A 72089-nucleotide genomic window follows, 5' to 3' on the forward strand; every position below is an offset into this window, starting at 1 on the left:
ATTGAAAAATTTTCAATGTATAGCAGAATGAATAAAAGAATCTATTAGGCAGAAAGATAAAAATTTATCCAATTTGAAAGGAAAGAAGAGTACTTTAGTATCATGTTTTATGATCTTCCTAATGATTTAGGAACCATGTCACAATTGATCCTCTAAGGACACCTTAGTGCATTTATATTACTAAGAAGAGGAATCAGGAATTGTTGAAATGGTTAAATTAGAAGGATGAGTCATACTTCGTTCCAAAATCAAGTTTTAGAGTCATACTCTAGTTACTCCAAGTTGTACCTTGAGTAACATGTTCTAAGTAGGTTTATAACGCCTCATGAAATGTGGAGTAGAAATGTTTTCTTGCTCTAGCACATTTGAAATTGGTAGTTGTGATGTTTTGGTTAAAACAAAGACCAACTAAGACCAATTATATGAAGTGTTTTCTTGATAAGAATCCACACTAACTCTTGAATATTTGTTTGTCAAGGAATGATCCTTGACAGAGAATCTTACATGTCAAGAAGTCAGTGGGAGTCTTGTTGATCTTGAGAGGTTTCAGGAGACAATCAAGAATAAACCTTTAGTAATAACTAGCACACGACCTAAGGTTGATAACCTATCGTGTTGACATATTCTTGTTTATATGCCCATTCCAGTTAAGTTGACTATGCATGTGAGTTCTATGAGTTGACATTTGACTGCATAAGACAAAGCACCTTGATCAGTGAAAGTTCATTGATCGGTATGGGTGAGCTGCACAATAACTTGGAAGCACTGGCAGGCCCTTGTGTTACCGGATGGCAAGAAATTAAGATTAATCAAGCTCAGTCCATATGAGGTTGAATTTGTCATAAACCTTGTCTTATGATAGTGGTTGGAAATGACAAATTCGCATGGATGGGAACGCGTACACCATAAAATCTAAGTGGCAAGAGGTTTCTCTCCACATCACGGAAATGATTGCGATGAAACGCTTTCACTTGTACATTTTAAAGGATTGATTAACATCATTAGGGTTAGCAATTGTGATAATTGTGTTCTCAAATTCGAGTATGATTACGGCATCCCTTTTCATAGCTCGAATTGTGAGAAATGGCAAATAGTTTGAACATTCGAGACTTATTGCTATAAGTTCTGAAAGGGTTTAAACACACACATAGGCTATCTAATGAAATGTGTATGAGCTTGAGAAGTCTAGATGAAGACTAATCGAAGAACCATGTATCAGAAATCTGAACTTTGGTAAGAAACTCAATAGGTATTGATTTCTAGAAGTCCAGTTGATTTCTGAGTACATGTCAAAGCTAGTGGGAGCATAATTGTTATGTTGGTATTAACATAATTTTTATGCTAGTGGGAGCATCATTATTATGTAAGGTGTTGCAACTTAGCAATGCTATTTATAGGAAACAAAGTTCTAAATTTGCAAAGTTGCAGAATTTGGAAATTGTTTTGCTATGGTAAGGATTAAAGGAGAGGGCATTTATACTTCATTTCATATCTGAAAGTTTAGATTGAAGTTTTTGATGGAACTTAGTCATGAATATATACGAATATCGTGTTGAAATGTTTCAACATAGGAAATTAAATATATGAAAATATTATAGCAAGAGACTATTCAAGTATCATGCCTCTATGTAAGAAATTATGTATCGGATCCCATATGCTTCCAGTATAGGAGCGATTACATATGCTATAATATTCACTCGTTTGGATTTTCCATATGCTAGGGCATTAAAGGGGGAAAGGACTAGAACCAGATATGACTAAAATTGTTAAATGACTGTCAAGGACAATCTGAGGTTTACCAAAGATTGATTGCTTATGGACAGTTGGAAGTATGGTATTAATTTGAATGGACCATATTGATATGTTTTGAATAGAGTTAACTCTTATTCAGAATTGATAGTCATATGGAATATGGAAATGTTTCCATAGTGGGAGTTCGATATTAAGATCTGTGTGTGAGTTAGTAACTTTAATGCAAGAAGTATGTTCAAGGAATGCTCTTTAAATGAGAGACTTTGGAGCCTTGGCATTACAAAAGGGTCTTTGCATGAAAGGTTAGACTCTAACACGTTCTAGTAATGGCAAGAATGTGGTATTCTTACGCTTGTGATAAGGATTTGGAATTGTGAAATGAGCATTATTGGAAATGTGTTCAATTGATCTATTTCACAAAGGAATGACCATAGATAAAACAGTGTGCGTGCTTGGAGCATGGCATGACTGTTGTTTTAATTCAAGTATTGGATTGATTACATGAAACATTATACAATGAATAACGTCTTATTGATATGGTGACTAAATAATACGTGTTTTATTTATATTCAAAAGTTTTGGGACCATATTGGATTAGGTTATTCTTGTGTTTCACTTTGCATGTTTTACTTCCCGGATAACTAGGTTATTCAAACATCCAGATTCGATCATACTTTTGGAAGTAAGTAGTGAATTAAGACTGTCATGAATCATACTGTAGATTGTCTCAGTGCGTAGACATAGCAAATGTTTGCTGCAGTGTTCATGAGTACTCCTGAATTAAGAATTTCAGTATTGGATAAACCCACGCTCAAGAATTACTTCATGGATTAAATCACGAGTAATTTTGAGACGATAATATCTTATATTCTTGAAACGGAAACATATGAGTTGTTGTTTACAATTCAGTTGTGCATTGATAATACGTAAACGCATCAATAACTTGATGTTATAAAATGTATTGTTGTGTGTGATTTGATGAGTAAATAGTACAAGCATATGAGTCGAAGTTTATCCGTTCCTTTTACCCTAAATAGGATAAAAGCGATATTTGTGGGCCCCTCAATGATTTAGTGATGACACCCTAAGCGCTTGGCCAAGCCTGGACTGATTTGATTTGTTCAATTAGTCAGCCGTCATGAATCGAAAATCGGGAAACAAACTTTGGACAGAGAGAATGAATATAGTCCATGTCTCATGTCCATACGGTATCTTGTAGAATGGTGGGATATTTGATCACTTATCTAATGGACGCGTCATTGATTGGATCAGATTTCGACAGTGGCTTTTGAAAGTTACGATTGCTGGTCAAATTTTTAAGTCATACTTGAAATCATAGTTATTAGACTTATCCAAGTGGGAGATTGTTGGATTAGGTGTCTGAGCTCATAACTATAATTGGTATGTACTTGATTTGATAGTAGTATGGTCCTTTTCGGTTGCCATCACTCATGCAACTTGACAGGATGACTGGTGGAGAAAGAGTAGGATTTATTATTTGAAATAGTAAATTGGTACTCAAAATGATTTTATTAATATATTATTTGGAAATCATATTATTTGTAACATCCTGAGATTTTGCAGGTATTTCCGAATTCTCTCTTTTATTATTATTTTGTCATTTGTTGTCCCTGGGGTTGGAAGAGTGAAGCCATTAGAAGAGTGAGGGCTAAAGTTGCAACTTTGGGATCAAGAGAGTACGCTAAGCGTACATAAGGTACGTTGAGCGTACTAAGCGTGCCCTACTACGCTGGGCGTAAACTTGTGTACGCTAAGCGTACTCACATCAGGTGGAAACTCTAATATTTAGGGTTTGAGTGCTATATAAACGTCCTTATGAGCTCAAAACCCTCCATCACCTCAGCCTCCATAGATTTGATCCGTTTTCCCCAAACCCTAACCTCTTTCTTGAGTGTGTGAGCTAAAATAGTGTGATTTGAGTAGTTGGAGAAGAAGGTGTTGCATCAAGAAGTTGGAGAAGGAGAACAAGTTTGTAGATCTGAAGTTTCTTTGTGCTCTAGAAGCTCCAGAAGGTAAAAAGCTCCAACCTTTATGTGTGTATGATGTAGATCTAGCTTTAGTAGCTTTATGAAACCATTTCTTGTCCCAAAAGTCCCAAGTTAGTGCATGTTATGGTATGAACGTAATAAGCTGTCCTTTCAGGCCCTAGAAAGGGTCCTAAGTGATAAAAATGATGTCCCGATGGCTTAAAATGTCCCATGCATATAGTAGGAAGGTCTTAATGGGTTAAGACCATATATTAAGAAATTTTTGGACGTCCAAAGTCTTAGAGTTCGAGACTTGATGGTTCAAAGATACATTTGGTCGATGGATCTGGAATTTGGGCTTAAGTGCTTAAGTCATTAAGCACTTATTAGAGTTTTGGTAAAACTCGCATACGCCCCGCGTAATTTCTATTCGCCCAGCATACTGAGTCAGCCACCCCAATGGTGGTCAACGCAAAACGGAAGTACGCCCAGCGTCCCAGAGGAGTACGCCCCGCGTACGCCCTCTGTTGGGCTTTTGATGAATTGGGCTTCGGGATTGGGCCGCCTTTGGACTAGATGGACTTAGGCCTTGCTGGACGTTCTGAATAATTGGGTTTTGGGCTAGTTTTGATAATGGATCCTAGAATACGGCCCAATTAGGGAGTTGGGCCCAATTGGGAAAATTGGGCCATTAATGGGCTTCATATTTATGGACTTTTGAGATCATGGATTTGGTATTGGGCCTTGGCCCAAATTAGAGAAGAGGCAATAGTGGACAATTACTCTATGCGGGACCCTTGGGCAATATTGAGATCCCAATTATTGACTTAGTATTCATTATTTTGGATAGTTCGAGATTTTCGGTGAGACAGCGATCATTCCAGTTCTACACTACTTGTGAGGTGAGTTCTCCTCACTACATCAACAGTGTCTAAGGCACCAATGTCGGCCCTTTTTGGATTTGTATCCGGGTTATTGCATGATATGCTTATTGATTTACATCCTGGTAGTTAGGATGATGATATGCTTAGTGACCTGGTTAGGTCGGTATCCTGGTATATAGGATGATGCTATGTTAGTGACCGGTTAGGTCGGTATCCTGGTTATAGGATGTTGTTATGATTAGTGAACTATTAGATCGGTTTAACTGTTATATATGCTAGCGTATGATATTTATGTGCACATGATTGTTTGATTGGGGTTTGGGTTGAGGCAGTCCTGCTTTGTGCTGAAGGCCAACATACCCAGGGCGGTCCAGATAGACTGACGGCCCTGCGAGGCAGTCCATTCAGGCCGAAGGCCCGACGAGCGGTCCGGATAGGCTGTAGGCCCTGCGAGGCGGTCCAAACGTACCGAAGGCTCGGAGAGCGGTCCAGATAGGCTGCAGGCCTGCAAGGCAATCCATTCAGGATGAAGGCTCATTACGCATGTTGTTTGCTTATATGTTATTGATATGTTTTATGGCGTTGGTATTTTGGGGGTAACTCATTAAGCCTTCGAGTTTACATTTATTGATTATTGTTTCAGGTACTTATGATGATCGCGGGAAGGCGAAGGCGTGATCGTACACCTCCTTATGTTTTATGTTTTGATTCTGGGATACTCTGACACTATACCATTTTGAAAACAAGTTCTGTAATAATCATTGGTTTGAAATGTTTTAAAAAGTTTAAATTTGGCATGATTTTTATGGATGTTACATTATTAATTAGTATTTAATCAGAAATTAATTTGATATTAATTTTGGGATTAAAGGAACTGATTAATAATAGAGGGGTTGTTTTGCAAGTCATTAGATGTTGTGAAAATGGGCCTAGGGACTCCTTGATGGAGTGGACGAAATTTATAGCTTGGGCTTATAAGATTTCGTCCAAGGCATCTTATGGAGGTCCATGGGTTGCTTTGGGCTTAAGGTAAGAATTAGGGTTTCCTTATTCAAGTCCAACTTCAAGACTAAGCAACATGGCCATATATAAACCCTCTAAACCCTAGGAATTTTGGATATATGCATATGATCTTAACCCTGGCCAAAATTTCCTTGTCTCTCCTTCATCCTTTGCATTGAGTGTTTGTGACTCCACTAGAGGTGCAACACTTGGGGCACTAAGCTTTCAAGAGTCAAGATGTTCTTGTTATTACTACATAACAAGTGAGGTAATCTTCTAACCCTATTTTCTTTGTAAATTTCGATCTTGTATGCTAGATCTAGGGTTATTGCTTTGGTGTTCAATTTGCATGTTCAATTAGTGAAAAACGTAGATACATTATATACATGTTTTGACATAATCTGCAGAAAAGTCCCATTATTTTAGAAAAATTAACGATTTTTTCCTCCTGGACATTTGCTCATCAATGTCGTCATGTATTGAACTCCCCCTTGGACATTTGTGTTCGGATTTGAACTCTCCTCCTGGACATGATCATGATTATTTAAACTCTCCCCCTGCATAAGATCATCATTATGTAAATCAGAAATTGGAGTTAGAAATTGAAGTGGCATTTCTTCATTGGAAAGTAGAACAAAACTTTCTAAATCCTCCCCCCTCAAAAATATGATTATGTCTATTTGTCACGAATTTTAATATTTTTAATTGCTTCATCAACTAGTTTCAACAATTCATCCTCTTTGTTGTCTTTAGCTTTCTCTTCTGAAGAATTTGCCATTTCTGGCTCATCAAAAAGATTTATAAAAGTCTTTATAAAGAGTCATAAGAGGACATGTTTAAGGATTGGAAGATGGAGAAATCTCATTAGATTGAACATTTGGATTTTTTTGAGAATTTTTGTCAAATTAATCATCAAAAGTAACATAGTAGCTTTCTTCAATTTTCTTAGATTTCTTGTTGAGAAGTAGGACGTCAAGGAATATCCCATAAAAATCCTTCATCAACTTTAACATCGAACATGTTGCAATGTTCCTTTGCGTTGTAGATAAAGCACCTAGACCCAAAAACATGAATGAATTTAACGTTAGGTTTTCATTTATTCAAAATTTCATATGGAAAGATAAAAAAATCTTTTATTGATAAATGAATGATTTTGAGTAAAACATGCAGCTCCAATTGCTTCAGCCCATAAATATAAAGGAAGATTGGCAAAGGTTAACATTTCCCTCGCAGCTTCACATAAGGAACAATTTCTCCTTTCAACAACACCATTCTGCTGTGAAGTATACGTAGATGAAAATTTATGACCAATTCCTTTGTTTACCAAGAATTCTTCAAATACTTAATTTTTTAATTTCGATCCTTTATCACTTTTGATCTTCCGAACTGGTTTTCGCAACTACAACTCTATCCGCTTCACAAAATCAATCATCCTTTTTGTAGTTTCAGATTTCTGCTGAAGAAAGAATACCAATGTAAAACATGAAAAGTCATCAACAATAACCAACATATATTCGTTACCCCAATACTTTCAATTGAGGAAGGACCGCATAAATCAATATGAATTCATTCAAGCGACTCAACAATTTTAGTATTAACGATTGAAGAATGACTTTTTCTGCTTTGTTTTCCCATTTCTCAAGCAGCACACAAATGTTCTTTTTCAAATTTGAGAAGTGGAAGACCTTGCATATGATCACCAATTACAATTTTATTAATATCTTTGAAGTTGAGATGCGGAAAGTCTTATGTGCCATAACCAACTATCTTCTGAACACGCTTTAGCAAGCAAGCAAATTGAAGGTTTTCCTTCGGTTTCAAATTTAAGGAATAACTTTCTCCTTTCCTTTTTGATTTTATAATCACCTTTCTGAATATTTGCTAATAATTTTCGATCCATCTTCATCAAATGATACTTTAAGACCAGAACCTACAACAAGTTGAGAAATAATTATTAGATTATGTTGCAATCCTTCAACATAAGCTACCTTTCTAATTGTAAAGTCTTCATTCGTAATTATCTCATATTCTTTGATTTCACCAGTTACATTGTTTCTAAATTTCACTTTTCCACCATCTTTCAAACTTCGATACTCTCTTTACTCTGATTTCCTTCTGATCATATGACGAGAACAACCACTATCAATGTACCATTCCGAATCGAACTGCTCATCATGAATTACCTACAAAATTAAAACAATTTAGGAACCCAAACCATCTTCGGTCCTTGTGAGATTTTTGATTTTGAATTCAAGACAAGAAAAATCTTAGTTTTGTCGATCCAAAATGATTTCTTAATCACAACATTATTCACTTCTTTTCCATTTTGAAAACTTAAGATTTATTATTAGAAAGATTAATTTCAACAAATGAAGTTTTTCGTTTGGAATGTGATTTTCTTTGTCGAACCATTTTTTCAAAAAAAAAACATCTTCTTATTGTTTTAATTTGGTTTCATATGCTTTTAGAATAGCATCTTGATTCAAATCCTTTTTCTTAGAAACCTCAACATATCGTTATTTTTCAACATTGTTTTTTCCTCTTTTTGAGTAATACAAACTTGGTGAAAATTTTGATTTTGTTTTTGGATAAGGAGACGAATGAACATTTTGATTAAAAGATCTTGATGAATTACCAACCTTTTGATTTGAATTTTCAGAAACTTGATTAACTTTTTACCATTAACCCCATTTTCCTTTTTCTTCCAAAACTTTTTGCTTTCAATCAAAATTTTCTTATATCTAGCATTCATTGCTCTATTCTTTGATTTGATCACTTCAATTTTTTTTTTATTATTTGCCTTTCCTTTTGAATCATTTTTCACAGCCTCATTCTTTGTAACACAAATTGGAACATCTTTTGTGCCACTTGTTTCACCAACATCATGTGAAAAATTCACTTTGTTTAAGGGTTTCGAAACATATTTTCCTTTTACTTTCCATGAAATCTTTTCAAAAAGACCTTTTGTCTCGTCATCATTGTCAATTGGTGCAGACCAAAAATGATCTTTGCGACCTTTTGCATTATCATCCTTGTCAATTGATGTCAATTCCGATGTATCATTCTTGTCAAGACCCTTTTTTACAAAAAAAAAAAAAAAAAACTTGATTAGGAGTCTTCTGAACTTTTAGAAAAACAATTGCTTCCTCTTTCAAATTTTCAACTCCTTTATTCACAACATGATTTTCAAATTAAATGGATTCTTCAAAAATCGAATTTCTTTTTGGTTCATCAATATTTTTCACAAAAGAAAAACAATCAACTTCGTCTTCAACAGAAATCTCAATCGTTTCGCTTTCATGAAAATCAAAAGTATTTTCATTAGATTGATTTTCTTCCGATTTCAATTTTCGGCATAACAAGTTATATTTCTCTATTGAATTTTGTTTGGCTTGTTTCCTCTTTAGTTAGAATATTTTTCAACATCAATTTATTTTCTTTGGATTTAAGGAATTCATCAATCTTTTCAAGTCCAATCCTATATGAATCATGCAAATATACATCTGAAGATATCTGTAACGCCCCGTTCCTGGTACGTATTTAATTTAGTAAAATTCTTTTATAAAGAGCTACTCGACGAGTAGTAGTCCTAACTCGTCGAGTAGATGCCAGGTTGGACGCGAGTTTTAAGTGATCTACTCGGCGAGTCCGCGCCTGGACTCGACGAGTAGGCCAGTCTGGATGAAACCCTAATCCTTAGGGTTTGTACCCTATTTAAACGTCCTTATAGCCCTCATCCCAGCCTCCAGCACCCTTAAAGCGTTCCCCCTCAAAACCCTAGCCTCCATTGGTGAGCTTGAGTGATTCCTTCTTGATTTTGAGTGTTTTGGTGTATTCTTGGAAGGGTAGAAGTGAAGGAAAGAGAGAAGGTGCAAAAGAGAAGAAGGAGATCCAGAAGCTAGCTTCCATTTGCTACTTCATCTGGTAATAAAGCCTCTACCTTGTTTATTTTCCTAGTAGATCTTCATATATGCTTGTTTTGCCACTTTTGGGACATTTCAAGGTCCAAACTCGAGATTGGAGCTCCCTTAGGGTAGTGAGTTATAGATCTGGACATCATTGAGCCCTAGGAGCTCAAAGTAGCTACCTTTATGCAAAGCAAGGCCTTGTTCCAAACCCTAGGTTCCCATTTCTAGCTTATTTTGGTGTTTTAGCTTCATACCTCTATGCATGCACGTAAAGTTGGCAACTTTACGTGTTATATCGGCCCTAGAAGCTCATATCTATGAATTGGATGCACTGAAATCGATTAGAATCAACTGTTTAGTGAGGACATGCATAGGACTCGACGAGTTGTTCTTGGACTCGACGAGTCGGAGCGCAAATCCTCCCGATTTCTCCGATTTTGGAATTGTGAGTTGAATCAGCGAGTGGAAGAGGACTCAGTGAGTTAGAACAAGGATCTGGAAGTAGAGGGACTCGGCGAGTCCACGTCCCGACTCGGCGAGTCGAGTCGCGAGTTAGAGAAGTGTGAGTCCGGGAACTCGGCGAGTTCATAGTAGGACTCGGCGAGTAGAGTCGACCAGGAAGTTGACTTTGACCAGGAAGTTGACTTTAACCGGGGGTAAAATAGTCATTTACCTTGAGATTAGTTATCAGTATTTGATTTAGTGTTTATGGGATTTGTAGTCGGGGAGTTCCGGAGCAGCAGTCAGACAGTCTCAGATTTAGCACCTCAGCAGTCAGCGTTACGAGGTGAGTTTCCTTCCAGTAGGAACGGGTCTACGGCCACAATGCCGACCCGTGTAGTTAGCAATAGTTCCGGACTTCGGTCTGATGCAGTAGTTCAGTGTGCTTGATGTCTTTGTGATTCAAGCATGTCTTTGTGTTATGTGTTCTGGACTTCGGTCTGATGCAGTATGCAATATATGTGTTTATGCTAGTAGTTATGATTATGATATGCTATGTTCAGTCAGTTCCGGACTTCGGTTCGATGCAGAGGGCAAGGCCCTAGTTAGTTCCCGACTTCGATCCGATGCAGTTTCCGGACTTCGGTCTGATGCAGAGGGCAAGGCCCTGGTTAGTTCCGGACTTCAGTCCGATGCAGTTTCCGGACTTCGGTCCGATGCAGAGGGCAAGGCCCTGGTTAGTTCCGGACTTCGGTCCGATGCAGTTTCCGGACTTCGGTCTGATGCAGTGGGCAAGGCCTAGTAGTTGCTTTATATGTTATTGTATGATATGTGGTAGTTTGGGGTAGCTCACTAAGCTTTGTGCTTATAGTTTCAGTTTTTGGTTTCAGGTACTTCCGCTAGTAAGGGGAAGAGCTCGGGATGATGGCATGGCACACACCACAGCTTCAGTTAATCCTGGGAGTTTTATTCGGATATTTTGATATGTTTTGACATCAGTTGATTTGATAAATTTATTATGACATTTTGAGACGCATGATCCATAGATTTATCTTTTAATATTTGATATTATGGTTTAGTAGAGTTTTCAAACGAAAATTTTTGGGTTGTATTTTTGGGATGTTACAAGTTGGTATCAGAGCCTTGGTTTGAGGGATTCAGGCACACTTTCGGGTATGACTGGACTCAAACTAAGGAAATGGTAAAAGATTTTCAAAAGAAAAATATTTTCGAAAGAATTTTTGAAAAAGAAACTTAAAAAGAAAAGAGTTTTGAGAAAAGGAAAAGGGTGTGGTGCATGCGATCAGCCGAGCTCAAGTAAGTACTCCCAAATTACACATACAAGTTTATGTTATAATTATCAGTTCCAGTTTCAGTAGAACAGCATGCTAGAATAGGACTAAGGATCTAGGAGGATGCCTTATGTGCCTGTTATATATGTTTCAGCTTATTGAGAATTGCATGCTAGTATTGAGTAAAAAGCAGTAGGATAGCCTGTTTAGGTTATGTCTGATAGTATGAGCTTAGCATTGTATGCTAGTACAGTTTCTCGTTATGAGGATAGATTTGCTTGAGTAGTTTCCTGTGTCCGAATATTGCTTGCTTCGTTCTTTGTAGGACTCGAAGTGATGGGAGTTAGCCATTAGGTGAATACATCACGTCACATGTGATCAGGGTTGAATAATCTCAGAGTGCTGGATTTGGCCCTATTGCGCAGCTCTTGTTTGAGTCTAACCGTTGTAGGGACGAGTCTTTTACTCGAAGGATTATCTGAGCCTCGTCACATGTGATGGTATTCAGGTGATGGCTAATTGGCATTACAAGGAGGCCTTCCGCAGGTGAGGACTGGATTGGGTGGAGTCGAGATTTCCCTAGGGCAAGCCTAGGATGAGAGTAGCAGAGATCAGTAGTAGTAGAAGTGACTTGGTGGAGTCGAGGCAGTACTTGAGGAAAGTACGGATAGATGTGGAAGGTAGTATGGGCCCGTACTACTGAAAGCAGAGGATTCGTACTTGAATCGAGGAAGGTTGAGATGAGACCAGGAAACTTGTAGTAGTAGCGATCCCTCGAGATATATCAGTGTTTCTGACGTTTGTCATGATGTGTTTTCAGAATGGTGGTTTTACGCCCTAAGCCAGCAGTCGGCAGTTCAGGAGCCGGCGAGGGATCAGGATCAGGCTCGGGGTCCGAGCAACTAGATGAGCAGACCAGGGAGTTCCTCTCTTCAGAGGTTACTCGCACCATACTTGAGCAGACTCCTGTGATTTTCGGTTCGATCAAGGAGGGTATTTTAGAGCTGATAGAAGAGAGGTTGAGCACCTTCCGTGCTGAGGTGGCGGCCATGATGGGGTCACGCACACTCACCTTCAGGGAGTTCCAGGCTTGTGGAGCTCCAGACTAACATGGGGCGCGGAATCCCATTATGAGTACCAGGTGGTTGGCAGATGTCACCAATGCGTTCCACACCAACAGATGTCCCGAGGGGGACAAGGTCAGACTAGCATCCTGTCTTCTGAAGGACAGGGCACGAGATTGGTGGGAGGAGATCGGGCATGTCATCGGGGATGACACAGCGCTTGATGCGATGACTTGGGCTGATTTTACTACTAGGTTCAGAGCCGAGTTTGCACCGGTTATTGAGGTGCAGCAATTAGCGAGGGAGTTTCAGGATCTCACCCAGACTATAGAGACAGTTGTGGAGATTACCGCCAAGTTCAGGGAGAGGGCTCTTCTCGTTCCTCAGTACGCAGCTGATGAGGAAATGAAGAAGGCCCGTTATCATGAGATGTTGCGGAGTGATATCCGCCAGTTTGTGAGCCGGTCCAGCAGTAAAACGCTGGATGATATGATTGCGAGGGCTCGTGATAGAGATATAGATTTGGAGATGGAGAAGAAGAGGAAGCCAGGGGCGGCATCTGGCATAGGAAGTTCGGGCAAAAAGCCCAAGGTATCAGATCACAGATCTAGAGGACAGCAGAGCCACAGTCGGTGTGGAAAGTGTGGGAGATTGCACGATGGGGCGTACAAGGCAGGTAGTGCCGGTTGCTATAAGTGCGGCCGGACCGAGCATATGAGTAGAGATTGTACAGCTACCACCACCACCACAGCAGCTGATCTGATTTGCTTCCATTGCAATCAGAGGGGACATAAAAAGTCCCAGTGCCCGAGTTTAGCAGCAGCAGGGAAAGTGGCAGCACCTGCCCCTGCTACTTTGAGGATTACAGACGGCCGTCAGGGCCGGGGTGAGGCGCCAGTGGCGAAGAGTAGAGCTTTTCAGATGACAGCAGAGGAGGCGCGAGTGACTCCTGATGTGGTGATGGGTATGTATTTTCCTCTTATCTCTTTATTGATATTGATTGTTTCTCATGGTTATATGTTTTCGTATAGGGTCGTTCTTAGTGAACGACATTTCAGCTACAGTATTCTTTGACTCGGGGGCTACCCGATCATTTGTTTCACTTGCGCTTAGCAAGAGGTTTAGCAGAGCTCCGGGGGAGCTGGATTGCCCACTTGAGGTTGAGATAGCTGATGACAGGACCGTCAGGGTCGCGAGAGTACATAGAGTGTGTTCGCTGCAGTTATTTGATGAGCAGTTTTCAATGGACTTGGTTCCCATTCCCCTACGAGGGAATAAGGTTATAGTGGGTATGGATTGGCTGAGCCCCAATGGGGCAGTGATTGATTGTGAACTGCAGTTAGTGAGGTTTCGTACTCCTAGTGGGGGAGAGTTAGTGATTCAGGGCGATAGGCCACAGCGCGGACCGATTCTGTGTTCAGCAGCGAGAGCGAGGCGCTACGTTCAGCAGGGTTGCGTAGGGTACGTCGCCTATGTCATAGATGCCCGGGAGAAGGGTAAGGCGACAGTTGACTATGTGACAGTAGTACGAGAGTACACGGACGTATTCCCAGAGGATTTTCCTGGAATACCTCCGGAGAGACAGGTTGAGTTTCGGATTGACCTGGTCCCGGGTGCGGCTCCGATAGCCAAAGCACCGTATCGGTTGGCTCCTCCAGAGATGCAGGAGTTGTCTACGCAGCTGTAGGAGCTGCTAGACAAGGGTTTCATCAGGCCGAGTAGTTCACCATGGGGAGCCCTGATCCTGTTCGTGAGGAAGAAGGATGGGTCGCACCGTATGTGCATAGATTACCGGGAGCTAAACAAGGTGACGGTGAAGAACCGTTACCCACTCCCGAGGATAGACGATTTGTTTGACCAGCTTCAGGGAGCATCTTGGTTCTCCAAGATTGATCTACGTTCAGGATATCACCAGATGCGGGTCACGGATGAGGATGTGCAGAAGACCGCTTTTAGGACCCGCTATGGTCATTATGAGTTTGTGGTGATGTCGTTCGGACTCACCAACGCTCCAGCCGCGTTCATGGATCTCATGAACCGCGTATGCAGACCGATGCTGGATCGGTCTGTGATAGTGTTCATTGATGACATCTTGGTTTATTCCAAGACTCAGGAGCAGCATGAGGAGCATCTGAGAGAGGTGCTAGAGACGCTGAGGAGGGAGAGACTGTTCGCGAAGTTCTCCAAGTGCGAGGTGCAGTTCCTTTGACACCTCATCAACCAGAAGGGTATACTAGTAGATCCGGCCAAGATAGAGGCCGTGATGCAGTGGGAGGTCCCGAGGTCTCCAACTGAGATTCGGAGTTTCCTAGGACTGGCAGGGTACTACAGGAGATTCATCCAGGATTTCTCCAAGATAGCAGTTCCGCTCACCCGACTGACCAAGAAGTCGATGGTGTTTCGCTAGGGGCCTGAGCAGCAGGCAGCATTTGAGACCCTCAGACAGAGATTGTGCGAGGCGCCAATTCTCACCCTGCCAGAGGGAGTAGAGGATTTTGTAGTTTACTGTGATGCTTCGATCACAGGTATGGGAGCAGTGTTAATGCAGCGAGGGCATGTGATAGCTTATGCCTCTAGACAGTTGAAGCCTCACGAGGCTAACTATCCGACGCACGATTTAGAGCTGGGGGCAGTGGTGTTCGCCCTCAAGATTTGGAGACATTACCTCTATGGGGTCCGCTGTATCATTTACACGGATCACAAGAGTTTGAGGTACCTCATGGATCAGCCGAATCTGAACATGAGGCAGCGCCGATGGTTAGACGTGTTAAAGGATTATGACTGTGAGATCCTTTATCATCCGGGCAAGGCCAACATAGTGGCCGATGCCCTGAGCCGCAAGGCGGTAGCAGCCCCGATCAGGGATGTATGTCTGAGGATGACAGTGACTACTCCATTGTTGGAGCAGATCAGAGAGGCACAGGTTGAGGGCCTGAAGGAGGAGAGGCAGAAGTGTGAGAGGATTGTGGGCCGAGTAGCTTCCTTTGACCATGACAGTCGAGGATTGTTGACCCTTCATGGGAGAGTATGGGTACCGTACTGGGGCGGAGTACGACAGGTTTTGATGGACGAGGCTCACAAGTCTCGGTTCTCCATCCACCCAGGGGCGACGAAGATGTACAGAGATCTTCGACCCGACTATTGGTGGCCCTACATGAAGCGGGACGTAGCTTGGTACATGGAGAGATGCCTGACCTACATTTTGGTCAAGGCGGAGCATCAGAGACCCCACGGCAAGATGCAGCCGTTAGACATTCCTGTGTGGAAATGGGAGGATATCACTATGGATTTCATCACTAAGCTTCCCAGGACCGCACGTGGAGTTGATTCGATTTGGGTCATAGTGGATCGGCTGACCAAGAGCGCGCATTTCGTACCGATACAGGAGAGCATATCGGCCGAGAAGCTAGCCGATATTTATGTCCACGAGGTAGTGGCACGGCATGGAGTGCCTGTATCAGTAGTATCAGATCGAGATGTCCGGTTCACTTCCAGGTTTTGGAAGCGGTTTCATGACGAGATGGGGACTCGTCTTCACTTCAGCACCGCTTTCCACCCTCAGACGGACGGGAAGAGCGAGAGGACGATTCAGAATCTCGAGAACATGCTGCGGGCATGTGTTCTAGATTTTGGTGGCAGTTGGGATACGTATCTTCCATTAGCGGAATTTTCGTATAACAACAGTTACCACGCCAGTATTGACCGCCCTCCTTTCGAGATGCTTTACGGGAGGAAGTGTAGGACCCCGATTTGTTGGGGCGAGGTCGGTCAGAGGGTCATCGGGAGCACTGAGGTGGTGCTCAAAACCACAGAGTTGATCCAGCAGGTCCGTAGTAGACTGCAGACTGCGCAGAGTCGGCAGAAGAGTTACGCCGACAGGATGCGTTCGGACTTGGAGTTTCTGGTGGGCGATATGGTCCTCTTGAAAGTGTCACCCTGGAAGGGTGTTATCAGATTTCGGAAGAGGGGCAAGCTGGGCCCCAGATTCATTGGTTCGTTTAGGGTTTTGGCCCGGGTGGGTCGGGTTGCTTATCGGTTTGATCTTCCAGCAGAGCTCAGCCAGATCCACAGCACGTTCCATGTTTCTCTGTTGCGAAAGTGCTTAATGGATGATTCAGCAGTAGTACCCCTGGAGGACATTCACGTGGACGATAGCCTGAACTATATCGACAGACCAGTGGCGATTCTAGATCGCAAGGTGAAAAAGCTAAGGAACAAGTCAGTAGAGTTAGTTAAGGTGCAGTGGCAGCACCGCAAGGGTTCGGAGTGGACGTGGGAGCCCGAGGAAGAGATGAGGGAGCACTACCCAGAGTTGTTTCTAGAGACAACAGACTTCAAGGATGAAGTCTAAGATAAGTGGGGGAGAATTGTAACGCCCCGTTCCTGGTACGTATTTAATTTAGTAAAAGTCTTTTATAAAGAGCTACTCGACGAGTAGTAGTCCTAACTCGTCGAGTAGATGCCAGGTTGGACGCGGGTTTTAAGTGATCTACTAGGCGAGTCTGCGCCTGGACTCGACGAGTAGGCCACTTTGGATGAAACCCTAATCCTTAGGGTTTGTACCCTATTTAAATGTCCTTATAGCCCCCATCCCAGCCTCCAGCATCCTTAAAGCGTTCCCCCTCAAAACCCTAGCCTCCATTGGTGAGCTTGAGTGATTCCTTCTTGATTTTGAGTGTTTTGGTGTATTCTTGGAAGGGTAGAAGTGAAGGAAAGAGAGAAGGTGCAAAGGAGAAGAAGGAGATCCAGAAGCTAGCTTCCATTTGCTACTTCATCTGGTAATAAAGCCTCTACCTTGTTCATTTTCCCAGTAGATCTTCATATATGCTTGTTTTGCCACTTTTGGGACATTTCAAGGTCCAAACTCGAGATTGGAGCTCCCTTAGGGTAGTGAGTTATAGATCTGGACATCATTGAGCCCTAGGAGCTCAAAGTAGCTACCTTTATGCAAAGCAAGGCCTTGTTCCAAACCCTAGGTTCCCATTTCTAGCTTATTTTGGTGTTTTAGCTTCATACCTCTATGCATGCACGTAAAGTTGGCAACTTTACGTGTTATATCGGCCCTAGAAGCTCAGATCTATGAATTGGATGCACTGAAATCGATTAGAATCAACTGTTTAGTGAGGACATGCATAGGACTCGACGAGTTGTTCTTGGACTCGACGAGTCGGAGCGCAAATCCTCCCGATTTCTCCGATTTTGGAATTGTGAGTTGAATCAGCGAGTGGAAGAGGACTCAGTGAGTTAGAACAAGGATCTGGAAGTAGAGGGACTCGGCGAGTCCACGTCCCGACTCGGCGAGTCGAGTCGCGAGTTAGAGAAGTGTGAGTCCGGGAACTCGGCGAGTTCATAGTAGGACTCGGCGAGTAGAGTCGACCAGGAAGTTGACTTTGACCAGGAAGTTGACTTTAACCAGGGGTAAAATAGTCATTTTACCTTGAGATTAGTTATCAGTATTTGATTTAGTGTTTATGGGATTTGTAGTCGGGGAGTTCCGGAGCAGCAGTCAGACAGTCTCAGATTTAGCACCTCAGCAGTCAGCGTTACGAGGTGAGTTTCCTTCCAGTAGGAACGGGTCTACGGCCACAATGCCGACCCGTGTAGTTAGCAATAGTTCCGGACTTCGGTCTGATGCAGTAGTTCAGTGTGCTTGATGTCTTTGTGATTCAAGCATGTCTTTGTGTTATGTGTTCTGGACTTCGGTCTGATGCAGTATGCAATATATGTGTTTATGCTAGTAGTTATGATTATGCTATGCTATGTTCAGTCAGTTCCGGACTTCGGTTCGATGCAGAGGGCAAGGCCCTGGTTAGTTCCGGACTTCGATCCGATGCAGTTTCCGGACTTCGGTCCGATGCAGAGGGCAAGGCCCTGGTTAGTTCCAGACTTCAGTCCGATGCAGTTTCCAGACTTCGGTCCGATGCAGAGGGCAAGGCCCTGGTTAGTTCCGGACTTCGGTCCGATGCAGTTTCCGGACTTTGGTCTGATGCAGTGGGCAAGGCCCAGTAGTTGCTTTATATGTTATTGTATGGTATGTGGTAGTTTGGGGGAGCTCACTAAGCTTTGTGCTTACAGTTTCAGTTTTTGGTTTCAGGTACTTCCGCTAGTAAGGGGAAGAGCTCGGGATGATGGCATGACACACACCACAGCTTCAATTAATCCTGGGAGTTTTATTCGGATATTTTGATATGTTTTGACATCAGTTGATTTGATAAATTTATTATGACATTTTGAGACGCATGATCCATGGATTTATCTTTTAATATTTGATATTATGGTTTAGTAGAGTTTTCAAACGAAAATTTTTGGGTTGTATTTTTGGGATGTTACAATATCACATATTCACATTTTTAACAATCATCATCAATCTCATCTTCTTTGGATTCAAGAAATGGAAGAATCATTTTATGCAGTTTTTCACCAATTTCCCATTTAAGATAAAGCTGAATAATATTATTGTACAAACGTTTTGCAATTAAACAGAAAATATTTGGTTGCTTGGTCATTAACCTATTATCCCTCTTCAAAATAATAACACATCTTGAAGTTTAGTTATTTCCTTTTTTAAGGGCTTCTATTTTCATCCTTCTTTCCTCTCTTTTGAAAGTCTCCCTGCTAAAACTATCACTGAGATCAAAATTCTTAATACGATATCACTTAAGACATTTACTAAAATTAGAAACTATATTACACAATTCAGTTAGTTCAGAATCATAACGAGTAACAAGAATATTAAGATACTTAAGAATAGAATTTACATTATTGATTACCTTCTCGCTTTCTCCTGCATACTCTTTGATACTCTTTAATGTGAAACAGACTTCAGATTTTGCGCCTTCATCAGTGAAATATTCTTGGCTTTCGGAATCCGTGCTTCCGACCATCAAACACTTTCCTTCAATGTAGCTCTTCTCTTCTTTCACTACAAAACCTTTTCCATGTTTAGGCCTCCGAACTTCATCATCTTTGGAATCAGTTGACCACACTTCAATTCTACCATCACTATCATCTTCTTCAACTATCAGCGCTTTTCCAGTGCTTTTGGATTGTCAAAGCTCTTCTATTTTCTGAGTATAGTAATCTTCATCTTTTGTCTTTTCTTTCTTCTCATGCACCTTTCTCAACATACACTCTTTTGCAAAAAATGATTTTTGTCGTGACAGTAATTGCAATTGTAACCTGAGTCACCAAATAACTTTTTCTTAACTTTTTCTTCATCTTTCTAAAACTTCCAGTCACCTTCCCGTTTTTCTTTCTCTGAGATAAAGTTTTGATTCATGGAGGTTCCATCACCATTTTTCCTTTGTTAAATTTTTTTCCTTTGAATTTTGAGTAGTTTTTCTTGAAAAAATATTTGGGATTGCTGACCATGAGTGCCTTGAATTCTCTTGTGAATTCATCATCCAAACTATCTGAATATGAATCATCTTGGATGATTTACCTTTAGTTCCTTCTGATTTAGCAACAAAAGCTAATGGACCTACATTCAGAACACTTTTGGCTTCTTTGAGAACTTCCTTCTCATGAGATTTGAGAATTCCAACCAATTTGGCAAAAGAATAGTCCTTGAACTGTTTATAAGCTTTAACAGTTGAAACAATGAGCTTCCATTTAGATCTCAGACCATTTAGAAAAGTGCTTTGTTTAATCACTTCCCTGCTTAACTTATTCTTAATCATTCCACTTAGAAAATGGTTAAAATGAGTAACAGTTTGATCAGTGGTTTCATCTGATTTTTGTTCAAATGAACCAAATTCAAATAGAAGAGTAGTTTGAATCGATTGAAGTAAATCAACATTACCAGAGTATAATTCTTTCAATCTTACCCAAATTTGATGAGCAGTAATACAAGAACTTACTAAACAAAAAGTATCTGGAAGAAGAGAAAACCTCATAAATTCTAAATGCCTTTAAATTGCTCAACATAATTCTTTTTCTTCAGATACAATGGTCTTTTCAGCATCAAGTTCATCAAATTCCTTTTGAGTGTATATTATATGTCGTGTCTTTGTTACTTTGTGTGGTCCTTCTTCGATTGCATGCCGGATGCCTGAACCATGATTTTCAATGCTATGAACATAGTCCACAAAATGAAGTGCACAGACTTCATAATCTTCTCGAAACAGAATTGGAATTCGATTTGTAGAACCGATGGCACCATGAAGATTAAATGAAATCGAATGAGAATCATATTTAGACATTTTTGAAAAAATGTCAACATAAAAAGATATTAGACTCAAATCTATAAGTTAAAAACAAGTTCCAAACCAAAAATCAAATTATTTTAACTAAGAATTTTTGATCAAATTGCAACTAAAAGTTACAAAGTGCGGAATCGATCGAATACAAAGTAAAAATATAAAGAACATGAAGAACTTTGAACGATTTTAGATCAGAAAACAAATTACAAAACCTCCCGCTCTGATCTACTTGTGAGAATTATAGGAACGATAGATTGTAAAAATGAAAACGTCATATGAAGATGTAATAGATTTTGATGAACACAAAGATTTAAATAAGATATGTTTTCATTAATGGATAGAGAGAACAATTCGTTACGATATGATTTTGCGGAACTATTCTGTATGAAAAAACTCTATCCACTCTACTAACTAATGCCCCTATATATAGGCGTCAGATGAGCACTAGAAAGGAATCTTAAGTCGACAGTTTAGAACTGCAAACCTAAGATTAAATACATTCCGGAATCGAAATAACAACTAGATTTGGAATTATGAAAAGAAACTAAACATTACAATCTGATTGCGAACAATGCATACAATTAGACACAACTTATTTCCAAAACCTAACATAAAGTTAATGTTGTTATAAAATAGAATGTGTTTTAGATATTTACCAAAAAATAAATGATTGTATATTTAGGTGATATATCTTCACAAGACTATATATTGCTAAAATATAAGAAAATGATCACCTAAGCAATAGGATATGGTGGAAATAGAATGGGCAGTAGATGATATGGTGGAGAAGGATCATCAATTGTAAGCAACCAAGTTCTAAAAATGATGGTTTCTTATAACAATAATTTTGAGTATGTTAGCTATCATAACAATAAAGGTGATATCAATATGGATTATATATATATATATATATATATATATATATATATATATATATATATATATATATATATAATAGTGATAGTAGTGCATCTACGATTGATGGTGAATATGTCATCCTTTTTTATAAAGATGGTAAACCATTCTTATTTGGGGGTAATTATGAATATTACAAAGGTGTATCAAACGAGAAGAACATTGTTGGTGATTTTATGGTCGAATACATTAAATTTAATGATTATAATTATGATGATAAAATTTCAGGTAAGGTTTATGGACATATCAATGATTTTTGGTTTATGCCTCTCGATTCCTAACCTAGAACATATTATTAAGCCTATAGTACCACTGTTGTATGAGCCTATTATAAATCTCACTTCAAACAATATTTAAGAATAAATGAGATTTGAAGCTAGTACTGGGGTTTTAAATGCACAAAAGATAGTTTTCAATACACGACCACAAGTCATGCAACAATGTATTTATGAAAACTGTGAATGACGTATTAGGGAAAGCTTCTGAGTATTTACGTGTTTGTTTTAAAATGAAAATACTTACCATTCATAAAAAAGAAAATATACGAAATTTTTAGGATGTATATTAAAAGATTCCATAACTGATCATAGTAGAATATATTGTGGAAAATAAAGCATCCATTAAATGAAAAAGATAACTAAAGTTAAGATTTCCTACTCTTAGGCTTGGCGTCCAAAGAATCATACACTCAAATTGTTGAAATGCAAAGATGAAGATTCATTTTTATGACTCTTGATGTATTGCAAAAACCTAGAGTTGGCAAGTTGTCACACCTCCGAACCAGACGGCGGAAACGTCCGGGGGCTTGGGTGACTTCATTTTTTGTAGTATCATCACAGTGTATATAATTGAAGCCAAACATCATCATCATCACACATGTAATATTACAACCGTCATTGTTTACATCAAGTATTGTATTTTAATATTACATGCCAAAATATCCAAATATAGTACTAACAAAACACAACAAAGGTATTCTTGCTGACCAACCTGTTCAACGATTCCCTGAGAATACAAGTTAATTTAAAAAGGTCAACATATATAATGGTGGTGAGTTCATAAGCATGTTTTGAGTAAAATGTTTTGTATTGCTTTGTAAACACCAGAAAATCCGATATTTTCTGAAAACGGTTTGAAATGTTTGTGTCAGATCTTGTATTAATGCATGTGTATTAATGTTTGTGAGTGGATGAAGTGAATAATTCCAGGCAACCCGATGTTGTCTGTTTATAAAAAGACGTTGTGATTTCATTACCCTAAAACTGAATACAAATGATGTGTGTGTTCCCGTATTATCGACAGATGTTGTATTCCGTAAATTTTATAATGGTGTTAATTCCTCTAAGTGAGTCATTATAACCATACTTAATAATGACAAATTCGCCTGTCATGACGTTCCTTGGGACGCCGACGGGTTTATGGTAAGGTTTGTCACCCTAGACTGGCCTAGTCTAACTGTAGCGAACAGCTCAGGTGTGGGGAGTCACCCCCGTATAGATCTATACACAAACTCTCATTCTCCCTATAGGAGACTCTGGTTATAACTACAGGTTACGGTTGTACACTTAATAGGTGCCAAACGAAATGTCTCACAAGATCCTTAACTAAATTTACGCGAATATGAAGTTGCATAGAGTATATTGTTTTCGTGTAAGTATTTAGTTTTCAAAGCCCAACGTGTACGTTTGTGAATGTGTGAAATTATCAAGCATGTAGATAGACCATGAAGGCCCAATAAACATGTAATGTGTATTCCAGACCCAATTAAACATGAAAAAGAACAACTAAGGCCCATTAACATGTAAATTATATTTCAGACCCAATAAGCATGCAAAGTGTATTCCATGCCCAATAAACATGTAAAAGGACAACTAAGGTCCACTAAACATGTAAATTATATTTCAGGCCCAATAAGCATGCAAAGTGTATTACAAACACAATAAACATGTAAAAGGACAACTAAGGTCCACTAAACATGTAAATTATATTTCAGGCCCAATAAGCATGAAAGTGACGTAATAAATCTGTTTGTTGTTACGTTGGTTGTTAAGTTTAGTTGTTTACCAAAATGACATAAAAGGCCCAATTTTTGTAAAAAGACATTTTTGGTCCTTAAAACCGAAAATTTACAATTAAGGCACATTTTTGATAAAAATGACACTTTAGGTCCTTTAAGACCAAAAATTTACATTTAAGGCTAGTTTTAAGTAAAAATAACATTTTTAACCCACTTTTGTCAAAAATATCATTTTTGGCCTTAATTTTATGAAAATTTACATTCTCGACCCATTTATGAATAAATTTAACTTTTTGGCCCAAGATTTGATAAATTTACATTTTCAGCCCTCTTTATCGAAAATTTACATTTTTGGCTTGACTTTGTTTAATGACACTTAAGCCCACAATAGTCCAAAAATTTACAATTTTGGCCCAAAAGCCGTGAAAGCCCAAATGAGGCCCATTTGTGATAATTTACACTTTTAGCCCCTTGAAAATCGCAAATACCATAAAGACTCATATTTATCAAAAATAACTCCTTTTGGTCCCTTAAAGTCGTGAGTTATATAAATAACCTCACTTTTGAGTATTTTGTCATTTTTGGCCCTCTCATTCAAGTTTTCTTAGTTTTAAACAACTTTGAAGTGTTTTAAACCTTTTCTTTACAAAGTATGTTGTAATAGGGGTTATGTTCTATAAATATCATCATAAGTTAGTATATTTTCGAGTTTATGAAGTTTATAACACAATATCACACTTATATCATGAAAAACACACAAAATCATGCATATACACATAGATCTACACAAAACAACTTGTATTCTCCCCAAAAACATAGTAAAAACCGAAAATAGGGGGTATGAACTCACTTTGGGGTGTTGGATTCGGTTTTGGAAGAAGTTGGAGGAGTTTTCGGTCTTAGCTCACTCCTTGATGATATCTTCGAATTCTAGGAAGTTTTAAGGAACATGGATCACGAAATGGGGTGTTAATGAATGAAGGATTTGTCATATGATGAAGTTAAACACTAGAATAGAAAGTATCTTACCAAAATGATGAACCTTGATGATGTATTCTTGAGCGCACACACACACACAAGCATACACGAAATTTTTGGAAGAAATGAATGGATTTTTGCTTGGAGTTTTTGGAGGAATGTAGTGACTAGAAATGAAAATGAAGGTGGTGGTGGGAAGAACCTTGACCGAGAGTTTAAGAAGAAGGAGAGAGAGAGAGAGAGAGAGAGAGAGAGAGAGAGAGAGAAAAGAGAAAGAGAAATGGTTATTACATGAGGGTTATAAGTTAGATGCATGGAGATTTGAGAGGTAATTACATTGTTGTTTGTTGGTCATTAGTGAGGTGGCAAGGTTTAGTTCAAATGATTTTTTTTTATGTGGGCCGAGAATGAGAGGGAAGGAAAAGAAAAGGAAGAGTTTGGGCCTTTTCTTGGTTATGTTCGAAATCATGTGGCCTAACATGAAAGTTTTCGGCCCATTGGGCGCATATGAGGGTTTACGGCCCAATAATGATAAGGAAAGGGAGTTTACGGCCCATTAAGGCCCATGACAACAAAGTGAGACATTTTAGGCCCCATAAGGCCCATGAGAAGTATTATGGCCCAAAAATGCTATTATTTAATGAATATGGGTCTATTTAAGGCCTAAATAGGGTTCCTTGACCCAAAATAACCAAATTGAGAGTTTACTGGCCCATTAGGCCCAACAAGAGGATCCTGGTCCATTTTGAGTTTGAACCGGGATATTAGGGTTTCAAACCCATAGTTGAGTAGATGAGATGTGTTGAATTAGGTTTTGAACTTCACTCATGAGTTTTGATTCAAATGGTTGATTTTGAATGAGCATAGTACATGACATCAACTTAGATTACAAGTTATACAAGAGTTGATTACATGAATACAAAATTTCCTAGCCAAAAATGCTAGTTGTGACACAAGTACATGCATTGTGACCCATATTGATATTGATTCAACTACTCTTTTTCGTTGTTTGTTGTGCGGTTAGCCATAGGTTATTTATCATCACCTTCTAATAACTTTATTACTATGAGTTACTATAACTTCTGTCAATTGTAGATTCATAAGTTCAAGAATGATATGCACCCATTGATCATTACAAACAATACATATTTAAAGGGAAAGTACTAGGCATCATATTTTTGAAGTGGACAGTAATAGCCAAATACTCCTTTTAGTAATTGGCATGGGGAAGACCGAGTTCAGAGACGCTTGGAAATGGTTTCTAAAGAAGTTGTTGGGATTTATCGGTGTTATTGTCAATTTGAAATTTTTGATAAAGCTGCATCCATTGAGCTCGTCATTAAATAAAAGTCTTTTCACACATAATTCACGGACTTTGCTTACACCATATCTCCATGAGCCTAAGACTGAAGTCGGAAAAGAATAAGATAACATGTAAGCTATTTTGTAAAACATGTAAAAAAGAGGCAACCATACAACCTTGAAAATATGTCAGCGTTACGCCATCGAGTACCTAACTCATGTAAGAAACTAGATAAGATCGGATATGAAAGGTAAGAAAGGGCGTACTTTCCTGACGTGCATTATAATGTAATGATGTCTAATGTTGATGAGTCTATGAATACATTGTCAAAATATGTACGAAAATACCTCATCATGCTTCTGGTTAAATTTTTCTCGAAGCACATTGCAAGAATGTTATTGCAAACACCGACAAATGGTATAAAAATATCAAGCTTATCAACATACGAGTGACTTGATTTACTTGTATGAATATTATATCTTATTTCATAACACATAGCAGAACTAAAGAGCATCTCACCAAATGGCGGAGGATGAATGAAAGAGAAAGTTACACATTTGTCAACATAAGCTATTTTTGCTATGTAAACCACTTATTTGAAGTACATAACCATAATAAGAACATTATCGTGGATACAAGCTTCCATCAATGTTATTGTAAAAAGTGGTTGTGCTCTAACATACCTTGTAGTCACTTGATTACATCTTTGTTAAGCTTGAGTTCTACTGAATGTAGTACTTTTGCATGGTCGTGTTTCACTGTTGATGTATATCGAACAACATACGAGGAGATAGTACATGATTTCCATATTTCTTTGAATGGTACCCAGGCCGATTGACCACGTAACAAAACTTATATGCCATTGCAAGGAAAGGAACGATAATTTAAAACATATAGTTGATGCCACGAAAGGGCATACCCGTCTAATATTTTAGTCTCCTTTAAAGACCAATATATCAATATCTGTTCATTCAAGTATGGTGGAGGATAGCCAAACATCGAGTTATTATCCTATATTTGATTTAAATAAATAAATTGATGTTTGTTGTAATGATTGATTCAATATAATTAAAATGATGTTTCCCATTTATACACCACAATGTTAACAAGTTAGTACCCCAAGCATAAATAACTCAAGCATAAATAATTTATATTGCATAGTTTAAACTTAAAGGGGAACTACAAGTTTAGGTGTCAATAAGGTTTTGTCCCAAAAAGTGATATTGTGAATTTTGTGAACCGGAGTTTGTGGAGTTGGTGGTCATTTTCTTATAATTTGAAAAAAAAAAGTATTCTTATAAAGACATATCATCTCAATATAAGGTGATTTTAATGAATAGTTTGTTTTTGAAAAGGTTCTAACTATTGTGAGACGTGAAGTGATGGAAATATCAAACCTCAAACTTTACGAACCTTGTGAGTCATGACATTTTTAACATCAATATGTCACTTAATGGAAAATTTGTATATACATAAAAAAAAAAAGAGAGAGAAATCACATAATTATAGTTTTATATAAAATATATGGAGTGTTTAAAAGACCCATTAACAAAAACTCAATGGTTTTATGTCCGGCCAAAAATCAAAACATATCTTGTAAAAAACTCATGCCATAACGTGCTTTGACGCAAATTGATCATTGGCATGTCACACCTAACATCGCCACCAGCATAGTTGCACCTTGATGTTGTAGCACGCTTTGACGCCGTCTAAAGTCCATGACATGTTTTTAGAGCACTTCATGTTTTTTTAGTGTTGTTATAATGATAGATTATTTTTCTTTCTTTTTTAGACACAACAAAAGGTCTTTGATAAGTGAGAATCAAGAGAAGAGGTGGAACAAAGTGATTGATAGGAATGATGCGATATATGGACCATTTTGTTATTCAATACGAGACCATACTCGACAACAATGGCTATAGGCCCCAAGACACTTTAATGTTTGATTGTAATCATGCCTCTTCGTTTTGTTTTCTACTTGTACTTTTTCTCATATAAAACAAATGAGGGCCACTCGATGCATGCTTTTAGTCTATGTGTGACATTTTTTATTTTTTTATTTTTGATATTTGAATTATGAAATGTTTTCAGATAGTTTTTTGTCCAGTTTAACTATTTGTGATGGTGGATTCTGACACCGTGAACCTTATGAGCCAAATGGTTTGATACAGGGACAACAAAAAGTATATTTTTATGACAGTTAATGGCAAAAGGATTAATGAGTGCTAAGAAGACCTAAGTGTATGAAATCTAGATCTAAACAATATCCATTACTGATTATATTTTAATGATAATTTCAACAGGTAATATTAGTTAATAAATTTGGATATTGGGCCTACAGATTAGTATCAGGTAAAAAAATCATTGGAAATATGGGCTTTTGCATATGTGGATTATATTATTTTGGGCCTTTGGGTTATTCAGTTATTCTAGTTTCCGTGATGAGCTCCCAAATACACAAATATACAAATCCTTTTTTAGACCGATCTGTTTACTGGTTTTGGGTTTTTGGATAAACACAAAAACTAGTTTCGTCCATATTGGGTTAGATTCATAACCGAGTTTTCCTTGCAAAAATGTAAACGGTAATTGGTTTGAACTTATTATAATCTTGTTTTTATCGTTCTTCACTAAACAGTTTTGCATACAATTTCAATTACTCAGTTCTAGTCTGGGTTTTAACATTTATGTTGAGTTGAGTAGCTACTAGCTCGATTCTCATTTTAACCTAAAAACCGCTAGGCATAGGGGTGAACAAACCGTTTTTTTTCCAAACCGAACCGGTTCGGTTCCGATTGGTGAATAGTAATTGTGTAATTTTGTTCATATAAATTAATTTCATGAATTCGAGTTGAAGCTAACATAGAAGAATTTTATTTCGATATATATATATATATATATATATATATATATATATATATATATATATATATATATATATATATAGGTTCAGGTTCATTTGAGATCATGCTAATTTTGTGAGACCGTAATACTAAACCTAAAAATAATTTTAAAATGCAAAATAAAAGGAAAAATCCAAAAATTCTTTTTTTAATTATTATTTTCGGAACTTTAATTACCTAAAAAAATAAAAATAAAATAAAATAAATTACCATTTTTTTTTTAAAAAATACATGAATTATTCTAATAGAATATTACACTGTAAATATTCTAATGTGATCTTTAGAATGCTAGAATATTGTATTAGATTTGTCAGATATATAGAATATTCTAATATTCTAAAAGAATATGTAAATATATATATATATATATATATATATATATATATATATATATATATATATTTTTGGTCTTTTTTTTTATTTTTTTTTGGAAAATATAAATTCCGAAAATAATATTTGAAAAAAAAAATTCGAAATTTTTTAATTATTTTGCATTTAAAAAATATTTTTTTTATCTACTAAATGAGTGGCTAGGATTGCATCTCACGGTCTCACAAAATTAGGCCGTCTCACATGAACCTAACCATATATATATATATATATATATATATATATATATATATATATATAGCACCCGATTCCTGGTACGTATTTAATTAAAGAAATTCATGTGTCTTCTCTGGGACTCGACGAGTTAGTGGCCCAACTCGTCGAGTAGAGTCGTGATCCACGGGAGTTTAAATGACCTACTCGACGAGTCGGGAGACCGACTCGGTGAGTAGGCGATGTTTGAGTGAAACCCTAAATTTGAGGGTTTGCACCCTATTTAAACACCTTAACTCAGCCTCCATCGTCCCTTGTACTCCCAGAAGACATCATATCGAAACCCTAGCCGTTTTTGTGTGTTCTAAGGCCATTTTGGTGCTTTTGGTGGGTTGTGAAGCTTGAGAAGAGGGAAGGAACTTGTGAGACCAAGGGGAAACAAGAAGATCCAGAGTTTGAAGCTCATTTTCAGCTTATTGGAGGTATGAAGCTGAACCTTTGTCTATAGATCTTGATTTTGGGCATTTCCTTCATCTTTCTAAGCCCTAGAGAGGTTGTATTCGGGATTTGGTGTTGGAAGTCAGGGTATGCTTTAGATCCAGGTCTATTGGGGGGTTTTATGGCACAATGGTGTCCATTTTGTTGCTATAAACACCCCCATGCACTTTGGAGGCCATCTTTTATGGCTTTTTGGGCCAAAGACCCCTTGCATGTGTACCAAGTTTGGAACTTTACGTGTAAAATGGACATTAGGAGGCCAGATCTATGGTTTTGATGTGTTAAGAGCCATTTAAATCGACTGTACAGTGTTGGTCAAGGATGAACTCGACGAGTTGTTCTTGGAACTCGGTGAGTCGTGGTGTATTGACCACCAAATCCTTTCTATGGATGGACCAGTTGTTAGGGAAGGAAGTCCCTTAGTTGTTTAGACGCGTAAAGGGACCTGGGAATCATAGGACTCGGCGAGTGTATGAACAGACTCGGCGAGTTCAAGGAAATCTCCCAATCTTTGAAGAAGAACCCGTCGAGTTCTTGCTAGACTCGACGAGTAGAGACGGGGATTGGTTCGAGTTAGAGGAGTATGGACTCGACGAGTTGGTAGACCAACTCGGCGAGTCAGGTCAACTGGATGTTGACTTTGACTGAATTGAGTTGACCCTGGTTTGGGTTGCATGTTCGAATTGATAACTTATAAGGGTTTCCATGTAGGGATTGAGGAGTCGAGGGGAGTCGACTATCACGCCGAGGACATTTCAGACACTACACGACATCGAGGTGAGTTACCTTCTAGTAGTGGTAGGTCTACGGCCACAATGCCGGCCCACCAGTAGGAGTTGTATGATAGATGATTGTCTTTGTGATATTCATCTAGGTTTTCTACTACTTGCTATGTTTTATGTGTTAGCATGATATGATGTTACGTGATGATGGTAGTAGTAGGGGGAGATAGTCCCCAAGTTACCGGTCGATAGGGCCGAAGGGGTAGTTTAGTACCCAACTATGTTAGATTATGATTTCGTGACTGTATGTGATAGACCGGTCAAGAGGGCCGAAGGGGTAGGCCAGCACCCAGATATGCTAGGCAAGATCACCGGTCGAGAGGACCAAAGGGGTAGGCCAGCACCCATATATGCTAGGCAAGGTCACCGGTCGAGAGGACCGAAGGGGGTAGGTCGGGCACTCAGATATGCCTGGCAGTATGTATGTTATGTGGTTGTATGGTATGTGGTATGATGGGGGAACTCACTAAGCTTCGTGCTTACAGTTTTCAGTTTTGTTTCAGGTACCTCTTCAGCGAAGGGGAAGGAGTCGGCGCGGTAGCGGCATATCACACTCACGCATGATTTATGCATTAAGTTTTCTGGGAGTGTACTCTGATTATTACCATTATCCGATGATATGTTTTGAGACACGGCATAATGGTTTTATGAATTAATATAATATTAGCAATGTTTGATAAATGATTTCATATGATTACTTAATTAAAAATGAAATTTTTAGCCTTGAAAATTGGGATGTTACAAGTTGGTATCAGAGCCTTGGTTTGAGGGATTCGGGCACGCTCTCGAGTGTGTCTGGACTCAAACTAAGGACTTGGTATAGAAATTTTCAAAAGTAAAATCATTTTGTATAAAGGAATTTGAAAAGAAGTTTGAAAAGAGAAAAAGGAACTTTGAAAAAAGAACAAGATGTGTGATGTGCGCGACCGGCCGAGCTCAAGTAAGTTTTCCCCAAGATACCCATACATGTTATGTTATGATATGATATGATTATGAGAATTGCATGCTAGATTAGGGCTAGAGGATCTAGGAAGGATGCCTTATATGCCTACTGTATATGTATGAGAAATGCATGATAGATTAGGGCTAAGGATCTAGGAAGATGCCTGATATGCCTGCTATATGTGCTTTTGAGCTGCGAGATTTTACTGATTAGTTATTTATATGATAGCTTGGATAGAGTACGATTGGATTGGGTTACTCAATGCCCAAATGTTGTTACTTTGTGCTTCGGGAGACTTAGTTATCTTTAGCTAACTAGTAAACGAATACGTTAAGTTACATATTGCGAGGACGAAATAATTCCAGAAGGTTAGGTCTAGCCCTACTGCGCAGCTCTTGTCTGAGTCCAACCGTTGTAAGGTAGGACCTTTCATTCGAAGAATTATCTGGTCTTAGTAATATGTAATGGTATTCACGAGCCAGTTAGGTAAAGGTAGCAGGGGTTCCTTATGCAGCTGATGGCGGAGAGGAGGTCGGAGAGTTACCCTAGGGTAAGCCTAGGACAAGATTGGAAAAGAGTGCAACAGTAATAGGAGGGACTTAGTGAAGTCGAAGCAATCCTTGAGGAAAGTACGGATAGATGTGGAAGGTAGTATGGGCCCGTACTACTGGAAGAAGAGGATTCGTACTCGAATCGAGGAGGGCCGAGATGGAACCAGGAAACTTGTAGAGTGTATGAAACCTCTCGAGGTTTATGTATGATTCTGACAGTTATGTGTTATGTTTCAGAATGGTGATGATCACACGGCACGGAGGAGGTTCAGGGTCGGGATCCGGTTCAGGATCAGGTTCGGGAGCAGGTACCGAGCCAGTTGATGAGGGACTACGTGAGTTCATTGCTTCTGAGATCACGAGAGGTATCCTTGAGTCGACCCCGGTGATTTTCGGGTCAATCAAGGAAGGGATCATTGAGTTGACGGAGGATCGCCTCAGGGCGTTAAGGAGTGACATGGCACACAGCCAGTCGGGGTCACGCACACTGTCCTTCAAGGACTTTAGGGGCAGTGGTGCGCCGGATTTCCATGGGGCTAAGGACCCCATCGCAGCCAGGAGATGGATTGCGGACATTGAGTCTGCTCAGTTGACGAGCTTTTGCCCTGAGGGGTCGAAGGTACGATATGCTGCAGGTTGTTTGAGAGATCGGGCCAGGGATTGGTGGGAGTCGATTGGCGACTCGTTGGGAGCCTCGGCGATTGAGGCTATGACTTGGTCGGAATTTGTGACCAAGTTCTGGTCTGAGCTTGCGCCAGCTGTAGAGCTTCAGCAGCTGGCCAGGGAGTTTCTAGATATGAGGCTGACGACAGAGACGGTGGCGGAGATCACCGCCAAGTTCCGGGAGAGGGCATTGTTGGTGTCCCAGTATGCGGGAGATGAGGATATGTGGAGGACCCGCTATCACGACATGTTGAGAGCAGATATTCGGGAGCATGTTAGCTTCTCAGCATCTCCGACCCTGGATTCCATGATTGCCAGGGCAAGGGAGAGAGATATAGACTTGGAACACATCAAGAGGAGGAAGGCGGAGGAGGGGCAGGTTACTGGGGCTTCGGGGAAGAAGCCCAAGGGATCCGACTCTAGGTCGAAGGGCCAACAGGGTCGGGGCCGCTGCGGAAAGTGCGGCAAGACTCATGAGGGGGTTTGTAGGATGGGATCATCTGGCTGCTACAAGTGCGGCAAGACGGGGCACTTCTGCAGGGATTGTACCGCCCCTGCGCCCACTTTCCAGACATCAGAGTTGCTGTGTTTCCACTGCAACCAGCGAAGCCATAAAAAGGTCAATTGCCCTCAGTTGACAGCAGCAGCGCCAGTAAAGGCGCCAGCTCCAGCGACCTTGTGGATTACTGATGGACGGCAGGGAAAGATAGAGGCTCCAGTGGTGAGGATCCGAGCCTTCCAGCTGACTACCGAGGAGGCACGCCCCGCACCCGATGTGGTGACGGGTATAATTTCTTGTCCCTAGCTTTTATTATATGATGTTTGCAATATTGATATGTTATGTTGTATGTTGTTTAGGATCGTTCCATGTGAACGGTATCCCAGTTCAAGTATTGTTCGATTCGGTTGCTACCCGATCATTTGTCTCTCTTGCGCTTAGCAAGAGGTTCTCTGAGTCTTCGGGCATGTTGGATTGCCCTCTAGAGGTCGAGATTGCGGATGATCGGTCAGTGCGAGCATTAGTGGTTTTCAGAGATTGTGTTCTGAGGTTATTTGAAGAGCGCTACCTGGTAGACTTGGTTCCCATTCCGCTGCGTTGGAACAAGGTGATTATAGGCATGGATTGGTTGAGCCCCAACGGGGCAGTGATCGACTGCACGCAGCAGTTGGTTTGGATCAGGACACCGAGTGGAGGAGAGCTGGTGATTCAGGGCGAGAGGCCACAACGCGGACCAACACTATGTTCAGCAGCGAGGGCTAGACGCTATCTTCAGCAGGGCTGTACTGGGTATGTCGCCTGTGTTATGGATACCTAAGGGGCAGGTAAGACGATCGTGAGCGATGTTCCGGTGGTGCGAGATTACGCGGATGTATTCCCATAGGAGCTGCCTGGGATACCTCCGGAACGACAGGTGGAGTTCAGGATCGACCTAGTCCCTGGTGCGGCTCCGATAGCCAGGGCACCATATCGGTTGGCTCCTCCCGAGATGCAGGAGCTGTCTACGCAGCTGCAGGAGCTGTTAGACAAGGGATTTATCAGGCCGAGTAGTTCGCCTTCGGGAGCCCCGATCCTGTTCATCAAGAAGAAGGACGGGTCGCATCGTATGTGCATAGATTACCGGGAGCTGAACAAGGTAACGGTGAAGAACCGCTACCCACTTCCGAGGATAGATGATTTGTTCGACCAGCTTCATGGAGCGTCTTGGTTTTCCAAGATAGAATTACGGTCAGGATACCACCAGATGAGGGTCAGAGAGGATGATGTACATAAGACTGCTTTTCGGACTCGCTATGGTCACTATGAGTTCGTGGTGATGCCCTTCGGGCTCACCAACGCTCCTGCCGCATTCATGGACCTCATGAACCGCGTGTGCAGACCGATGCTAGATCAGTCTGTGATAGTTTTCATTGATGACATCTTGGTTTACTCCAAGACGCAGGAGCAGCATGAGGAGCATCTGCGAGAGGTTTTGGATACCCTGAGGAGGGAGAGCTTGTATGCCAAGTTCTCCAAGTGCGAGTTCTGGTTGCGCGAGGTGCAGTTTATTGGACACCTTGTCAACCAGAACGGGATATTAGTTGACCCGGCCAAAGTGGAGGCCGTGATGAGATGGGAGTTTCTGAAGTCTCCATCTGAGATTCGGAGTTTCCTAGGACTGGCAGGCTATTATCGGAGATTCATTCAGGACTTCTCCAAGATAGTCGTACCCTTGACCCGACTAACGAAGAAAGCCGTTGTTTTTCGCTAGGGTCCTGAGCAGCAGGCAACATTTGAGACGTTGAGACAGAGACTGTGCGAGGCGCCGATTCTCGCCCTGCCTGAGGGCGTGGAGGATTTTGTGGTGTACTGTGATGCGTCCATTTCAGGTTTGGGCGCAGTCTTGATGCAGAGAGGGCATGTCATCGCCTACGCCTCGAGGCAGCTGAAGACTCACGAGGCGAACGACCCGACGCATGATTTGGAGTTGTGGGCAGTCGTCTTCGCCCTCAAGATTTGGCGACACTACCTCTATGGGGTCCGTTGTACCATCTACACGGACCACAAGAGTTTGAGGTACCTCATGGATCAGCCGAATCTGAACATGAGGCAGCGTCGGTGGTTAGAGGTGGTAAAGGATTATGATTGCGAGATCCTTTACCACCCGGGGAAGGCCAATGTCGTGGCCGATGCGCTTAGCCGTAAGGCAGCGCCGATCAGAGACATCTGTATGAGGATGACGGTGGTGACTCATCTTTTGGAGCAGATCCGAGATGCCCAACAGGAGGCTATGAAGGAGGAACATCGGAAGAGCGAGCGTATTGTGGGACAGATTTCCTCCTTCGACTATGATAGCCGTGGGTTATTGACGCTACACCGCAGGGTGTGGGTTCCCTATCATGGGGGTGTGCGCCAGGTTCTGATGGAGGAAGCGCACAAATCCCGATTCTCGATTCATCCCAGGGCGACGAAGATGTACAAGGATCTTCGGCCTGATTACTAGTGGCCCTGCATGAAGTGGGACATCGCCCGGTACGTAGAGCGGTGCTTGACCTGCAGGAAGGTCAAGGCCGAGCACCAGAGGCCACACGGAAAGATGCAGCTGTTAGACATTCCCATGTGGAAATGGGAAAATATTACTATGGATTTCATCACCAAGCTTCCCAGGACTACGCGGGGAGTGGATTCGATTTGGGTCATCGTGGATCGGTTGACCAAGAGTGCACACTTCATACCGATCCAAGAGAGCATCTCGGCTGAGAAGTTGGCTGATATTTACATCCGAGAGGTAGTAGCTCGGCACGGAGTTCCGGTTTTGGTGATTTCGGACCGAGATGTGCGGTTTACTTCCAGGTTCTGGAAGAGGTTTCACGACGAGTTGGGTACTCGTCTGCACTTCAGCACGACATTCCACCCGCAGACGGATGGTCAGAGTGAGCGGACTATCCAGACCTTGGAGGATATGTTGCGGGCATGTGTTCTAGACTTCGGGGGTAGCTGGGATACCTACCTTCCATTAGTTGAGTTCTCCTACAACAACAGCTATCACGCGAGTATCGATCGTCCTCCCTTTGAGATGTTGTATGGGAGGAAGTGCAGGACCCCGATATGTTGGGGCGAAGTCGGACAGAGGGTCATGGGGAGCACCGAAATGGTGCTCAAGACGACAGAGAGAATTCAGCAGGTTAGGAGCAGACTTCAGACTGCTCAGAGTCGGCAGAAAAGTTACGCCTACAAGCGCCAATCAGACCTGGAGTTCCAGGTCGGGGATATGGTCCTTCTGAAGGTATCGCCTTGGAAAGGCGTCATCCGGTTCAGGAAGCGGGGCAAGTTGGGCCCCGGATACATTGGGCCTTTCCAGGTTGTAGCCCGGGTGGGCAAGGTGGCATATAGGCTGGACCTGCCATCCGAACTCAGTCAGATTCACAGTACGTTTAACGTCTCCCAGTTATGGAAGTGCTTGGTGGACGACTCGGTAGTGGTGCCCTTGGAGGATATTCAGGTGGATGATAGCCTGAATTACATCGAGCGGCCAGTAGCGATCCTCGACAGGAAGTCGAAGGACCTGAGGAACAAGAGAGTGGAGCTGGTGAAGGTGCAATGGCAACACCGCAAGGGATCGAAATGGACTTGTGAGCCGGAGGATGAGATGAGGGATCACTACCCCGAGCTTTTTCCAGAATCAGCAGCAGACTTCGAGGACGAGGTATAAAATAAGTGGGGGAGATTTGTAGCACCCGATTCCTGGTACGTATTTAATTAAAGAAATCCATGTGTCTTCTCTGGGACTCGACGAGTTGGTGGCCCAACTCGTCGAGTAGAGTCGTGATCCGTGGGAGTTTAAATGACCTACTCGACGAGTCGGGAGACCGACTCGGCGAGTAGCCGCTGTTTGAGTGAAACCCTAAATTTTAGGGTTTGCACCCTATTTAAACACCTTAACTCAGCCTCCATCGTCCCTTGTACTCCCAGAAGACATCATATCGAAAACCTAGCCGTTTTTGTGTGTTCTAAGGCCATTTTGGTGCTTTTGGTGGGTTATGAAGCTTGAGAAGAGGGAAGGAACTTGTGAGACCAAGGGGAAACAAGAAGATCCAGAGTTTGAAGCTCATTTTCAGCTTATTGGAGGTATGAAGCTGAACCTTTTGTCTATAGATCTTGATTTTGGGCCTTTCCTTCATCTTTGTAAGCCCTAGAGAGGTTGTATTCGGGATTTGGTGTTGGAAGTCAGGGTATGCTTTAGATCCAGGTCTATTGGGGGGTTTTAAGGCACAAAGGTGCCCATTTTGTTGCCATAAACACCCCATGCACTTTGGAGGCCATCTTTTATGGCTTTTTGGGCCAAAGACCCTTTGCATGTGTACCAAGTTTGGAACTTTACGTGTAAAATGGACATTAGGAGGCCAGATCTATGGTTTTGATGTGTTAAGACCCATTTAAATCGACTGTACAGTGTTGGTCAAGGATGGACTCGACGAGTTGTTCTTGGAACTCGGCGAGTCGCAGTGTATTTACCACCAAATCCTTTCTGTGGATGGACCAGTTGTTAGGGAAGGAAGTCCCTTAGTTGTTTAGACGCGTAAAGGGACCTGGGAATCATAGGACTCGGCGAGTTTATGAACAGACTCGGCGAGTCCAAGGCAATCTCCCAATCTTTGAAGATGGACTCGACGAGTTGTTCATACAACTCGGCGAGTCATAGACTGGACACCTTCTTATGAGGGAGATGAACTCGACGAGTTCCAGGTCGAACTCGGCGAGTCGGATGAAGATGGCCCCAATGGTATGATTGAAGAAGAACCCGTCGAGTTCTTGCTAGACTCGACGAGTAGAGACGGGGATTGGTTCGAGTTAGAGGAGTATGGACTCGACGAGTTGGTAGACCAATTCGGCGAGCCAGGTCAACTGGATGTTGACTTTGACCGAATTGAGTTGACCCTGGTTTGGGTTGCATGTTCGAATTGATAACTTAGAAGGGTTTCCATGTAGGGATTGAGGAGTCGAGGGGAGTCGACTTTCACGTCGAGGACATTTCAGACACTACACGACATCGAGGTGAGTTACCTTCTAGTAGTGGTGGGTCTACGGCCACAATGCCGGCCCACCAGTAGGAGTTGTATGATAGATGATTGTCTTTGTGATATTCATCTAGGTTTGCTACTACCTGCTATGTTTTATGTGTTAGCATGATATGATGTTACGTGATGATGATAGTAGTAGGGGGAGATAGTCCCCAAGTTACTGGTCGATAGGGCCGAAGGGGTAGTTTAGTACCCAGCTATGTTAGATTATGATTTTCGTGACTGTATGTGATAGACCGGTCAAGAGGGCCGAAGGGGTAGGTCAGCACCCAGATATGCTAGGCAAGGTCACCGGTCGAGAGGACCGAAGGGGTAGGCCAACACCCATATATGCTAGGCAAGGTCACCGGTCGAGAGGACCGAAGGGGGTAGGTCGAGCACTCAGATATGCCTGACAGTATGTATGTTATGTGGTTGTATGGTATGTGATATGCCTGACGTGCATTATAATGTAATGATGTCTAATGTTGATGAGTCTATGAATACATTGTCAAAATATATACGAAAATACCTCATCATGCTTTTGGTTGAATTTTTCTCGAAGCACATTGCAAGAATGTTATTGCAAACACCGACAAATGGTATAAAAATATCAAGCTTATCAACATACGAGTGACTTGATTTACTTGTATGAATATTATATCTTATTTCATAACACATAGCAGAACTAAAGAGCATCTCACCAAATGGCGGAGGATGAATGAAAGAGAAAGTTACACATTTGTCAACATAAGCTATTTTTGCTATGTCAAACCACTTATTTGAAGTACATAACCATAATAAGAACATTATCGTGGATACAAGCTTCCGTCAATGTTATTGTAAAAAGTGGTTGTGCTCTAACATACCTTGTAGTCACTTGATTACATCTTTGTTAAGCTTGAGTTCTACTGAATGTAGTACTTTTGCATGGTCGTGTTTCACTGTTGATGTATATCAAACAACATACGAGGAGATAGTACATGATTTCCATATTTCTTTGAATGGTACCCAGGCCGATTGACCACGTAACAAAACTTATATTCCATTGCAAGGAAAGGAACGATAATTTAAAACATATGGTTGATGCAACGAAAGGGCATACCCGTCTAATATTTTAGTCTCCTTTAAAGACCAATATATCAATGTCTGTTCATTCAAGTATGGTGGAGGATAGCCAAACATCGAGTTATTATCCTATATTTGATTTAAATAAATAAATTGATGTTTGTTGTAATGATTGATTCAATATAATTAAAATGATGTTTCCCATTTATACACCACAATGTTAACAAGTTAGTACCCCAAGCATAAATAACTCAAGCATAAATAATTTATATTGCATAGTTTAAACTTAAAGGGGAACTACAAGTTTAGGTGTCAATAAGGTTTTGTCCCAAAAAGTGATATTGTGAATTTTGTGAACCGTAGTTTGTGGAGTTGGTGGTCATTTTCTTATAATTTGAAAAAAAAAAAGTATTCTTATAAAGACATATCATCTCAATATAAGGTGATTTTAATGAATAGTTTGTTTTTTAAAAGGTTCTAACTATTGTGAGACGTGAAGTGATGGAAATATCAAACCTCAAACTTTACGAACCTTGTGAGTCGTGACATTTTTAACATCAATATGTCACTTAATGGAAAATTTGTATATACATAAAAAAAAAAAAAAGAGAGAGAGAAATCACATAATTATAGTTTTATATAAAATATATGGAGTGTTTAAAAGACCCATTAACAAAAACTCAATGGTTTTATGTCCGGCCAAAAAACAAAACATATCTTGTAAAAAACTCATGCCATAACGTGCTTTGACGCAAATTGATCATTGGCATGCCACACCTAACATCGCCACCAGCATAGTTGCACCTTGATGTTGTAGCACGCTTTGACGCCGTCTAAAGTCCATGACATGTTTTTAGAGCACTTCATGTTTTTTTAGTGTTGTTATAATGATAGATTATTTTTCTTTCTTTTTTAGACACAACAAAAGGTCTTTGATAAGTGAGAATCAAGAGAAGAGGTGGAACAAAGTGATTGATAGGAATGATGCGATATATGGACCATTTTGTTATTCAATACGAGACCATACTCGACAACAATGGCTATAGGCCCCAAGACACTTTAATGTTTGATTGTAATCATGCCTCTTCGTTTTGTTTTCTAGTTGTACTTTTTCTCATATAAAACAAATGAGGGCCACTCGATGCATGCTTTTAGTCTATGTGTGACATTTTTTATTTTTTATTTTTGATATTTGAACAGTCGTATGAATTATGAAATGTTTTCAGATAGTTTTTTGTCCAGTTTAACTATTTGTGATGGTGGATTCTGACACCGTGAACCTTATGAGCCAAATGGTTTGATACAGCGACAACAAAAAGTATATTTTTATGACAGTTAATGGCAAAAGGATTAATGAGTGCTAAGAAGACCTAAGTGTATGAAATCTAGATCTAAACAATATCCATTACTGATTATATTTTAATGATAATTTCAACAGGTAATATTAGTTAATAAATTTGGATATTGGGCCTACAGATTAGTATCAGGTAAAAAAATCATTGGAAATATGGGCTTTTGCATATGTGGATTATATTATTTTGGGCATTTGGGTTATTCAGTTATTCTAGTTTCCGTGATGAGCTCCCAAATACACAAATATACAAATCCTTTTTTAGACCGATCTGTTTACTGGTTTTGGGTTTTTGGATAAACACAAAAACTAGTTTCGTCCATATTGGGTTAGATTCATAACCGAGTTTTCCTTGCAAAAATGTAAACGGTAATTGGTTTGAACTTATTATAATCTTGTTTTTATCGTTCTTCACTAAACAGTTTTGCATACAATTTCAATTACTCAGTTCTAGTCTGGGTTTTAACATTTATGTTGAGTTGAGTAGCTACTAGCTCGATTCTCATTTTAACCTAAAAACCGCTAGGCATAGGGGTGAACAAACCGTTTTTTTTTTCAAACCGAACCGGTTCGGTTCCGATTGGTGAATAGTAATTGTGTAATTTTGTTCATATAAATTAATTTCATGAATTCGAGTTGAAGCTAACATAGAAGAATTTTATTTCGATATATATATATATATATATATATATATATATATATATATATATATATATATATATATAGGTTCAGGTTCATTTGAGATCATGCTAATTTTGTTAGACCGTGAGACCAAATCTAAAAATAAGCCCTAGAGAGGTTGTATTCGGGATTTGGTGTTGGAAGTCAGGGTATGCTTTAGATCCAGGTCTATTGGGGGGTTTTATGGCACAATGGTGTCCATTTTGTTGCTATAAACACCCCCATGCACTTTGGAGGCCATCGTTTATGGCTTTTTGGGCCAAAGACCCCTTGCATGTGTACCAAGTTTGGAACTTTACGTGTAAAATGGACATTAGGAGGCCAGATCTATGGTTTTGATGTGTTAAGAGCCATTTAAATCGACTGTACAGTGTTGGTCAAGGATGAACTCGACGAGTTGTTCTTGGAACTCGGCGAGTCGTGGTGTATTGACCACCAAATCCTTTCTATGGATGTACCAGTTGTTAGGGAAGGAAGTCCCTTAGTTGTTTAGACGCGTAAAGGGACCTGGGAATCATAGGACTCGGCGAGTGTATGAACAAACTCGGCGAGTTCAAGGTAATCTCCCAATCTTTGAAGAAGAACCCGTCGAGTTCTTGCTAGACTCGACGAGTAGAGACGGGGATTGGTTCGAGTTAGAGGAGTATGGACTCGACGAGTTGGTAGACCAACTCGGCGAGTCAGGTCAATTGGATGTTGACTTTGACTGAATTGAGTTGACCCTGGTTTGGGTTGCATGTTCGAATTGATAACTTAGAAGGGTTTCCGTGTAGGGATTGAGGAGTCGAGGGGAGTCGACTTTCACGCCGAGGACATTTCAGACACTACACGACATCGAGGTGAGTTACCTTCTAGTAGTGGTGGGTCTACGGCCACAATGCCGGCCCACCAGTAGGAGTTGTATGATAGATGATTGTCTTTGTGATATTCATCTAGGTTTGCTACTACCTGCTATGTTTTATGTGTTAGCATGATATGATGTTACGTGATGATGGTAGTAGTAGGGGGAGATAGTCCCCAAGTTACCGGTCGATAGGGCCGAAGGGGTAGTTTAGTACCCAACTATGTTAGATTATGATTTCGTGACTGTATGTGATAGACCGGTCAAGAGGGCCGAAGGGGTAGGCCAGCACCCAGACATGCTAGGCAAGGTCACCGGTCGAGAGGACCAAAGGGGTAGGCCAGCACCCATATATGCTAGGCAAGGTCACCGGTCGAGAGGACCGAAGGGGGTAGGTCGGGCACTCAGATATGTCTGGCAGTATGTATGTTATGTGGTTGTATGGTATGTGGTATGATGGGGGAACTCACTAAGTTTCGTGCTTACAGTTTTCAGTTTTGTTTCAGGTACCTCTTCAGCGAAGGGGAAGGAGCCGGCGCGGTAGCGGCACATCACACTCACGCATGATTTCTGCATTAAGTTTTCTGGGATTGTACTCTGATTATTACCATTATCCGATGATATGTTTTGAGACACGACGTAATGGTTTTATAAATTAATATAATATTAGCAATGTTTGATAAATGATTTCATATGATTACTTAATTAAAAATGAAATTTTTAGCCTTGAAAATTGGGATGTTACAAAATATATATATATATATATATATATATATATATATATATATATATATATATATATAGAGAGAGAGAGAGAGAGAGAGAGAGAGTTAGGATCATACATAACAGTTAATTATTGTGTGAACGTATGACTAAATGTAGACGAATCATTTGATATATAGATATTATAGTAATTTTGGTAACTAAATTAAATATTATCTAAATTAAATACTGATATTAATTGAATTTAATTTAAATTTCAATGTAAAAACCCATTTTTATGGAATTATATAACCAGATTTTTCATTCTCTTTCGCCTTTGTATGTTCCGTAACTTCGATGATGGCAAAAACAATTTGAGGCTGAAATTGATCCATATTCTATTAAAATTCAAGATATGTAGTTATTATAACTATATTATATTAAATTCTTTTTTGTTTTGCTAAAGTAGAGAAAAAAAGAAGAAGTTGTCGGCAATGGGCTAAAGTAGAGAAAAAAAGAAGAAGTTGTCGGCAATGGTTGGCAGGTGGTAAAAGAAGATATTAAGTAAAGTGGGTAAGGACGTTTGTAATTTTTCAAATTGTAAAAGTTATTCGGTTCTAATTTTCGGTTCTTGTTATATATTAAATTGTTTATTGTATTTGCTTCATAATCTTGCTTCTCATTCTTTCATTTTATCGTTTTTCAAAGTAATTGTTTAATGAATATCTTTTTATTTTAAAGTGATTAATCTAAACCATCATCATCTCTTATTTCTTTATTTGTATTATAATAAATATACACACATTGACAAATTTAAAAATAATTTACATAGAATATTTGATATTGTATAAGAATTATATTTTTTCTATTCTCGTAGAATAATATAAGAATATTTGTTATTTTTAAGAATGACACGATACACTTGTTATTATTTAAGAATGATATTTTTTTTTTCAAAATATAAGAATGTTTGTAATTCTTTAAAAGTTATATTTTTAAATTCTCACAAAATAATATAAGAACGTTTATTATTTTTAAGAATGTATGTTATTCTTTAAAAGTTATATTTTTTATATTCTTACAGAATCATATAAGAATGTTTGTTATTTTAAAGAATGTCACGATATAATTGTTATTCTTTAAGAATGATATTTTTTCTATATATTCTTATAGAATAATATAAGAAAGTTTGTTATTTTTAAAAATAATGATATAATTAAACTTGTATCATGTCTTTTGACGTGTAATATGAAAGAATATAAATGTTTAGCAGCGACATATTTATTTCTTTTTTCATATATATAACTTGTAATTCACGATTTGTTTTTCAAAAATGAAAATGATAAGAATTGAAATTGAATTATATCCTTGGAAACGTTAATAACAATCTCCAGTAAAATTTTGTTTTCTAAGAATGTAAATTGACAATTGTAAAAGTTCAAAAAAAAATTAATTTGAATTTTTCAATTTTGATTTTTATTAATTAATGCCCTCTTTGTTGCCTAAAATATAAGTAATTTTTATTTCTCTCTCATAATAAAATGTTATAAATGTCTTTATAAATATTTGTATGTAATTATAGAGTAAACGCTAGCCCATATTAATAATATGTACCTTACGATCATAACTTTACATTTCTATTAATCTATTGGCCATAATTTGGTCATACATTCACACAATAATTATGATTAATATGTAATCCTAATCCTATATATATATATATATATATATATATATATATATATATATATATATATATATCTTTCACTCTCGAGTTCGTCTATGGTCGAATGATTGTGTGAACCATATTAAATATTGTTTTCTATTTGGTTTTCTCTTGCATATGTATGAGAAATCGTTTATCGTTTGTTGAAGTGCTTAAACCGTAAGAGTCTTGAATGTAATCTTATTAAATATGATATGGTCATAATTTAGTCGATTTCATATGTGAGCTAGATCCAATTCGGATATATGGTTTTGTTATACATCTCCAAGTTATGTGTAACTGAAAATCCACATAAATAAGCTATAGGCGGTGGGTGTGTGTGTATGTGTGTTTTCTTTTATTCAAAAATTGTTTCATAAATATAAAGATGGCAACGGAAGACTTTGATTTTGAACATAATAAAACTAGTTTTTCCCACCAAAAGATTATTTTGCAAAACTTAGAAATATTAAATAAAACCAAGAAGAAAGAAGCATGACAACCTTTGAAGACTTTGGTTGCTTTTGCCAATTAGGAAGTTGATGAAAATGATTTTAAGTTCCAAAGAAGAAGCTCTCTAGAAGTATCCACCATTGAAATAATAAAATCACCATAATATGTTGGTAAACACTTGTTAAAATGTTGTTTTTAAGCTTTAAGACATATTCCAAAATATGCTTAAAGAGAAGCAACATTTAAGACCTTCATTTCTGGCACTAAATGGAATAAAGGAGAAGAGAGGGAATGGCATGCTATCAACGAAATTTACAGCCAAAGAGAGCATTTTTCATGTTAAAAATTTACTTCTCACATAAAACCTTTCTTTTATACCCAAAAGCGACGACACAAAGCAAATCAAGAAAGTAAGAAGTATGACATTTTTATAAGCATAACATGGAGATTAAACTAATAAAAAACAACCCATGCTTTGTCACCTTAGATTTTATGCCATTAATAAAGAATGGGACGAAAAGTGTTCCACACTCAAACTCATGATATATATGGCTGAGTTATTATACGAACCAAAAGATTTGTGAGAACTTGCGAACTCATAATCAACTCATCATTTTTCAACACCAAAAACATAAATTTTCTCAAAATTGTGTTTTTAAGCCATATATAGGCTAAAAAAAAAAAGATTTGACAATTTTTTCTTTTTTCGAAATTTGCATATATGCACAATCAACAGTTGTACGGACTGCTGAGGAGCAATCAGTAGTCCATATGACTGCTAATTGTTCTCATCAGCAGTCCATAAGACTGATGATTGTGTTCATCAGCAGTACGCACAACTTTAGATTGTGCTCATAAGCAGTTATACAAAAAACGAAAAAAGTAAAAATAAAAACATTCGTCAAATATTTTTTTTTGAGCCTATATATGGGTTGGACGCACCATTTGGAGAAGATTGGTATTTTTGGTGTTGAAAACTGATGAGCTGATTATGAGTTCGCAAGTTCTCACAAATCTTTTAGTTCTCAAAAGAACCTGGCTCTCTCTCTCTCTCTCTCTCTCTCTCTCTCTCGCTCTATATATATATATATATATATATATATATATATATATATATATATATATAGGGTTGAGTTATTGTGAGAATTAAAAAAAGTGAGTGAACTTGTGAACTAATAATCAACTCATCATTTTTCAAAACCAAAAACATCAATCTTCTCCAAATGGTGCATCTAAGCCATATCTAGGCTAAAAAATTGACAATTTTTTTATTTATTTTCGATATTTGCATGTATGCACAATCAGTATTTGTACGGACCGCTGATGAGTGTTGATTGTACTCATTAATAGTCATACAAAAACACAAAAAAAAATCATCAAATCTTTTTTTGAGCCTAGATATAGCTTAGACGCACCACTTGGAGAAGATTGATGTTTTGATATTGAAAAATGATGAGCTTAATATGAGTTCAGAAGTTTTCACAAATCTTTCGGTTCTTAAAATAACCTGGCTCTCTCTCTCTCTCTCTCTCTCTCTATATATATATATATATATATATATATATATATATATACTCTCTAATAAATGAAAGTTTTTTCTGTCACTTGTCATACTATCATTCAAATTGCCAAATGACATTTTTTGGTTTTTTGAATTAATTTTTTTACACATGTCATTTTATGAAATTTTCTATTTTATTAAATTCCACATAATATTTTAATGTAGTAATAAATGGATATCAATTTCATTAATGAAGTTACTTTTTAATTTCAAAATTCTCAAATTAAAGTTCATTAGTTTCTTTTGTTTATTTATTTAAACTATTTGTTTAAATTTAAAAGATAAAAAAATTCAATAATAATAATTCATTATTTTTCTTATTGTCTTATAAATTTAAAGTTCTCAAATATTTTGACTTTTATATTTAATCTTTTTTTAAAAAATTAACTCATGTACTACATGGGTCTCACAACTAGTATATATATATATATATATATATATATATATATATATATATATCAAGGTTGTAAAAATCGTTCGACGATCGACTAGTATATATATATATGAGATTAATCGGTTTTGGCGGGGATTATTCGGACATTAATTGGGGACCATAGATTATTAATATAATAATAAAATTAATCAAATATTAATATATCTTAAGAAAAACAAGTACTTCAAAATCAGAAAATAAGAAAATTTGTAATTTGAAATTTTGAAAATACGAAAATATGAATATTTTGGTATAATATTTGAAATTTTGAAAATTTGAAAATTTTAGAGTAAAAAAAAAAGTTGACTTTTTGAAAAAATTTTGACTTTTTTCGATTTTTTTGATTTTTTTGACTTTTGTTGACCGATTAATCCCACCATGACCAATTAATCCCGCCAAACCCGATTAATCCTAAATTTCCGATTAATACCCTAATCCTTGACGGTTGGAGAACGCCAAGCGATTAATCCACGACTAATCGTCGATTAATCCCGATTTCTGCAACCATGATATATATATATATATATATATATATATATATATATATATATATATATATACACGTGCTAGGCGACGGGTATGAATAATTTCTTACATAAATTAGTTTCTAGGCGACTATTTTTTTTATTATTACTTCTTTTTTTGCACAAATAGATTACATCTAAACAATTATCAATAAGAGACATGTTAGTAAAATGAAATCAATAAGAATTAAAAATGAAAAATTAGGATTATTTAAGAATATACATGAGCAGATGATTGATTGTGCATTATTAATCATGCAACACTTGTTTATACACCACATTTGATGTATATACTTCACTGTCGTTATTAATTGTGCGGTGCACCGGGCAACATATAGTTTGATTCGTCAATTTCTTGTCGGCGATGTGTATTTGAAATCTGAAATTTGATGATAGAAATGTATTTTTTTATTTTGTCGAAAATATATTTTGATGTGAGATGGAATTGTATGGTGAATACTGTAACTTCCCAAAAACACTAAGAAAAATTTTCAATTTTAAAGCACTAAAAACCATTCCATAATACCATAAGGATAAATCCAAAACATTAGTTTACAATTTTATGATAAACATAAGAGTAACTCTAAAAATCATTAGGTGCGAAAGTCATCGGTGGATGCAATACAATCAAGCCAACTCCTTTCCGTTACTACTTGAAGTACCTGAAACAATCAAACTTTAAACCGTAAGCACGAAGTTTAGATAGTTCCCCAAAATACCACATACCAATATAGGCCCCGCCCAACATAAATGCAAGAGTGACAAAGACAATCTAGCATTCTACACAATGTAGTGAAAAGACTCACATCGCTAATCAGAGTAGACTAAATTGCAGCTCACAAAGACGGGAAATTGGAACTACACACCAACTGATGAATCGCAGAAGGTCAAGCCTCGATATACCAAAACTATTATTTTGACTAAAATTCAACCCGATCACAAAGTCAACGGTGAATGGTCAAAGTCAATGGTCAGCCACCACGTCGTGGCAGCCACACAACAAAATTGTTGTGAGTGAAATCAGCTACCACGTCGTGGTAAGACCCTTTCTACGCAGTAGTCTTAGCTTTATCAGAATTATGATGGGTTTTACCCACCACATCGTGGTAAGGCCCTTGCCACGTCGTGAGTACAATGACATATCTAATTCTACGCCAAGGTCTTAATCCTTTAAACCAAACATTTATACTATCAAGAGAGCTTCGTCGCATCCTTAGGGATCATAAAAATCCTAACTTTATGTACATGCATGTCCAATGCATGTCATACTCCAAACTAGGTCAAAATGGGAGAAATAAGGCAAAAATTCCCATTCATGGCATTAAATCGTCACAGAAGTCTATATCTGAACCATATAAAAAACTTGGGACTTTATTGATCCATAAAGTTGCAAACTTTACCCAGATAGATCACTAAAATCTTCTCAACATGAAGAACTAGGCTCAAATCAAGATCTAGAATGAAATAAAAAGAGAGGTGATGATTTAAGGGACTTACAAAGTTCCAGAATACGCACAAAAGCTGGAGATGAGCTAGATTGATGATTCTTTGCTCCACAAGATCCTCTTTCTCTTTCCAAAGGCCTCAAATCACCAAAAATGAGTTCCAAATGATCACCAGAGGCTAGGGTTTCTTGGGGAGCTCTTCTGGGGCAATGGGGGTTGAGGGTTGTCAAAAACTAGCCCTCATATCCTTTATATAGGGCCTAAAGCCCGAAACTTAGGGTTTTGTACGGAGAGCGGCACCACATCATGGTAATTAAGTCACCACATTGTGGTGGGGATGACACTACCACGCCGAGCTACTCTAAACACCATGTTGTGGTAAGTTCAAAATCCACAATTGAAATTAAATCACAAGGAAATCTTTGAATAATACTACTTAAAAATCTGGATGTTACAACTCTCTCCCACTTGAATTAGATCTCGTCCTCGAAATCTGCTACCGCAAACAACTCGGGGTAATTCTCTTTCATCTCCTCCTCGGATTCCCAAGACCACTCAGAACCCTCCTGGTGCTTCCATTGCACCTTAACCAAGCCCACCACCTTTTTTCACAAGGACTTTGTATTCCAGTGAAGGATAGCGATCGGTATCTCCACATAATTCAGACACTCATCAATTTGAATGTCATTCAATGATACCACTGCGGACTCGTTAGTTAAGCACTTTTGCAACCGGGAAACATGAAAAGTGTCATGGATTTGGCTAAGCTCCACTGGTAGATCTAATTGGTAAGTAACCTTGTGTAGCCTGGAAATAACCCTGAAAGGACCGATGTACCTGGGGCTCAACTTCCCCTACTTCCGGAACCGAATGACACCTTTCCAATGTGACACCTTCAGAAGCACATAACCCAACCTGGAACTCGAGATCGGAATGAATTCAATCGACATAACTCTTTTGTCTGACCTGTACGTGTTGGTGATTTTGTATCATTAATGTGTATTTAAGTGTAATGGATTGACTTGTTGACCAAAAATCAATCTTTATGAATATTAAACAAGTAAGGAAGGTACGGAGTGCACACTTGTTTAAGTTCATTCAAGATTCAAAGTAGACTGTCATTTAGGGGCGAATCCCCTAAACGAACGGGGGTCCGGGGGCAGTGCCCCTGGGAGCGGGGTCCAAGGGGCAGAGCCCCTAGCTGGGGTCGAGCTGCCTTAGAAATCTGAATTTTCTGTAAATGAACCCGATTTTTTTACTTAATTTTGACCCTTATTAATGATCCATTTTTAGTGACAGTTTATGAGTATTATAAACTGGTTTTCACAGTTGGAGTAGTTTTTGGACAAAGAAAACTGCCTTGACAGTTTTCAGACAAATGAAGTACTTAATCATTTTGGTCATCATTTTCCCGGTACAACAACAATCATGAAAATCATAACTTCATATTCTCTGTTCTTGAAACTCTTCTGAGTCTTATCCGATTAAATTTTAGGAGTACCACCCAAATACTTTAATCTGAAAGTGTACACACGATTCTCAAAATTTCCAAGCCTTTTATTACCCCAAATTTATAACAGTACGGTCTGCAGCCTACCACACACATGTTGAATCTGTTGGGTTTTGAGCATTCTAACACTCCTATGGTGTACATGCAACCCTATAAACCTTGGATCTATGTTTTCTCTATTATACATGCAAATATTAACTATTCCAAGGTTTCATCCTAACTAGCATATTATGAAGCACCTATACTACAGAGTTCTAGTTAGATGACATACCTTTTGATGTAGCTTGATGTCTTCAAGCTTTAAGAGCTTAGCCCCAATAGTGTGGAAGCCTCAAATGGAATCACAAATCACCAAAACACCTTGGAAGAACTTGAGAGAATATGTATGCACACTAAAATCGGCCCACTCTTATTTTCACACACTTGTACCAATTTTGTGAGCCAAGGACCCCTTTATATATTATGGAGGATTAGGGTTACATCCATGTAAACCCTAATACCCATGACCTTTCATTTACATAGGATCCATGGGTTAAAAGCTCTACGGACCATCCATGAAAGCTTAGCCCAACCTAAATGAACTTGGCCCATTCCATATATATAAGAGTCCATATTTAATTAGTTCTTTTTGATCACTTAATTAATTCTTGATCAATACTAATTAAATAATATGATTCCATATTAATATATTAGAACTTATAATATATTAATATAAATCATAAATATACTATTCTCAAAAGACTATCCATATAAATTGTGCCGGTGAAGTGCAACCCAAATGGACCATGCTGGGTCGGGTCAAGTACATACCAAATATAGTTATGGACTTATACATTAATCCAACAGTCCCCCACTTGGATAAGTCTAAAACTATTATTGAGTATGACTTCAAAACCTAACTGGCAATCGTAGCTCTTAAAGCCGTTGTCGAACTCTGACCTTGTCAATGACTTGTCCATTAGATAAGGGATCAATAATTCGTCCATTCTAGATATCATATGGACTGAGACATGGATTATAATCATTCTCTCTGTCCATTTGTTGTTTCCCGATTTTCGATTTATGATGACTGACTGATTGAACAAATCAAATCAGTCCTGGCTTGGCCAAGCACTCACATGTGTCATCGCTAAATCATCGAGGGGCCCACAGATATCGCTTTTATCCCGAAGGTAAAAGGAATGGATAAATTTCGACTCATATGGCTTGTTCTACTACTTGTTGAATCATACACAAAGGCACATTTTATAACATCGAGTTACCAATGCGTTTTCGTGCAATCAATGTATAACCAACTCATAGTAACAACTCATATCTCTAGGTTTTAAGAATATAAGATATTATCGTCTCATGATCACTCGTGACAAAATCCATGAAGTGATTCAAATGAGCGTGGGTTGAATCCAATACTCAGAACTTATGAGCACTCATGAGTGTTGTAGCACCACTTTGTCCACCAACTTGGACCTCTAAAAACCAACCCATGACAGTCTTGATTCATATCTGCTTCCAACATATGACCGACTGCGGATGGTTTGAATAACTTAATCATTCAGGAAGAGCGACTTAGTTATTCTGGAAGTCAAAACATGCAAAGTGAAACACAAGAATAAATGAATCAAATATGGTATCAAACCCTATGAATATAAATAAACACTTTTATTTATCACCATACTGATTACTCATTATTCATTGTTTCGGTTTTATCAACTTTATACTTGAATTAAAAACACTAGTTGTCCCATGCTCCAAGCATGTACACTATGTTTTTCTTAAACAATAGCTTTGCCATACACCAAGTATGCACTCTATGTTTGTCTATGATCCTTACTTTGTGAAATAAACCAATTGAACATAATTTCAATGATTCTAATTTCACACTCCCAAATCCTTATCGAAAAATGTGAGAATTTCAAATTCCTATCATTTATCGAAATATGTTTAGATTTTAAACTTATATGCATTGACCCTCCTGTAATGAATATGTACAAAGTCACAAAGACTTGTCAACAGTCATTATAAGTTATTCCAATGGAGATCAACTCCATGGAAACTAAGTCTCATATTCAAAGTACATTGCTTTGGACATGCTTCTTGCATTAAGTTTTCTAATCTTACACATATAACTTCCACCTATGGAGACAACTCCATATTCTCATTTTGACTATCACTTCTGAATAAGAGATACCTCTTTTCAGAATATGTCAATATGGTCCTTCCAAAATTAGCACTATACTTCCTACTGTCCCTGAGCAACCAATCTTTGGTAAACCTCAGATTGTCCTCGACAATTGCTTAATCATTTTAGTCATATCCAATTCTAGACCTTTTCCCTTCTTAATGCCTTTGGGCATTTGGAAAAATTTAGAAATGACAAATATTATAGCACATGCAATCGATCCTGTACCTAAAGCAAATGGTACACGATTCATGATGTCTCACATAAAGACATGATTCTAGACCAGTCTTTTGCTACAATATTTTTATTTGCCATGTTTTCAAAATTTGACTATGAAGAGGGATGCCGTAATCATAATCGAATTTTGAGAACGCAATATATAGAATTTCCTTAAGTTGAACCAATCCAACATGAAATTCATATATATATTCTTGACTAAAGATGATTAAGGTCTCAATCTAAGCCTTTAGAACTGAAATGAAGTATATCCTCTCCCTTAATTATAGCAAAACAACTTTTTCAATCCCTGCAGCCTCACGAATTGAAACTTTTGTTTTCTATAATTAACATTGCTAACTTGCAACACTAACAATAATTATCATGCTCCCACTAACATGATGATTATTAGCATAACACTTATGCTCCCACTAGCTTTGACATGTACTCAGAAATCAGCTGGACTTCTAGAAATCAATACTTTATTGACTTTCTTACCAAAGTTCAGATTTCTGATACGAGATGCTTTGATAAAACTTTATCAAAATCATACACCTTTCCTTAGATAGCATGCATGTGTGTCTAAACAATTTCAGAACTATGAAAAGGGATGCCGTAATCATAGTCTCAATTGTTTAGACCTTTTGCCATCTGCTTCAAATCTACTTGGTGGAAGTGTTTCCTCACCATCATTTTCATGAATCGGAGAGAAACCTTATGACCCTTAGATTTTATGGTGTATGTGTTCTTATCCATGTGAATCGTCAAAACCATAGTCATAAGGCAAGGATAATGACAAATCCAAACTCATATGGACTGAACTTATGCAATCTTAACTTCTTGCCACCTGGCAGTACAGGGCCTGCCATTGCTTCCAAGTTGTTATGCAACCAATTGAGAACTTTCAGAACTCCTATGCAAATCCAACTTTAACTGGAATGGGCACAGAATATGTCAACACGATAGGTTATAAACCTCAAGTCGTGTGCTAGTGAAGAACCTCGGGTTTTATTCTTGATTAGTTCTTGAAATTCTCTTTAGGATCTTTAAGACTCCCACTATCCTCTTGACATATAAGAATATCTTGCCAAATATTCAAGAGATAGTGCGGATTCTTTATCAAGACAAACACTTCACACAATTGGCCTTAGTTGGTCTTTGTTTTATCCAAAACATCACAACTTACCAATTTCAAATGTACAAGAGTAGGACACTTTTACTCTTACATTTGACAAGTGTTTTAAACCTTTCTTTAAGATATGTCACTCAAGTTACAATCTTGGAGTATGACTCTAAGAATTGTTTTGGAATGAAGTATGACTCATCTTCCTGATCTAACCATTTCAACAATTCATGACTCCTCTTCTTAGTCATAAGAATGCACTAAGATGACCTTTAGAGGACTAATTGTGATATGATTTCTAAATCATTAAGATGATCACAAACATGATACTAAAGTACTCTCCCATCTTTTCAGATTTGAGAAACTTTTATCTTTCTGCCTAATTTGATTCTTCCCATTCGTTCTGCCATACATTGAGACTTTTCCAATGTTTCAGAATTATACTTAAACTTGTAAGTATAACCATATTTACTAAACTTTAGTAAATCAAATAGTCTTAACGAGCTTTGTGGTGGACATGACCAGTGCACAAGAATGTGTACTCGATCCCTTTAGTCCTTCACTTGACTCACATATCCATGTGAACAAGTAATTAGTCTTGATTTTCCAATGCTTGAAAGTTCTCATTCATCATACTATTAAACTTGCATGATTCCAAGTTTCGGTCCAATTGAAACTTGGGCGATGAGGAACTTTCCTGATTTGGTAAATTTAGACACTACCACAAATGAAAGAATCAAATCCATTTTCCAATATTGCTGTCAGTGGAATCATATAAGCAACAATTTTCCACAAATGCCATTGTAAGGATACTTCAAATAAATAAAATTAAACAATTTTCTTTTATTTTAAAACTTTGCGGAAAAACTTATCCTTACAATCCACATGGAAAATTGTTGTTATCTATTCCTTAGCAATATATCATAACTTCTTAAGCAACTGCTCAAAATTCTGATGCGATCGAAATCCACCTTCGCGATCAGAAGCAGCATATACTTCCTTTAAGCTTTCTCTCTTTTCTTTGATTCTTATAACATCACCATGTGACTCAGTCACATTATGTAATAAGAATCTCCAAATAGGAGCTTAAAAGAGTTAGACAATGGACTTTACCTGAAGTAGAGTCAAACTTATTGACTTTAACATCCTTAGGTAAATTTGGCAGCTTCGCAAACAGTGCCCCTTCCTTTGGCAATTTTAACAAATGGACCCTTTGGTAATGGTACTATCTCAGACTTAGCCTTTCTCTTTACCATTTGGTCAACCGGGTTGACTATGGCCAATCCCTTTCCATTGGGAAGAGAATGCCTTTTTGGATTTTCAGTGTCACCATTGTCACTGTCCATAAAGTTTTTGGGAAGTTGATCTTCTAATCAAATTTGCTTTACTATCGTTCCAAATCATTGCTGATTCAGCAGCACCAAGCAAATAGATATGATCATTAAGGTTCATGTCGTAGTCTGTTTCATAGTAGTCCCAAAGGAACTCACTATGTGACTTAGAAAGTGATTGAACATCCAACTTTCTCAAGACTTTGACACCCAACTCTCTTGGCTTGTCAATATGTGACTTCATCTCTAAGATGTGATCACACATAGACCTTGCTTGCCATTAGGGCTTGAGTGACCTTGAACTTGTGGGTTAGGGAGAATAATTGGAGGAGGTGGAGGAAGAGAAGTATGACTTCCATGAGCCAAACTCGGGAAGTCATATTCATTAGAAAAGCTTGGTTTGGGAAGATCATTGTTGTCTAAACCAGACATCAACAATGGGAGAAATTCACGTAAAGTTGATTTAAGTCCTTAATATAACACCCAATATGATATATTAAGGCTAGGACCCAACAAACTATTTTATAACTTGGAAGAGGGATGCCGTAATCCAAGCTATAAAATATTTGAAGGTAGGTGAATGACGATTCACCAATTTCCACCAAGATAAACGAAATGTATTATTAGGTTTTAATTGGTTTTGAAACTCCTAGATTCTTTTGAGATTCATTGAACTTTTCAATGGCATGTTTCAATCTCGAGTGTGCCCTTCAGGTTTTGTGACTGGGATGCCGAGGATCACAAAACAAGGTGTGAAGTAACCATGCAAATATATTTGGTACCCTTAATATTTACCCCTCAATCGATGTGTCGGTTAACCACACACGCTCCAACGATACTATGATAAACATTAAGTTACCCTTTGCCTACCTTGTTAAGTCCAGGTTAGTGTGCCGGTTAACCACACACGCTCCACTAACAGCTTAAACAAAGTGCAAAGTGTAATTTCATGGATTAGCACCTTATTCACATTTTCCTAAGTAACTAAGATTGGGAATTTATAAGTGTTTAGTTACTTAGTATTTATCATTATACTTATAATGAAGGAAGAATTATAGTCCTTGTCCTACCTGTTCGGCTAACGACCCTCCACCAGTCAAGGAAGCGGTGGGTGAGAGTGGACACCCATTAAACTGCCATTTTATAGGCAGTAACCTTATACCCCCTTATAGACCGGCTTCGTGAATGAGGCCTACTAATGGTAAGACGACTTGCTCTTATACATATATATAAATATTATTAACTTATAATATTATAAAGTATAAGGGTTGAATTTTAACTTTTAAAATTCTAAGGGCTTAACTTGGAATTAAAGTATTCATGGGAAGACTTTACAAATTCCAAAACTTGAGGGCAAGTTTTTGAAACTATTAAAAAAATTTCATTTCATAACTTATGAGTTTAATGGTTCATTAAAATGAAGACTCTTCATTTTTTATGTAACCTCTTATTCTTTAATAACACTTTTAAAGAAGTGACTCTTAAACATCCATAACTTGAGGACAAGTTATGGAGTCATAATACTATTTAATGAAAAAGACTCTTCATTTTTTTATGTAACCTATGACACTTTTATGAGTTTTAAGATTCATAAATGTGACCTTTTATGTAACTTGAGGACAAGTTACAAAAACACATTTTATGAACTACCTCTAGATTAATTAGGATTGAAAACAACTAAAACACAAATTTTTTTTTTCATTAATCTAAACTAACTCATAAATCAAGGAAACACAAAAAAAAATAACTTTTGGATTCCATAACTTATGGAGTTTAATGTTTTGTTTTATGATGAAACTTTTCATGTTCCATAACTTAAGAACAAGTTATGGAATTCTTTAAAACATTAAGACCAAGTTTTGTAACTCCATAAAAAATTTTGAATCAATTTTTTTTAAACCTTTTCATATCCATAACTTATGGAGGTTTCAAAAAACTCTTTAGATCAAACTTTTAAAACTAATAAAATAATCATATCATTTTATCTTTTACTAAATTTGACCTAATTCAACTCATATAGCAAATGATTCAAATTTTACAAATAATTAGTTTTTCACAAAAATAAGTAATTATCTTAAAATTTGACAAACGTCATGTTTTTTTTTCCTTTTTTTTTCAACTTGAAAATAAAACATTTGTATCAATATAACAGAAAACAACCCATGGCTCTGATACCACTGTTGGGTTTTGAGCATTCTAACACTCCTATGGTGTACATGCAACCCTATAAACCTTGGATCTATGTTTTCTCTATTATACATGTAAATATTAACTATTCCAAGGTTTCATCCTAACTAGCATATTATGAAGCACCTATACTACAAAGTTCTAGTTAGATGACATACCTTTTGATGTAGCTTGATGTCTTCAAGCTTTAAGAGCTTAGCCCTAATAGTGTGGAAGCCTCAAATGGAATCACAAATCACCAAAACACCTTGGAAGAACTTGAGAGAATATGTATGCACACTAAAATCGGCCCACTCTTATTTTCACACACTTGTACCAATTTTGTGAGCCAAGGACCCCTTTATATATTATGGAGGATTAGGGTTACATCCATGTAAACCCTAATACCCATGACCTTTCATTTACATAGGATCCATGGGTTAAAAGCTCCACGGACCATCCATGAAAGCTTAGCCCAACCTAAATGAACTTGGCCCATTCCATATATATAAGAGTCCATATTTAATTAGTTCTTTTTGATCACTTAATTAATTCTAAATTAATTATTGATCAATACTAATTAAATAATATGATTCCATATTAATATATTAGAACTTATAATATATTAATATAAATCATAAATATACTATTCTCAAAAGACTATCCATATAAATTGTGCCGGTGAAGTGCAACCCAAATGGACCATGCCGGGTCGGGTCAAGTACATACCAAATATAGTTATGGACTTAGACATTAATCCAACAGAATCAACTTCGTAGTCTTGATCACGACCTCAGTGCTCCCCATAACTCGCTGACCAACCTCTCCCTAACAAATTGGATTCCGACACTTCCTCCCATAGAGCAACTAGAAGGGAAGCATATCAATATTGGTGTCATATCTATTGTTGTATGAGAACTCAACCAAAGGAAGGTAGGTATCCCAACTCTCACCAAAATCCAACACGCATGCTCTAAGCATATCCTCCAGAATTTGAATGGTCCGCTCACTCTAACCGTCGGTCCGAGGGTGATAAGCAGTACTAAAATGCAATCGAGTACCCAAATCCTCATGGAACTTCCTCCAAACCTAGAAGTAAAACATAAATCCCAATCAGAAACCACTGAAACCGGTACACCATGACGAGCGACCACCTCTATAATGTAGTAATCGGCCAGCTTCTTGGCGGAAGAACTCTCCTGAATGGGGATAAAATGAGCACTCTTGGTCAACTTGTCGACAATAAAGTCTCAAGTCCCTATACATCTTTGTAGCACTGAGGTGGATTGAAAAATTCGATTTATGAGCCTCCTCCATCAAAGTCTTCCAGACACCACCCGAATACGGAACCCACACCCTGCCATGAAGGGTCAACAACCCACGACTATCGTAATCAAAGGAAGCAATCTGACCAACAATCTTCTCAATGTCCCAATGCTCCTACTTCATCACCTCAATCTGCGCCTCTCCAATCATCTCCAACAGTGGAGTAACAACATTCATCCTCAAGCATAAAGCTCTAATAGGAGCACTATTTGACTTGCGAGTCAAAGCATCGGCCACCACATTGGCTTTCCATGGGTTATATAATATCTAACAATCATAATCCTTCATTACATCAAGCCACCTGCGTTGCCTCGTGTTCAAATTCAGTTGATACATCAAGTATTTTCAACTCTTATCATCCATGTAAATGGTACACCAAACCCCATACAGGCAATGACGTCAAATCTTGAGGGCAAGAACCACCGCCCCGGCTCTAATTCATACATAGAATAGTTCGCCTGGTGTGGCTTCAACTGCCTCAAAGTGTAAAGCAATCACATGAACCATTTGTTGGATTAGGTGTCTAAGTTCATAACTATTTCTGGAATGTACTTGACCCAATTAGCATGGTCCATTTGGGTTGCATGGCATCATGCATTTGGATAGACTAAAATGAGAGAAATAACACTTAAGGTTTATTAATATATTATAAGTTCTAATATATTAATAATATTATTTAATTAGTATTGATCAAGAATTAATTTGGAATTAATTAAGTGATCAAAAGAAGACTAATTAAATATATGGGTTGATTGTGTAAATCACCCATAATTGTATAGTGGGCTAATGCTTCATGGATTATCAAGTTGGGCTAAAACCCATAGGATGCTCCATGGAGGATCCATGGTGTTTTTTGAACCCATGGATCTAAGAAATGAAGAGTCATGTCAATTAGGGTTTACATGGTGTAACCCTAATTATGACACACTATATAAGCAACATGTTGTAGACCAAAATCAGGACCTAGTAAGAATTGTGAGGGCAAGCCGATTTCAAGAAGTGTATCATTTATCTCTAAGTCATTCCAAGTGTATTTGGTGTTGTGTGAGACATTTGAGGCATCACACTTGAGGTGCTAGGCTCACAAGGTTCTCAAGGAATTCAAGCAACTAAAGGTATGTATTTCTTACTATCTTTTATGTTTAAAAGTTCCCCAAGTATGCTAGATAGGTTATGAACCTTGGAAAAATAAATTTGCATGTATCATAGATAAAACATAGATCCAAGGTTCTAGGGTAGTATGTACACCATAGGAGTGTTAGAATGCTCAAAACCCAGTAGTGGTATCAAAGCCTAGGCTTGTTTGTTTGATACTAGATGCAAAATTGTGAAAAAACTCAGTTTTTCTGCACTTTGCAGCATGAACTCGCCGAGTCCATGGGGGGACTCGACGAGTCCATAAGTAAATTCATCCTACTCGTCGAGTAGGTTCATGCACTCGACGAGTAGGAGCCCCTGAATGCAGATTTTCGAGTTTTGCTGCTGGAAATAGACTAGAAACATTACCCTAAATTGTTTTGGTGTTTTAAAACTTGTTTTAGTTGGTGTAATGGTTGTTCTAATCCATTTACAATGCCTAACATCAAATTTTCATGTTTATATGTGTTCATATGTTCTTGAAATTTTGATAGGAATATTCATGTTCTTATGAGTTCTTGATAGATCATAGGAATTACTTGTTAAAATTGTTTAATGTTTAATTCATGATCATTATGTATTTTAATGGAATCCATAATTTGTCCTCAAGTTATGGATTACCAAAAGTCTTTCTTTTAAAGTCCATTAAATAAATACATAGGTTACAAAAAATGAAAAATCACTCATTTTATTACATCATTAACTCATAAGTTATGAAAGATGAAAAGTTTTGTAAAGTTACAAAACTTGCCCTCAAGTTTTGGAACATGTAAAGTCACTTAAAAAAATTTTTAGTTCCAACCCCTAGAATTTTAAAAGTTAAAATTCAACCCTTATACTTTATAATATTATAAGTTAATAATATATATATATATATATATATATATATATATATATATATATGTATAATATGAAGTCGTTTTACCGTAAATAGGTCTCATTCACGAAGCCGGTCTATAAGGGGGGTATAAGGTTGTTGCCTATAAAATGGCAGTTTAATGGGTGTCCTCTCTCACCCACCGCTTCCTTGACTGGTGGAGGGTCGTTAGCCGAACGGGTAGGACAAGGACTTCTAAATCTTCATTAAAAGTATGATGAATATAAAGTAACTAAATGTTATAAAAATCCCAATCTTAGTTACTTTAGGAAAATGTGAATAAGGTGCTAACCCATGAAATGACACTTTTCACTTTGATTAAGTCGTTAGTGGAGCGTGTGTGGTTAACCGGCACACTAACCTGGACTTAATAAGGTAGGCAAAGAGTAACTTAATATTTATCATAGTATCGGTGGAGCGCGTGTGGTTAACCGACACATCGATTGAGGGGTAAATATTAAGGGTACAAAGTAATTTGCATGGTTACTTCACACCTTGTTTTGTGATCCTCGGCATCCCAGTCACAAAACCTGAAGGGCACACTCGAGATTGAAACATGCCATTGAAAAGTTCAATGAATCTCAAAGAATCTAGGAGTTTCAAAACCAATTAAAACCTAGTAATTTATTTCATTTTTCATGGTGGAAATTGGTGAATCGTCATTCACCTACCTTCAAATATTTTATAGCTTGGATTACGGCGTCCCTCTTCTAAGTTATAAAATATTGTGTTGGGTTCTAGCCTTAATATTACATTTGGGTGTTTTATTAAGGACTATCTTTATATCTAATATAAACTTGTCCTTCTTCTTTTTCAGATGTCTTCCAAGAATGCTGCTTCTGGCTCAAACCCTACCGGCTCCTTCTCTCTCATGAACCTTTGTGGGAGAGTCATCTTTGATGGATCCAACTTTATGGATTGGATCAGGAACATCAGGATGGTCACTCGGTATGAGGACAAAGAATATGTCCTCGACAAGGAGCTTAAAGAACTCGAGCCGTCTGCTACTCCTGAGGAGATCGCTAAATATCAGGCCCATGAAAGAGATGCTACCAAAGTAGCATGCATCATGTTGCCCACTATGACAGCCGAGCTCCAATAGTCCTATGAGGACTACTATCCTTTTGAGATGCACCAGGATTTGATGGACCGCTACCATCAGAGTGCTCGTCAAGAGCGATATGAAATCATCTCCTCCATGATAACAACCAGGATGAAGGATGGTGAACCCATCACTAGCCACATGCATAAAATGAAAAGGTATGTGGACCGTTTGCTGAAAGTGAATGTGAACTTCCCAGAGGAGTTGGCAATTGATATCATTTTGCACTCCTTACCTTCGTGTTATGATCAATTCCGCATGACATACCACATGAACAAGGAGGAGGTTACACTCAGCAAACTTCAAGGACTTTTGAAGACCGCGGAAAGTGGTCTTAAAGGTAAGTCAGTTGTTACCACTCCTACTCCTACCGCGGCCCCTGTCTTGGGAATCGGGCAAGGCAAAGGAAAGAAGAGGAAGAGCCCTTCGAAGGGCGCCAAGGGGAAGACCCTTGATGGCTCCTCTTCAAGTGGAACCAAGAAATGTTTCGTCACTCCTTCTGATAACCCTAAAGAGGCATAATGCTTCTATTGCCATGAAAAGTCGCACTGGAAGCGAAACTGCCCAAAGTACCAGCAAGATGTGAAGGATGGGAAAGTTAAACCCAACCATGCAGGTATTTACACTATATTGTCTAATAACTCACCCTATTCTAATTCTTGGGTCCTTGATACAGGTTGTGGTATTCACATATGTTGTGATTTGCAGGGACTAAGAAGAAGTGAGAATGTGAAGCATGGGAAGATAAATTTGATCATGGGAAATAGGAAAGTTACACCTGTCACCAAGATTGGAGTTTATTCTTTGTTGCTAAGTAGTGGGTTAACATTAGATTTGAATAAATGTTGTTATTCGCCTAAAATGGCAAGAAATATTATTTCCTTTCATGGTTTGTACAAACAAGGTTTTACCTTTTGATTTGATAGTGATAGTGGTGGTATTAATGCTTTCTTTAATAATGTTTTTTTATTTTAAAGCATTACCTTGTGATGGTGTATATGAAACTGTGTCGGTGGTTGATAACCTAGGAAATAATGTATTGTGTATCGATTCATCCACTAGCTTGGATAAAGCATCTTTATGGCATTGTCATCTTGGACATGTAAGCAAGAAACGCATAGGACAACTCCAAAAGGATGGAGTCTTGGAGTCGTTTGACCTAAAGTCAGATGATAGTTGTGAATATTGTTTGCTTGGGAAAATGACAAAGTCACACTTCACTGGTACTTGTGCTAGGGGTGAGGGTTTGTTGGACCTCATACACACTGATGTGTGTGGACCCTTCAGAACCGCCACAAGAGATGCTAACCGCTTCTATGTGACTTTTACTGATGTTTTTAGTAAATATGGATATGTCTACTTAATCAAGCATAAGTCAGAGACCTTTGAAAGATTCAAAGAGTTTAAACAAGAAGTGGAGAATCAGTTGGGCAGGAACATTAAGATGCTTCGATCCGATCGAGGTGGTGAGTATCTTAGTACAGAGTTCCTCGACTATCTTAAGGAATGTGGGATTATCTCACAATTGACACCTCCCAGGACACCACAGCTGAATGGTGTAGCTGAGAGGCGTAATCGAACCTTGTTGGACATGGTTTGTTCCATGATGAGTCGAGCTTCGCTACTAATCTCATTCTGGGGGTATGCCTTAGAGACTGTCGCCCATATCCTTACTCTAGTCCCTACAAAGAAGGTTGCCAAAACACCTCATGAGATGTGGACCGGAAAAGTTCCAAATCTGGACCGCATCAAGATTTGGGGTTGCGAGGCTTTTGTGAGGTGTGAGTCTCACGATAAGCTCGAACCTCGAAGTGAGAGGTGTATTTTCATCAGCTACCCACAGAGATCCTTTGGTTACCTCTTCTACAAACCTAGTGATAATGTGGTCTTTGTAGCAAGGAGAGGAGTCTTTCGAGAGAGAGAAATCACAAGCCAAGGAAACAGTGGGAGGCAAATTGACCATGAAGAAATTCAAGAGTCAAGTGGTAAAGGAACCTCAAACCCTAGCAATCAACATGAGGAGGAAACTCCTGTTGATCCGACAGAAGAGTCTGTACCTCTGAGGCGTTCCACGAGAGTTAGGAATGCACCTGAGCATTACTATGGTTTCCATATTAGTGCGGAAGGTGATACACTTATCAGTGATAGCACACTGGTGAGTCTGGATGAACCTAATAACTACACGGAAGCCATGGCAGGCTCTGAGGCTGCTAAATGGAAAGAGGCTATGGACAACGAGATACAATCCATGTATGACAATCAAGTTTGGAACTTGGTTGACAATGTACCAGGTCGTAAGACAGTTGGGTGCAAGTGGATCTTCAAGAAGAAGACCGAAATGGATGGTAACGTACATACTTATAATGCGCGACTGGTTGCAAAAAGCTTTTCTCAAACTCCGGGAGTTAATTATGATGAGACCTTTTCACCAGTAGCAAAGATTAAGTCTATTAGGGTTATGCTAGCCATTGCTGCATTTCATGACTATGAAATATGGCAAATGTATGTCAAAACCGCTTTCCTTAATGGAAAGTTGGCTGAGGATGTTTACATGAGTCAGCCAGAGGGTTTTGTCAGTGCAGAGTACCGTAATAGAGTGTGTAAGCTTGAGAAATCCATCTATGGCTTAAAACAAGCACCTCGCAGATGGAATCTTTGCTTCGATGAGAAGGTCAAAGAGTTTGGCTTCTCGAGGAGTGAAGATGAGTCATGTGTATATGTCAAGGCTAGTGGGAGTATAGTTAGCTTTTTGGTATTGTATGTGGATGACATACTACTCATAGGAAATGACATCCCAACTCTGCAGGAAGTTAAGTCCTGGATTGGGAAGTGTTTCGCTATGAAGGACCTTGGTGAAGTTGCCTATATCCTAGGGATAAGGATTCTGAGAGACAGGAGTAAAAGACAAATTGGACGTAGTCAGAGTACTTACTTGGATAAGGTGCTGAATAGGTTCAGCATGCAGAATTCCAAGAAAGGAGAGTTACCGATCCAGAGTAACGCCAGATTGAGTAAGACTCAAAGCCCGAGTACAGAGGCTGAGATAGCTGAGATGAGTCGAGTATCGTATGCTTCCATTGTAGGCTCGATCATGCATGCTATGACTTGTACTCGTCCTGATGTGGCCTTTGCATTGAGCATGGTCAACAGATATCAGGGGAAACCTGGCAAGGCTCACTGGACTGCAGTAAAGAACATTCTCAAGTACCTGCGAAGGACTAAGGACTGGGTCCTTACCCTCGGTGGGAGTGATGACTTGAGAGTGTTAGGGTATATTGATGCTAGCTTCCAGACTGATAGGGATAATTTCCTCTCTCAGTCAGGCTGGGTCTTTACCTGAAACGGAGGAGCAATTTCTTGGAAAAGTTCCAAGCAGGACACAGTGGCTGATTCAACTTGCGAATCAGAGTATATAGCGGCAAGCGAGGCAGCGAAGGAGGCTATATGGCTAAAGAACTTCATTGGAGACCTTGGAGTTGTACCAACTATAAAGGAGCCTATCGAGATTTTCTATGATAGTGAAAGTGCAGTTGCCTTAGCCAAGGAACCAAGGGATCATGGGAGATCCAGTCACATTGACAGGAAATACCATTTCATCAGACATCGAATAGAAGAAGGACTCCTCGTGGCAAAGAGGGTATCATCGGATGAGAACCCATCAGATCCCCTCACGAAGGGACTGGGCAGGGTTAAGCATCTCCAGCATGCGAGGCGCATAGGGCTGAAGGATGATATTAGTTTTAGCAGTTAGATAGCTTTAAAATGTGTAAAGTGTAATTGACATTTGATGATGAATAAAAATTGTATTTATTTATGAGTAAAGTGTTGCTATCTTTTGTCAATCGTTTACTATCATTTCATTTGGCATGTTTTGTCTTCCAGAATAATTATGTTATTGTATCTCATATTATTCAAATTCTCCACAGTCGGTCATATGTAGGAAGTAGATATGAATCAAGACTGTCATGAGTTGGCTTGTAGATGTCCAAGGCACTGGACATAGCAAAGTGTTGTTACAACACTCATGAGTGCTCATAAGTTCTGAGTATTGGATTCAACCCACGCTCCCTGGTATCACTTCATGGAATTTATCTCGAGTGATCGCGAGATGGTAATATCATATAAGTCTTCAAACCTAGAGATATGACTTGTTTCCTATGAGTTGGTTATGCATTGATTGTACGAAAACGCATTGGTAACTCGATGTTATAAAACGTGCATTTGTGTATGATTCAACAAGTAGTAGAACAAGCATATGAGTTGAAGTTTATCTGTTCCTTCTTGGATTAGAAGCGATATATGGGCCCCTCGATGATTTTGTGTTGACCCATGTATCGGGCCCGACCAGAACTAAGTTGATGTGTTTAATTAAGTTCTATGTCAAACAAATCGAAAATCGGGAAACAAACTGCTGGACAATAAGTAAGACATTGTTCCATGTATTTGTCCGGCTGATATCTAGCACAGAGGATTATATGATCACTTATCTTAAATGGCGTATCATCATCATCTCAGTTCCGAGAGACCTTGAAAGAGCTACGATTGTTGGTCGGTTCCTAAAGTCATTCTTGCAGTTATAGTTATTAGACTTATCCAAGTGGGAGACTGTTGGATTAGGTGTCTAAGTTCATAACTATTTCTGGAATGTACTTGACCCGATTAGCATGGTCCATTTGGGTTGCATGGCATCATGCATTTGGATAGACTAAAATGAGAGAAATAAAACTTAAGGTTTATTAATATATTATAAGTTCTAATATATTAATAATATTATTTAATTAGTATTGATCAAGAATTAATTTGGAATTAATTAAGTGATCAAAAGAAGACTAATTAAATATATGGGTTGATTGTGTAAATCACCCATACTTGTATAGTGGGCTAATGCTTCATGGATTATCAAGTTGGGCTAAAACCCATAGGATGCTCCATGGAGGCTCCATGGTGTTTTTTGAACCCATGGATCTAAGAAATGAAGAGTCATGTCAATTAGGGTTTACATGGTGTAACCGTAATTATGACACACTATATAAGCAACATGTTGTAGACCAAAATCGGGACCTAGTAAGAATTGTGAGGGCAAGCCGATTTCAAGAAGTGTATCATTTCTCTCTAAGTCATTCCAAGTGTATTTGGTGTTGTGTGAGACATTTGAGGCATCACACTTGAGGTGCTAGACTCACAAGATTCTCAAGGAATTCAAGCAACTAATGGTATGTATTTCTTACTATCTTTTATGTTTAAAAGTTCCCCAAGTATGCTAGATAGGTTATGAACCTTGGAAATTTATTTTGCATGTATCATAGATAAAACATAGATCCAAGGTTCTAGGGTTGCATGTACACCATAGGAGTGTTAGAATGCTCAAAACCCTGCACCATCTGCATAAGAACTACTCCCAATCCTAAAATCAAGGCATCACAGAAAACCACAAAATCATTTATGCCCTGGGGTGGGGTCAGTATCGGCGCCCCATACAACTTCTGCCTCAATGTCTCAAGTACCCATTCTGCTCAGTCCCCCCAAAGAAAAGTAACATTCTTCTTCGCCAAACGGGTCAGGGGAACTAAAATCTTGGGGAACTCTTGAATGAATATACGATAATATTCGGCTAAACCAAGGAAGCTCCGAATCTCATATGGAGACTTCGGAACCTCCCACTACATCACAACCTCAGTCTTAGTCGGGTCAACCAAGATACCATTCTGGTTGACGAGGTGGCCCAAGAACTCAACCTCGCGCAACTGCAACTTACATTTTGAGAATTTGGCATAAAGCCTCTCCCACCTCAAAGTCTCAAGAACCTCATGCAAATGCTCCTCATGTTGCTCCTTGGTCTTAGAATAGACCTAGATATCATTAATAAACATAATCACCCATCGATCCAACATCAGCCTATAAACCCAGTTCTTGAGGTCCATAAATGATGCTAGTGCGTTGGTATCACACAAACTCTTAATGTCTGTAACGGGTCCAAAAGACCATCTTCTGAATATCCTCGCCCCTGAACTTCATATGATGATAACCCAATCTTAAATCAATCTTGGAAAACCAAGATCCACCCTGAAGCTGATCAAATAAATTTTCGATCCTCTGAAGTGGACAACGGTTCTTCACCGTCAGCTTATTCAACTCCCTATATTCGATGGACATCCGGTGGGATCCGTCCTTCTTTTTAACAAACAATTGGGACCCCCCCCCCCCCCCCCGAAGAACTGAGCGACCTGATTAACCCCATGTGCAACAACTCCTGTAGTTGTGTGGATGACTCCTACATCTCAGGAGGTGCAAGACGGTAAGGTACCTTGGCTATCTGAGCCGCACTCAGAATTAGGTCGATCCTGAACTTCACCTGCCTCTAATGAGGAAATCCTAGAAAATCCTCGGGAAACACATTAGATAAATCAGGAACAACTGGCACATCGTCAATAGACTTATTTCCCTCGTTTCATGTATCCTTGACCTAAGCCAAAAAAAACCTTGAACGTTCGTGTTGCATTTACCTCCTAGCCCTCGCAGCTGAACGAACAGTCGGACCGCCCTATGCTCCCTCACCATGAATGGTCAATTCTCCCGCCCTTGGGGTTCGAACCTGCACTAACTGATGCTCACAGTCGATCATAGCCCCAAACCAACTCAACAAATCCATACTCACAATGACCCTTGTGTCCTCAGAGAAATAGGAACAAGATCAATAAGAAAACAAACCCAAAACATCTCCAATATACAATCCCAATGAACCATAAAATTACTCATAGTGTGTTCATCGGGGATCTCTACCTCCAAAGGGAAATCCAATGCCCCTGGAACAACGTCAAACTTCTTGCTAAGAGCAAGACACACAAACAATCGAGTAGCACCCGAATAAAAAAGGACAAGATCAGGAATACCATTGACTAGGAACATCCTTAATCACTTCATACACAAACATAATCATATACACCAAAAACATAAATAAGTAAACAGAATACATATACTTAACCACATTCGACTGCTCTGGCCTCCTCAACCATCTACTGAAATGCTCGGCTCTTCACCATAGGAGCCTCCACCTTGCCCTAGCGGCCATCAGTAATCATCAGAATGGCAGGAGCGGGTGTCCTCATCGCTCCTCCAGATAAGCTCGAACAATCAACCTTCTTGTCAACCACTTGGTTGCACTGGAAACATATCAATGCCCCTGCTTGTTGTCTCTGCTAATGTGTCTTGTATGGCCGTACTTGAAGCAGTAACCTCCCCTCACACGACAAGTACCATCGTTTAATCTCCCACACCTGCCATAACGACCCTGATCTGACTGGCCTCCAGATCGAGAGACAGAAGTCCTGGACTTCTTTGCTGAAACTATTGTAGTCTGAACATAAGGTGCCTTCCCCTTCTTCTAAAGCTCCAACTCAATCCCCCGCTATCGGGCTCTGTCAATCATCTGCTCCAAGGTCTAACAAATGGATATGCTAAAGACCTCCTTGATATCTGCCCTTAGCATGTCATGACACCTCATCTTCTTCATTCCTCATCTGCAGCATACTGTGGAACCAGCATTGCCCTCTCTCTAAATCTAGAAGTGATCTTTTCCACAGTCTTCGCCGTCTGTTGGAGATCTTGGAACTCTCTTGCCAACTTTTGAACCTCAATAGCAGGAATGAAATCCGCCCTGAAGCGGGTGACAAAGTTCGGCCAGGTTATCGCATCGATGACCTCTGCTTCCAGAGCATGGCCTACCTCCTCCTACCAGTCTCGAGCTCTATCTCTCATCAAATAAGCAGCAAATATTGTCCTCGAACCCTCAGGGAAAAAGTTATTCTGAAAATCACACTCCATGTCTATAATCCAACACATACTGGCAATGAGGTCCTTCTTCCCGAAGAATTCGGGAGCTCCACAAACACGAAAATCTCGGAAAGTGAGAGTGTGTGCCGCAAACTGACCAGCCGCCAGCTCCGCTAGGAGAGTACGCATATGATTATTCATCATCTCAGTCAATATCTACTTGACCATACCAAAAAGGTCAGGCATGTCCTCCAGAAGGACTCTTGAAACCTCAATGGAAATCAACTCACACAACTCAGCATCCCTGGACTCTGAACCAGAGCCTGAACCAGAACCAGAACCACCTCCATGTCGGGTCATCACCATTTTGAAAAGAACGCAACAAAAGATCAAAACATACTCATGGAACCATTCATATTATAAGCTCCTTAGAATCTCTATGATTTTCTTTATTCGAGTACGAATCCTATGCTTTCAGTAGTACGGGCCCATACTACCTTCCACACATATCCGTACTTTCCTCAAGAATCATCCCAACTTTCCTAAGTCTCTTTTTTACAGTCACAAACATTGGTTCCCACACATAATGTAACATTCAAACATGTCCTAAGCTCCCCTAGGATTCCACTTCCATACATGTCAAAAGGTCTCTTTTAATTTTGGAAAATTACCTCATAAATCCAAGTCATACATACTCAATATAAAATAGACATCCGGACTGATGTCTATGCCCTAAGGCCTTCATCAAAAAAGAACACGCAATAAGACTGGATCAACCATTCTATGGATATTTAGTCCTAATTATATACCATCCTAGTGAATTCATCAAATAATCTTTCAAAATCAACATAAACCCTAAGCACCTAAGCACATAAAAGGCATAAAAGCTTCTCCCCTAAGCAGGCATCCTCGCATGAAACCTGAGCAGATCCCTAGCCTAACTTCTAGCATGTAATTCATATAATAACGTACTTAACATTCACGTATGGGTATTTTGGGAACACTTACTTCAGCCATAGTTGATTGCATGCATCGCACCCATTTTTCTTTTAAAACATTTTTTTGAAAAAAAAAACATTTTCTTGTATAAAGGTTTTATAATCCCTCAGTTTGAGTCCAGATGCACCCCACTCTAGCTCGAATCCCTTAAACCAAGGCTCTAATACCAACTTGTAAAATCCCTAAAACACTAAGAAAAATTTTCATTTTTAAGCACTAAAAACCATTCCATAATACCATAAGTCAAGATATCCAAAACATGACTTTACAATTTTATGATAAATATCAGAGTAATTCCCAAAATCATCAGGTGCGGAAAACCATTGGTGGATGCAATACAATCAAGCTGACTCCTTTCCCTTACTACTAGAAATTCCTAAAAAAATCAAATTTAAAACTATAAACACGAAACTTAGTGAGTTTCTCAAAATATCACATACCAATATGGGCCCCACCCAACATACATAATGGGCCCCACACAAGATACATAACGGGCCCCACCCAACATACATGCAAGAGTCACAAAGACAATCTAGCATTCTACACAATATAGTGAGAAGACTCAGCTCGCTAATAAGAGTAGACTAACCTCGCTAATCAGAGTAGACTAAATAACAACTCATAAAGATGGAATCTGGTACTACACACCAACCTAATGAATCACAGAAGGTCAAGCCTCAACCTACCAACCAAACTAGTATTTTACAAAGTCAATGGTTGAAACATCCCAAAAATACGGTCCAAAAGTTTTGTTTTTATTTATAATAAAACCATAGTAATCCACTCATCTCATAAAAACATAAGTGGTAATATCTCAAAACATCATGTCAAAACACTGTATCAAAGTCGCATATCAAAATATCAGAGTAAATCCTCCTAGGCTAAACACTATGGTGTGTGCAATGCAGTCATCCCGAGCTCTTCCCTTTGCTACCGGAAGTACCTGAAACAAAACCTGAAAACTGTAATCACGAAGCTTAGTAAGTCTCCCCAAACTACCACATACCATACACATAACATATAACATGCAGGTAAGAGATACGGGCCTCGCCCACACTCAAGGAGATACGGGCCCCCACCCACACTCGGATAACTATGAGATACGAGCCTCGCCCACACTCAGTTATCTAGGAGATACGAGCCTCGCTCACACTCAGCTGGCTAGGAGGTACGGGCCTCGCCCAACTCCTCTATCAGGAGGATACAGGCCCCCGCCCACACCCCGCAATCTACACATACATACAAGTATCACACAGACAACAAGTATACCATAATCTACCAATTCATAATCATACTCAGATAATACTAAGATACGGGACCTGCCCACACTTAGCTACTAATCATAACAAGTCTAAGATATGGGCCCTGCCCACACTTAGCTACTAATCATAAACAAGTCTAAGATATGGGCCCTACCCACACT

The sequence above is a fragment of the Lactuca virosa genome, chromosome 9 (genome assembly GCF_052849685.1).
Source record: "Lactuca virosa cultivar CGN04683 chromosome 9, Lactuca_virosa_CGN04683_v6, whole genome shotgun sequence".
NCBI lineage: Eukaryota > Viridiplantae > Streptophyta > Magnoliopsida > Asterales > Asteraceae > Lactuca > Lactuca virosa.